Source organism: Emericellopsis cladophorae, assembly GCF_022114955.1.
Source record: "Emericellopsis cladophorae strain MUM 19.33 chromosome Unknown NODE_81_length_77548_cov_116_234965, whole genome shotgun sequence".
Classification (NCBI taxonomy): Eukaryota; Fungi; Ascomycota; class Sordariomycetes; order Hypocreales; family Bionectriaceae; genus Emericellopsis; species Emericellopsis cladophorae.
Genome location: NW_026251006.1, coordinates 16,260 through 77,548, shown reverse-complemented (window position 1 = coordinate 77,548; position 61,289 = coordinate 16,260). Strand labels below are relative to the sequence as shown.

Genomic DNA, 61,289 nt, shown 5'->3' with positions numbered 1-61,289 from the left:
CCCCCCCCCCCCCCCCCCCCCCCCCCCCCCCCCCCCCCCCCCCCCCCCCCCCCCCCCCCCCCCCCCCCCCCCCCGGAGGTATATAGATAGTGCATCTACCACCACCGTGTTAGCGCTACGAGCGCGCGGTATACACGATACGCGCTATATAGTAGGGGTAATGCTTATATATTACTATTATTACTATAGCAGCGGCGATAGTATAGGGAATATCAAACTATTATATATTAGCGGCGAGTTCGTAGTAATAAGGTATTAAGCTACGCACTTGTTCGAAAGGGTAAAGAAGAAGAAAAGAAAAAGAATAAGATTAGCGGTATAACGAAGATTTAATAATATCAGCGGATTAATCTACCGGGCGGTTAGAACGCTATAATAAGATAGGTTAAAGGAAAGTTAATTATACGATTAAAGTCGATTAAAGATCAGACGAAACCACCGAATACCAGCCTCGCCGTATAGACCTAGTATAGTCGCTACGAATACGCCGCGCATACGTGGATGCCGAGGACGGCATACGTAGAGAGGGGCGTTCTATCAGATATATATTGCATACCAAAGTTATTATAGGCATCAGGGGTGGCTGAAGCCACTGGCCCTGTGGCTGGGAGTGGCTCAGGAAGCCCCGATTGGGTCACGTGCATAAGGACGCACCCAGGGAAGAACCTTCGCAGCCGAGGAATGCTTCTAGAAGATCAAGAGATTAATACAGTCACAAAGGACCCCGTACTCGCAGCGATCTAGCTGCGCCCTCTCGACATTATGCACCTTCTCACTCTCTTCATTAAACCCAGTTCTGACACTATATGCGTATATCAAAACGCGAAAATTCTAAGGGCTACCCTAAACTCTTATATAGTATACGAGGTACTAATTTATAAACGAACATCTGAATATTTCTTAATATAACTTAGCCTTATCTAAGGGTGACTTACTAGGGTATTTAAACCTATTGCCACTCGCTATAGGCATAGGAGTTGTTGTGGGCTAGGCCTTTGTTGGAACAACTTGTAGCTCAGATTGAGCCTATCAAACGATAAGGTAGAAAAGAGAAGAGAAAAAGGAAAATACTGGCCCTTTCCCTTAGAGTGCACTGCGAAGTCCGTGTGTGCCCGTGTGTTCACGTCACGTATCCAGCTGGTCCGGATTGGGCCTCGTGCCCAGTTGCGAGCAGTAGGTAGAACCGCAACAGGAGTTATAGGCTCATGCGGGACTTGCGTAAATAATGTATGTTTATTCAAACAAAGTATTCTCGACGTGCGTATGAAAAGGCAGCTATATGTCTTTTCACTTTCCGGAGATAGATAAATCAGTTTCAGGATGTCTGCCACGTGTCATGCAGGAGGTCCTGAAGCGTGTACGACATCATACTATTGTGGTCACTGCCAATGCCGTGTGTTGTGGGCTAGGCCCGGTTAGAACAGCTTAGTAGCTCAGATTGAGTCTGTCTAACGATAAGGTAAAAAGAGGGAAGGAATAAAGGGATTGCTGGCCCGTCTCCTATGAATACGCTGCGAGGCCCCTGCGTCCTCTAGGGCTTGCGTCATGTGCACAGGTAGTCCGGGCTGAGTCTCATACCTAGCTGCAAGCAACTGGTAGAACCGTAACATCATGTCAGCGTGAATTTAAAAATTAGAAGATGTATCCGTTTGCATACGACTCACGTCGCTTCACACTTTGCCTGCACAATTGTAAACGATTCGTTTTGTCGTAGATCTCTTGATCAACCGCTTCCTAAACTACTAAGAAAAACGGCCGTTGCTTTCTGTATGTGTACTAGTAACCCACACCATCTTCATCATCTCTGTAATTAAAGCACCCAAATACAAGTTCTTGCTCCGGTGCCGCGCTCATGTATCAAAGACTCCACAAGTCTATGTCTAAATTTTAAACTATCCACCCTCCATCCGCCAGTGTATTGGCCGCAACTTCGTACATTGGTCGGACCTGGTTGACCACCTCACTATCATAATGTAGGAGAAGGACGTGGAGTAGCGGCGGTCCATATTCCTGTCCAGTGTCTTTGTGGTTAACTAAGGATAGTGTTTCTCAAGGCCGAGGGGGCTAGGGTCGAGGGGGTCAAATCAGTCCATTTTAGGACACGCGACAAATAGCTATATCTACTGAACATTGGCTATCTCAAGTACATACGACCAAACCCAGTGGAAAATACGGGATCCCGTCCGCTCTCCCAGAGTCAAGCTGCTGAGGGGCTAATTAGTAGTTGGCTCGGTGACGACCAGCGAATACCGGCTGTTGTATGCTTTTTTTGCTGTTTGAGCATGCGGTGCTTGAGTAGAGCTTCTCAATCTCAATAGAAGCGAATCACTGGTATATCTTGTCGAAGCGATTACCTCCGGCCGAATTAACTCAGTTAGTAAGTTTCTGGATGTACCTCCTCGAGCTCCTGGGGGTGCGCATCCCGATTCAAAGTATCAGGCCAGCCATGTTTCCGCAATGTTTGACTCAAAACCTAAGTCGCAGGCCTAATAAGTAGAGCGTCATCCAAGCTCGCAAAGACAGAACATACACTTCCGACGTCCCATGTGTACGGCTGGATTGTCATGTTCCACAATTTCTTCCCCCTTGGGCAAGGGACCATCTTAAATATTTTAATTTCGTTGTAGAATTAGCCGAGGCTCATCTTTTGGTGGCTCTACATAGCTTTGTCCTGTCGTTTTTGGTGGTCTTCATGTATGGGACGCATCGCCAAACCTTTCGCAGTGTCGATGATCCACCATGTTCGCAAACTGGTCGCGTGTCTATGAAATGAATCCAGCTGGCCAATTTTCAGGACCAGGTATCAGCAGTTTGTCAGACAGATTCTGTCCTTGGCACTCTTTTGCGACCAAAGATTTGAACGGCCAGGTGTCGCGCAGATAGTTCAGATGCTGGGTCTCAAAGTATACTTGGTTTCTGTCTTCACCGTCTAACTGTTTCAAATAAGGTACATGTCGCAGGAGATCGATTACTTCCTCGGAGCGACCAAAAGCACGGAGAACATCAACAGCAAGCTCCTCATCGCTCCAGCCTTCCTCTAGAGGGTATCGGACTTCTGCTGGATCAAAGTACACCGCTTTCGTCAACAGCTCGTAGTGCCGCTTGATACAATGAACCACCACATCCCGATCATAGGCCATTCTCAACGTTGCGGACCACTTGCAGGTTGTGAAAATTGTGGTGGACTGCGCAAGATCTATTGCGCGGACAACAGTGGAGTACAGTTTGTATAGCGGGCTACATGGTACAGTTGCCACGGACTTGGCTGCTGCAACAATGTAAGAGGTAGAAAGGGTTGTGAGAGCTTCACTTATTTGTCAAGACGTCGCGGGGGAAAACAGCGTCGCGTCACGTGCACGGCATGGATCCATCGCCAGCAACGTGGTGAATGTCACGTGACTACCCTACGGTTTGCCCAATGTCGTTGTTGCGAACAACGTCTGTCAATCCCTAATAGGTGTCTATATGTATATATACAAAAATAATACAATGTGTATGGATCGAATTGATTGACTATTGAAGACATGCTGAACCTCATATACTTTATTTATGACACATTCAATTTTTCAATTTGTCTGGAACAAAACACACTTGCACTTTTGCGCCAACTCGGTAAAGCAAGTCAAAGATAAACCTGCCGACATTGCACCCCAACACGTAGAAAAGCGAAGCGCTCTAGTGTCCTTATTTATTGATACCTCAAATAGTACCATAGCACTTGATGGAACCTAAGAACAAGAGGCAGAGCATGTTTGGACTTCACTATAGGCTGTCTAGGGTAAGCAGCCCAAACAATTGACGCGAGTCAATAGACTCCCCACCAACACAGCCAAATCGTATCTTGACTCGGCCAGGAATGCAACCACCATCGAGTCGGTTCATGGACGAAATCTCAACAGGGAACCATACTGCACCCTACAGTGGTACATCGGTGAACTACGACCACGGTTGAACCACTGTCATCAAGGGTGATGATGATGTCGATGCTCAGCGTGAAATTCTGTCGCCATCTCGGACCGGCGCATGCTCATTTCCCGACTGGGTCGCTGGTTGCACCAACAGGGCCCACTGATTGGCTTCAGCAAGGGAGATCCGTCCCGTCAAAGTTTCGCGCCAGAGAACTGAAAAAGAAAAGGGGACCTGAAGTCAGCGTCCCTCAATCTTCCGATTCAGAAAGTTGCGACTCCAGGCGCCTACGGTAGAAGCCTCTCGTCAAAGCTCACAGCATGCTTCAAACCTTTGGCAAAGCAGTGCGGCTGAAATTTCGTAGGTCTGCGACGGGAGAACCGACACAGCGGCGATGACGCCTCGAACCAAGGGCACGGGTATGCAGGCGGCAAATAAACATTGGCGTGCGACGTACGTGCCTCGATCTGACGTCGCATTCCTTTCTCCCGGGGGGGAAAGGCCTGTCGTGACCTCACCGCGGCATTCGCGCACCATTGCAGGATGAACAAAAACCGCCATCAAAAGGACGAATTCTCATTATGCCCTCCGCAGTTTCGACAAGCGGACTGCGGCCCTTTTATACCAATATTCTCAAGTGTCTTCATGCCATCTTTGTCAAGGGAATGCCTCAGCAGCTGAGCATCGCGAAATTGGCACTCATGATCCACCCACGTGCCAATTCTGCTGCTTGATTCGTTCCAAGCCAGAATTAAAGCCGCCAAGTGGGGGTTCTCTCGTGGGGGCCTCCCGTTACCTGCTAAGCATGTTCCTCCTTGCGTCCTGAGGCTCAGAACACAATTGACTTCATGCCTTAGACAGACAGACAGCCGGAAATGATAGGAAAAATTTTCATGGCCTGGCGGACAGCCGACAGCCCCCTTTTGCGCGCGACTGCAGCCCTGTCGAACGGCAGCACCTTGCATACTGATTCCCATCATTGGCAGCTTTCGCATTTGGCTGGCCATTTTGGTTGGCATCATGATAGTTGCCCGCCTGGCAAACATGGCCTTGCGTCGTGGCCCTTCTTCGCTTGGCAACTGGACTGAGGCCTTTTCAAATATTCACCGCCCATGACTCCATCACGACCCGTAGCGTTTCCACTAATTTCATTATTCATGATCCACTGCTCCTGACGGAAGCAAATCAAGCCCCAGCATTGATCCTGAAAAGTCCTCCCGGCTTCCCCCGACAGGCTGGCTTTGACGACAAGTGTCCACCCTTGGGTCAACATTGGCACAGACCTTGGCTCCCACGCACCCGGTACGCCCTGACGTCCGCGTCTCACCACCAAGAAGCAAAGTCCCTCGTCACCACTTCGCATCTCGTCCTGAGGCATCAGACAACTTCGCTTCCTCTGTTGCCCCGTAGCCCGTGGCCGGCGCCCCTAGCCAAGGTGGGACCCCCAGCTTTTTGACTTTTCCTTCTCGTCCTTCCTCCTCTTCCAACTTCGCTTCCCTCTCCCTTTGCTTGAGCTTCACCCATCCACCTCCAACAAATCCCAACTCTATCCCTCACCAACCACCAACACCCTCACAACCATCACAATGGCCGCCCTCCGTGTCTCCGCCTCCCGCATCGCCGGCCAGATGGCCACCAAGGCCGCTCGCCCTGCTATGCGTGCCCCCGTCGCCGCCTCCAAGCGCACCATCAGTGAGTAAAATCTTTTCCGGGCCGCAGCACGAAGGCATTGAGCTCGACCGCGACCTCGAGCGCTTCTGCGACGACACCAATTGCTCCGACCGGTAGCTGACGACCTCGCCCCTAGGCACTGCTTCCCCCATGCAGGCCCTCAAGCGCCAGCAGGCTTCCAACGTCCTGAACGCCACCAAGCGCAACGCTTTCGGCGTCCAGAAGCGTGCCTACTCCTCTGAGATTGCTCAGGCCATGGTTGAGGTCTCCAAAAACTTGGGTATGGGCTCTGCCGCCATCGGTCTGACTGGTGCCGGTATCGGTATCGGTCTCGTCTTCGCCGCTCTCCTGAACGGTGTTGCCCGCAACCCTGCCCTCCGTGGCCAGCTCTTCTCCTACGCCATTCTGGGTTTCGCTTTCGTCGAGGCCATTGGTCTTTTCGATCTCATGGTTGCCCTCATGGCCAAGTTCGTAAGTGTTAAATCGCGCACCGTCGACCGACCGCAGCCGTTAACTTCGAATAGACCTAAGTTATCTCTCCACCGCCGGCTGGCAACGCTCGTACCGATCGACCGAGCTCGAGTTAAGACGGAGCCCGCTGGGCTCGATGCATTTCGCGGAGTTTTATGTCCAGCCACTTCTACCGCGTGTGCTGTGTCATCATCATGATAGAAGGGGACCTGCTTTGTACTTGACGGGATAGACTCTCGGGGAGGTACCCCGTAGATGGAGTGTCGTCTTGGGGGTGATAGAGTTGGGAAAGCGACTGTTTTCCCCAGGGACCACTTGTAAACTAAAAAGACTCAACCAGCTCGGATTACCCGAGTGAAGAGCTTTCTTTTGTCACAATTGAATAATCAAAACACTGTGTCTCTCGACTGCGTTGCGTGTCTCATCCTGGTAATTATTGGCCTTACACAGCTACCCGAAGGAGCCGAAGGGAGCCGAACTGAGGCATTTGACGATGCTGTATGTGCTTGACGCTCCTGCTGATTATGAGATTGGGGCATTTTCGGGCGGCAGAACTGGCTGCCTGCGACCGCGGTAAATGCCATTCGCCCAGAGACCCAATGAACCGAACACTTCGTGCCTGCCATTTGAGGCAGCAAGCAGGCTCCATTCGGGAACGGTGCGCAATTCGTGGCATCAACTAAGGCCAAGAGTCGACAGCACCCCACACGGTGCCAAAGTGGTCATGTCCTTATCGCGGAGCCACTTTCTGAAGCCATGGAGAGACCAATGATGCTGTTCGTCTGGGCGCATGAGGTGGATCGTCGGACGAGTGGTTTTCTAGATCGGCCACAGATATCAGAGACCGTTTAGTATGTAAAGACACTGACGTTAGGCTTTTGTTTTGCATCCTGAGAACCAGGCGCGCTTGCGAACTAACGACCGCGCTCCGGGCTCGTGATTTCGACCAGCTGTCTTGAAATGAGGCGTCACGATGTTGTCGACGGCATCCACGACGACCACTGAGGCGACCAGAGCAAGCCCCGCCGCAGATCATGGGACAAACAAGTCGAGAGGCTGGGTGTGGGTAGGCCGTCACCCAACCGAATTTCGATAACCGTGACAATTTTCGAAGCGGTCCGCATCAACTCGCCCATGGCAACACCAAGCATGTGTCGAGGATGGGTGGGACCATCGCGGATACTCGGAGAGCAAACTCGACGCGCATTGGTCTCATGCTGTGCAGGTTCCCAACCATGGTCACTATTGAGTTGGAAAAAGCGCCAATGTTTGAGCAGCACTGCTTGGATGATGCCTGAGCTCTGTTGTCATCTCTTGTTCTTCATCACGGGGCCCTTCTGGATTGGCGTGTTCGGGTCCCTGGAAGCCGCAGGACGCTGGGCACCAAACACGACTTCGAATGAGAAATCCGAGCAATGAGCAGAACGTCTGTCGTAGCCAATCGAGAAGACTTAAGCGGCAGGGCTTGAATGCGGCCTCTTCAGGATTCCGGATATGGTCGGTAATCGTGTTGCATCGTTTCGTGGCGGAGGTCGCGGATTTTGCTGGCGATGAGTAAGAAGTCGACTTACAGCAAGACAATGAGGAGCCGCCGGCATTCGACATTATTGGGATTCGATGAAAGGCATCGCTGGCGGGCTGAGACGAGCCTGAGGACAACGAAGAAATGCTGGAGGTTCACTGCTCGTGTGCGCAGGCGTGGGCTGCTGCTACGCAGACTTCGAGAGGTCAAATGATATCCCACCATGCTATCGATCAGGAGTCCATGCCATGGACTCACTGTAGATTGATCTGCTAGCCATTAGCTTTAGTGGATTTGCCATTGCTCTCGACTCACCTTTGGGCGACGGGGATCACCGAGCTCCCCACCGAATCCACAATCAACGACATCGACGACCCACTCTCGGTCTTGTCAACACAACGCTCCAGGACACGCGATGTGGCACTGTCGCACGGCGAACACATCAATTGACGAGGAATCAAGGGAATTGACAAAGGGGGCAGAACGAGATGAAGGTGTGTGGCCCCCCTCACCTTCCCCTCACGCGGACGAGTGGCTGGTCACATGACCGCATCTGCACGAGAGATGGCGAGAACGAGGCGACGATGATGGCCGCAGTGAAGTGTGTCGGGGATATGCAGAAGGGCAGGAAATAGTGACCGCAAGCAAACAGAGCTGTGGGCAGTGAAGAAGGACGGGAGGGGCTCGGACTTGTACATGGCGCTGAGGAGTATTTGAGGAAGAGTCAGCGTAGCACTGCACGGCCCGGGGTAACGTGTGGGAGGGAGGGTGGCAATCAATGCACGCTGGACGGTCCAGCCCCCCCATGGGGTAGTACGGCGGCAAAAGAGTAGGGTCACATTACTTGCAGGATGTGAGTGCGTAACGAAGTAACCTACGTGGTCATTGTTTCTGGCGCGTGTCACCGACTCACCATGCACACCGCGCGTTCGGCAGAGATGCATTGCACCCGACTTTCAAGTATAGCGCGCGACGAGATGCGATGAAGGAATGGCTAGCACTGATGCCATGACTTTACAGGATAGACCGCGGATAATGGAGAGGTAGCGCAATTAAGACATGGTGATTGATCTCCCGCTGGCTATTTTCTAAATGTGGCGCTCCTCTCACCCTTGATCGGAGGCGCCTTTCTCGCACCCTTGACACCCTCTTCCACCGACTTGACGTACGGGTCAAAGACCTTCTGCTTCTTCTGCTTCTTTCCCTTGGCCGCCTCAGCCTCCTTGGCGGCATCGCGGTCTGCGTTGATGACACTGGCTGCTTGGCTGTAGTCAAACGGCACCGCGGAGAAGGACTTCTTCTCGTCGTGTTTCCGCTGGATCTTCTCCTTCTGGCGCTGCTGGCGCTCTGCCTTTTTGCGCCTCTTTTCCTCAACGGCCGCCTGCCTTTCCTCATGATCCTCAGCTACCTGATACTTGTCCTTCTTCTTCTTCTTTGGGATCGGCTTGACGTCCACCTCAAGTACGCCATCACCGGTTTCCATCTCCCCTTCAGATCCCTGCTCGGCTTCCCCTGAGCTTTCCTCGTCACTCGTAGAGCCTGACTCTTCAGTCTCCACCTTGCGCCTCTTGCCGCGCTTGAGCGTGAACTCATCGTCTTCCTCTTGCTCAAGTGGAAGCTCTGGCGTCGGCTCATCGTCGTGCCGAGACGTTGTATCGCCAGAATGTGTGTCAATTGCTGCAGTCGCTTCAGCCTCACCATTGGCGGCGCCTTGGACGAACTTTTGCCACGGGAAAGGCACGGTCTCGTCGGCTCTGTCATCCTCCCGTGTCTCTTCCCACCGCGAGCTAATCGGCATGGTGCCAAATAACTGGGATCTGGGGAGACTCCGGATCACCACCTCACCATCAACAACCGGCAGATTGCTAGTGAACTTGGCAACTCGAGGTACCCCATGCTTGCTCAACGACTCTGGTTCCAAAGAAGTAAGGAATTGTAGCAAGCTTGACCCACCCTCAGCTTTCACCTTCTTCACTGTCTGCCAGATTTCACTCAGATTTCGCTTCGCTATGGGCGGACTAGGCGGTAGTAAGCTGTGCAGCGCCTTCTGATCTGGTGGACATGTCCGGGCGATCTGCGTCAGTGTAGTCGTACTCATGATGTAGTTGGGGTTCTCGTCTTCTCGTCGTGCGGCCGTGTCTCTCCACTTCCAGAGCGCGCGGAACACAGCGAATTGATCAGCGTTCAGAGCCAAGTGCCCGTTCTTGAGCACATAATTGTACCAGCCCCTGGTTCCTTCGCCAGTCTTCTCATCAAAGTCGAGATGTTCGTGGCGGTACAGAGAAACTTCCTTGGAAGCGTCCACAGCTTGCTGAATGAGATCGGTCTCGGGATTGCTTCGATCTGATGCGTCGATGAGCTGGTTGCGGACTTCGTCGTAGATGTAAAGCAGATAGTGGGTATCTGAGCGGGCATAGTACATCATCTCTGAGGGTATCGGTCTGACCTGTTAGCTGAGAAGTTTCGAAAAACTTGCGAACTGCTGGCTTACCGCATGCGCCAGTCAGCAAGCTGATATTGCTTGTCGGCAGTAAAACCCGCAAATTTCGAGAGGAGGAATGCAAGGCCGCGGCCGGGATACTGTAGGAGCTTGCAGGCAAAATAGGTGTCGAAGAGACCATTGACATATAGTCCCAAGTCCCTCTGCAGCCAAATCATGTCCATGTGCGCACCGTGAAAGACCTTGACAACGCCCGGGTCGGTAAAAACTTCGTTGAGGACCTCGAGCTGGTGGCGCCATGGCTGCAGTGTGTCGATAATAAAGTCGCGCTCACGTGTGCTGATTTGCATTAGGCAGACGAGGCCGGTGTACGTTCGGAAATCGTGATGTTCCAAGTCGACTGCGATTTCCTCCGCTTCCTTGAGTTGTTCTAGCATGTCCAGCACACCCTCGTAGGTGTCAATGTACGTGACATCCGACTCTTCCATTGGTCTGTACTTGATGGGCTCTGCCTTTTCGAACACCCGATTCGGATACTCGTTCTGGGCGATTTCGGCTTCGTAAGGGTGCTTGTATTGGGTCGAGCCACTGGGTGTGGTGAATGTGACAAGGCTCTTCCTAAGAGGCAATACCGCGTGGTGCTTCTTGGTGATAATGGGCTTCCAGGGGCCGTCCGGAGAATTCTCAGGTTGCAGCTCAAATGTGGTCTGGGGCTTCATGATGTTGGCGTTGCGCACCACCTTGGGCGTGGCTTTCTGCTTCTTCGCATCCGCGCCATTCTCGGTGCCCGGGGGATCTTTGCGTTTGATCAAGCCAGTATACTCGTCCAGCGCGGTATCCGCCTTCTCCAACACCGTGTCGACGACATCCACCACGCCGCGCCAGTTCATATCAATGTCCTCCGCATCTTCCAGGGTCGGCGCCGTCAGCCCGCAGACATCAGCCGCCGATTTGAGTAGTCGTGTCGTGAGGTCGCGCAGGCGGGCAGACTGATCGTCGAGTGATTGCGCAACGGTTGGATTGACTGTTCGCTGGAACGTGAGGTCTTCGGCGGCGATGCGATTCGCCGTCTTGACGGTCGAAACAAGAGACTTTTGCACACTCTCTTGGAGTGATGTGAAGTCCTGCGAGGGCTCCATCTTAGAGACGAAGAAGTTCCTCAATGATTTGATGAGTACGGCGACCTGTTGGATGAGCGAAACGACTGGCCACCGTCTCAGCGTTTGTTAAAAGGCAGGCACTCGGGCGCGCGCGCGTGGCTCCCGTCGTTTGACTTTTCGCAACAATAGCAGAAAATGTCTGGTATCGGCTTTGTGATAACGGCTATCGATAAGCCACCGCGTGGCAGCGTCCTTCACTTCAGCTGCAGCTCCTGGTTGCTGTTGAACTTCTGTCCTCGCATGGATGCTCAATCATTGGCGACGCGCAACCTGACATTATTGCAGCTTTCGGATCAAACTGAGAAGATGGCGAACAGTGACTCCCATTGTCGATCTCCAGGGCGCTTCAATGTTCATTGTGTGGCACTGAAGTGAGCCACGGATTGCGGAAAACGGTGATTGGCTGCTACTAGCCTCTGGTTTGTGCTGTCCAACCGTTCCAACATGTGCCGCAACTGATGTACTTGTAGTTGCAACATTTGGTAAGAATTTACAGAGCTTGCACTCACGCCTAGATCGTCCTCAAGACCACCAGGTTCTCCCCAAGGTCGGCCGAATCGGATATCCGTGCAAAGGCAAGGTGCTGCGCAATCGTTACGACCCTCAATAATTGACTTCAGTGGCAGTCCAGTCCAGCTTTGACAGGTAGAGCGGACCTTCGCTCCGGATAAAATGGAGCCGCGCGGGAGTTTGTCACCGTGACGCTGTGCGGGAGCTCTGTTTCTCTTATCAAATTTGCATGAAATCGAGATGCCGCCCTGACCACTGCCGGCAAAGAATCCCCATCGCCAATTAATGCATCAAAATTTCGATCAACACCTTTCACAATTGCCTGCCTGTGACGCGGCGCTGTCTGCTGCCCTGATTTTCCCCGACTGAAATAGGACCCCCCTGTAACTCTGCCCCTCCATGCCTTAATACCCTTTCCGCTTAGAAGTCTGCGGAACCTGTTAGTGCCCCTCCTCGCCGGATTGTGACCCGAATCGAACACGGTCGAGACAGACTGGAGCTACATCAGCGAGGGTTCCCTCAAACAAAGCTCTCCCGCGCTCGACCTGTCCGTCTTTTCTCTGCGGATATTAATATTACAAGTCAAGTCAGAAGGCTACATGTTCTTGTTATCACAGAGACCTTAATTCCACCCTCCTCAGGGCCCAAACTGCCACCTCCCAGAGCACATTAACCACCCACGACGTCATCACGATCACCTTCACCGACAGCGAACATCAGTCCGAACCGATCGAACAAGAACACCTGTCCCTCACAGTCAAGATGACTTCTGTGGAATCGGACGCACAGGCCGCTTCCGGCCGCTTGTTGCTTCTGTCCAACCGACTGCCCATCACCATCAAGCGAAGCGAGGCTGGCGCCTACTCCTTCTCCATGTCGTCAGGAGGCCTCGTCACTGGTCTCAGTGGTCTTAGCAAAACGACGAGCTTCCAGTGGTATGGCTGGCCGGGACTCGAAGTGCCTGCGGACGAAGTCGATGGAATGAAGCAGCGCCTCAAGGACGAGTATGGCGCGCACCCCGTCTTTATTGACGACGAGACCGCGGACAGACACTACAACGGCTTTTCGAGTATGATTCCCGTGGTACCAGAGACAATAAAACACCCACTGACACGGATACAGACTCAATTCTCTGGCCGCTTTTTCACTACCACCCCGGTGAGATCACTTTCGACGAGCCCGCCTGGGCCGCTTACCAAGAAGTCAACCGGCTCTTCGCCAAGGCTGTCATCAACGACGTCCAGGATGGCGACCTGATCTGGGTGCACGACTACCACCTTATGCTTCTCCCCCAGATGCTCCGCGAAGAGCTTGGCGAATCCAAGAAGAATGTTCGCATCGGCTTTTTCCTCCATACGCCATTCCCATCATCGGAGATTTACCGTATCCTACCGGTCCGAGAATCCCTCCTCATGGGCCTCCTCGATTGCGACCTGATTGGATTCCACACCTACGACTACGCCCGCCACTTTCTCTCAAGCTGTTCGCGCATTCTCGGCGCGCCGACGACTCCCAACGGCATTGACTGGAAAGGTAAATTTGTTACCGTTGGCGCGTTCCCGATCGGCATTGATCCCGAGAAATTCGTCGAAGGGCTCGAGAAGCCCACTGTCAAGGACCGTATCGCTGTGCTGAAACGCAAATTTGAGGGCGTTAAGATTATCGTCGGTGTCGATCGCCTCGACTACATCAAAGGTGTTCCCCAAAAGCTACACGCCCTCGAAGTGTTCCTTACCGAGCATCCCGAATGGGTCGGCAAGGTTGTCCTCGTCCAGGTCGCTGTGCCTTCGCGCCAAGATGTCGAGGAGTACCAGAACCTCCGCGCTGTTGTCAATGAGCTCGTCGGCCGCATCAATGGAAAGTTTGGCACCGTCGAGTTCATGCCCATTCACTTCCTGCACCAGTCTGTCTCTTTTGACGAACTCACTGCCCTGTACGCTGTCTCTGACGTTTGTCTCGTCTCCTCGACCCGCGACGGCATGAACCTTGTTTCCTATGAATACATTGCCACCCAGCGCCAGAACCACGGCGTAATGATTCTTTCCGAGTTCACAGGCGCCGCCCAGTCTCTGAACGGGTCCCTCATCATCAATCCCTGGAACACGGAGGAAATGGCCAATGCCATCCACGATGCTGTCACCATGAGCCCCGAGCAGCGCCAAGTCAACTTCAAGAAACTCGAGCGCTACGTATTCAAGTACACCTCAGCTTGGTGGGGGGCTAGCTTTGTCGCAGAGATGACGCGGCTGAGCAAAGAGGATACAAGGAGCAAGACGCTGCGCAATGTGCACGGCGCTCTGGTGACGGGGGGCTTGAAGCCAGACCAAGCGGCAAATGCACCGAAACAAGTACGGATAGATGGCGATGGAGTCACCTCCGAGTCAACGGTGGCGAAATAGGTGCTTGTCGTCATGCGAATGGCTTCGCGAGAGAAAGCAGCGTGAGGAGCCATGTAGTAATGAAGCTATGGCTGCAGGCCATGACAACTGAAGGAAACTACGCAGATACGTACGCCGAGCAACGGCGAAGTCGGAGTCTAGGTTTAGCGGCTGGATTGAATTCTATTTGTTACCAAACGACGATGAAGGGGGCCAACTTTACAGTACCAATTACCGAGTGAACAGCTTGGGTATGCAAATGATGTAGAACAGTTTCGTTTCACGTAAGAGCTACAAGACACAGGTATCTAAGAAAATTGGTGCTTCGCCCGCCCTAACTCCCGAAATGGAAACCCCCCATTGATCAGTACGGCGAGTCAACCACATCGTCTCTGCCCAGTTTGTACCGTCCGCTATTGGCGCCTCCGATTCTCCCCGCAGACTTCCTACCTCCGCTTAGACAAGCATTGCCCATGATGCTCTCACGGGTTGGCTTCTTGAAACTCTGCTTTGCAACCATGTTGACCTCGTTGGGCAGAGCGACAATGACGTTCTTGTCACTGCCAAACTTGAAGTCATCTGCTTTGACCTCGTCTTCGTACCGCTTGATCTTGTAGGCCCCCTTCGTGCCACGCAGGACACGCTTCAGACTCCATTCCACTATGTACGGACCCGTTGCCGTGATAATTGACGTCTCGGCGGTGCCGTCGATGCCGGTATTGAACTTGGCCGGTGTGAAGGATATTGGCTTGCCCGTCTCGTGGAAGAATTGGGCAACGTGCTCTGCAGTCAGTGCGAGACGGCGAGGCTTGGGCTTCTGATCGGCGGAGAAGCCCTTCTCAAAGCCAAGTTTGCCCTCGTTCTTGCCATCCTTCTGTTGGGCATCAACAAGCAGGATGTAGTTCTTTGTGGTGCCTAGGATCCATCTTCCGTCGGCTGAAACGTCCATGCCAACAATTGGGTCGCCCAGTGCGGGTAGGGATGTCTTGGCGCGCATTCCAAGCTTGTCAAACAGTCGAATGTCACCCTTATTGCTCGCCACGGCAATGTAACCCTTCTGCGTGGTAGCAAGCGCAGAGAAGTCGTTCTTGGTGGCGTATTGCTTGAGGTCCGATTGCACCAACTTATCGCCGTGTACACGAGGGTCAACACGGAAGAGTGCGTTGTTCGAGACACCCAGGAACGTTTGCTCGGCGGTCATCTGCGCGAACTTGTTCTCGGGACCAAAGCTGACAACTCCAATGTCATCGTGGACGTTCCACTCATCGACAACCTTTCCTGCCTCAAGATCCATGCGGTAGAGCTTGTTGGGGTTGGTGTCGCTTTGGAAGACTAGGTCCCTGTCTTCGGAGTGAAGCATGACCTTGGAAGGATTGCCCATCTTCTTGCCTGTCGATGGATGCTCCAGTTTCGAAATGTTTGTAGAGAACTCGAGCTTGTTGTCAGGGTTGTGCCTGAACACACCAATCTTGTTTCCGCGGACCACAAAAGATCGATCATGCTTGTAACCGACGGCCAGCTGTGAGTTCATGTCGGCATCCTTGCCTTGGACGTCCACATTGTCAAACTCCTCGTCTGGGTCGTACTCTTCACCGCGGAAAAGGCCTTGGTCCTCCTCTTCATCTTCGTCATCATACTCGGGCTCCTCTTGCTCTTCTCCAACAGGCGGCGCATCCTCCATTGTCAAGTCGTTGAATGCATCTAGGACATATTCTCGCTCCTTGTCCTGTATCTTCTGCCACTTGGTCTCATTCAGCTGCTCCCAAATAGCTTGCATCAGGCCTTCCTGAAACTTCTCAAGGAGGTTCTGGTTTTGAAACCTAAGCAACCACGATCGCGCCGTGCCGTCCGGGCTGAAGTGGTTGAACACAAAGGAGAGCATCTCAAAGTCGAAGACCGGGTTCATGTCGGCCTGTACAGTGGTACTGACCCACACCCTGTCCTTGCCCTTGATCTGAAGCCAATACTGCCACTTGCCGACTTCGGTGACAGTGGAAATAACAGAGTCCTCTACCAGTGCGAAGTGGCCAGGTGCCGGATCGAACACATGGAGCTCTGCAGGCAACGCCGCGTATAGTTCTAACGCCTCCGGGGCCTCGGGAGGCTCAGCGGGCGAGAAGACATCAGACTCGTCGAGTTCTTGGACTGGAGTCTGCTGTCGCTTGACTCCAATATTGGCGTTATGGTTGGACGACACCATGTCGTCCAAGGAATCGTCAATAGATCGAGTGAGTTCTGAGAGGTCGGGGCCGTAGAGAGGACTGGCAGGCGGTATCGGAGGGTCTTCGTCGAAAGCAAATTCTTCTAAATCCTCCTCGGTAGCTGTCGCGCGAGGAACCTGGTATTCCGCCTCGTACTGGCAGCGCTGTGCTTCGAAGAGGAAGGTTTTGGCGTCTGTTTGCGTCACCTTATCACCACAGATGAACTCGTAGAGGTCTCCCTCATCGCCGTCGGGGACCTTCCAAGCGACCAGCGCTCGACCCTCAGCTGCCACGCCCGTTCGAAGATGGAGCTGGCCGTTGAGCTGAAAACTGGTTTCCTCGGCGTGCTCGTCTGTCTCCTCCTCTAATTCTGGGTCTTCCTCGTCGTACGCACGCTGAACAACAAGCGTGTATTCAAAAGATCGGGCCTCTTTGCGGACGTAGACGGCAGCGTCGGTGAAGATTTGCTGCGATGCTCCTTTGGGCGAGTTCGGCGGCCGAACCAGATAGAACTGGCCGTTTGGGATTTGGCAGATGATCTCCTCTTCGGTCTCTTGAGTTTTGAGCGCGGTTTGGGCAGAGCCAAACAAGACTGGTGATCAGGAATGTCAGCGTTTGTATCAAAGAAGTAAGGCAATAGAAAGGCGGCCACGAGCCAATCGTCGCATCACAAAGATGGACAAAGGGCAATGGCGACCGCTGGTGCGGGGCAAGCGAGGGGCTCATAAACGAGGGAGTGCAGGCAGGGCAAGGATCGCTCAGTTATTTTCGACTAGCGGAGGGGTTTCACACTTACGAGCGCGAAGAGAGTTCATCTTGGCAATGCGAGCGGATCACCCGCAGTGTGTGGAAAGTTGACGATCGACGGTTGGGATGGATGTTGGTCGGAGAAGTAAACAAAGCTGAAGGAAGGGCTGGGCGGGTTGCTAGATTGCTGACCCACTCAAAATCTCATGGCAGGTGAACAAAAGGGATGTGAGGAAGGGAACTTTGATGGTCGTTAGATCAAAGTCCATAAGTGGGCACATAGATGATGCAAAGCACTAAATAAGCCTGTCACCTGAGAGTCTCCGGTCACACGAAACCTCTTTGGTCAATTTGGTGCGTCATAGGCCTCACAGAGGGTGTCTCAGTACAAGTTTGGTAAGTAAAGGTGGTGTGCGGCCATGAATTCCTCCGGGCAAACGTGGAGGAGTAGGTGTGGCGCTCGTGGCAGCCTGGATTGTATTGGCAGCAGGTGTGGCTGATGGGCGCCACAACTATCCAAGTGATGCTGTGACAGGAGTCAAGCGGAACTACAGTGCCCTGATGGATTAGGGATAAATCGAAAGACTTCCATAAGTGAAGTACTTACTTTGTCTTGCACGTGGTCAAACCCAACAAACCCAAACATTTGTGTGCAGTCAGGTACAGAAGTTGTCATCATGGGTATCACGTGACGTATTCTTTCACCTGCTTCTCGGAAATGGCCATCAGCGGCGTCAGTGCGCACCTCGTCCATCATTCTCTTGTCTGAAGATTGTCTGAAAATTGTTCGTCCATCTCGGACTGATTTGCCGTCGAAACGGAACTGCATCTCTTTTGCATTTTGCGCAAAATCAAAATGAAATTTCCGTGGCTGGAGTTGGCCTTGACAGGATTCGGCGCTACAGCAGGCGAGGCTGAGGTGGACGAGAAGGTTCACAACGTTGCCGTCATAGGTAGTACTGCAGTCGTCAAATCTTGCGGAAGTTGTTTTAACAGTCACAGGTGCTGGTGCAGCTGGCTCATCAACAGCCTATTATCTCAGTCGGTTCGCTGAGACGCTACCGACAAACGCGCCCGCCCTCAACATCACTATCTTTGAGAAGACAGACCGCGTTGGTGGACGTTCCTTGACCGTCTCAGCGCCATCAGGGCAGCCGGTCGAGCTTGGAGCCAGTATATTCATCACAAAGAACGAGATTCTACTCAATGCAACACGTGATTTCGACCTTGCCCTGGGCAACCTGCGTGAGGGCTCTCCTGGAGATATCACTGCCATTTGGGACGGCCAGGAATTCGTCTATCAGACAACCGACGGGGAGAGCTGGTGGTGGGATGTCGGGAAGATGTTCTGGAGATACGGCATGAGCCCGTACAGAGCTGTGAATCTCGTCAAAGACACTGTGGGCAGGTTCCTTGAACTTTACGAAGAGCACAATTTCCCCTTTAGGTCACTATCAGCAAAGGTCTACGAGCTTGGTCTTGTCAAGCAGACGGGTATCACAGGCTCCGAATTATTGAAGCAGAAAAATGTAAGGCACATGGTTTCGTGCAACGACGCAGAGAGGACTGACAAGAAGCAGATTGACGAGAAGTTTGCAAGGCACATTATACAAGCAGCCACACGCGTCAACTACGCGTCAAACTTGGCATTTATCCACGGCGTGGAGGCGATGGTATCGTTTGCGACAGAGGGTGCTGTATCTGTAGAGGGCGGTAACTGGCAGATCTTCGACAAGATGGTCCAAAGCAGCGGTGCTACCCTTCACCGAAATACATCCGTGACATCCATCAGCAGGCCAAAGCAGGATGGGAAGTACTTTGTCTCGACAAAGATAGATGGCTCAGCATCCGCAGCTGAAGCCTATAGCATCGGCTTTGACGAGGTCGTCATCGCCGCGCCCTGGCAGTTCAGTCAAATCACTACCGACGCGTCGGTTCTCAGGCACAAGATCGAGGAAGTTCCATACACAAAACTTCACGTCACGCTCTTCACCTCACCATACAGACTCCACCCTCAGTTTTTCGGGCTTGCTCCCGGCGCAAAGGCCCCCAGTAACGTGTACACCACTCTCAGCGAAGACGAAACGCCCGCCAGCGGCGCTGATGGCGTAGGCCGCACTGGGTTCTACAGCATCAGCACCCTGAAGACGACCAACAATCCTAACACTGGGCGCCTGGAGTTTGTCTACAAGATCTTTTCCGCCGAAGCCATCTCCCCAGCGTTCCTGTCCTCGGTGCTGGGTACTGCGGTGCCTGACAGCTTCACGGGTGACAAGTCGCCGATTAGCTGGTATCACCCCGCTTGGTTCCACTCCTATCCCATCGAACTGCCGCGGGTCACATTTCAAGATCCTGTGGTTGGTGATGGTGTATGGTACACAGGTGGCATTGAGAGCTTCATTTCGACGATGGAGACGAGTGCCTTGATGGGAATGAATGTGGCGAAGCTGATTGTAGATGAGGTTGGGAGCTTTCCGCAGAAAGGCGGTGAGGACAAGGTCGCGGAGGATATGTATGGCAAGGGCGCGGATGGTCCTGGTGATGAGTTGTGATATTAGTAATTTTGGGATGCTCTTAATAGCGATGACTTTTATTGCTATCTGTCAGAACGGAATCATCCCTTACGATGCGTAAGAAGTCGCGAGCAATACATTCACAAACGAAATAGGGCATGCCACAGTGAGAAGTACGGATCGTACCAGCCGAGCGAGAAATGTTATCATTCCAATGACCAAGAGATGAATCCTCCATAAACGGCAGGTATTCCAAAAGGCGGCAAAGGGGATATCATGACGAAAAACAACAAACGCCAGGCAAAATCAATGCCACTTTTCCGGCCATTACCACGCCAACGCTATGCTCAAAAAATGAATCAGATCAGGTAAACCCAAAAACTAGGAACTCATATCATCATCGCTGCCCACACTGCCAGGTCCACCGACTGTAGCGGCGGAACTGGGGTCAGTGCGACCGGTAGCCTCGAGGCTGCTCTGTCTCCGACGCTCCAACGTGTCGACAGGCGACACCTTTGCGGGGCCCACGTACATTCCTTCAGTATCCGGCTCGTTCTCAGGATCCTCTCCATCCTCGTCGCCGCTCGTGAGGTCAACGCCGTCGGGGTATCCGTCGGATTGGTGAATATCAGCACGGCGGCTGGTCACCTCGGAGGACTCTAGCTCGTCATCCCCGTAGGAGGAGGACATGTCGTCGGTATCGCTTGACCCATCGCTGCTGAATGGAGGGAAGAATATTGCTGGTGGTGGCAGGCGCACTGGAGCGAGTCGCTTGATGCGTCCAGACGTATACTCGATTTCCATTGTGCGCGCCTCCTTGCGGGACGAGGTCGCTGTAATGGCGGCGGGGGACGATGTACTCATGGATGCCAGGCGGCCGATGATGCTGTCCGTCGTCTCCTCCGTTCTCGACATGCCAGTTTTGGTCTGGGGAAGTTCCTCCTTGGGTCGCTTGGTCGTGACGACCACCATGAAGTGATCCTCGGGCATGACACCGCCCAATCCACAGGGCTCAAGGGGGTGGACTTCGAGAAATTGCTGTTCGTTCGTCCACGACAGGTTGATGTCGACATCGAGCTCATCTCCGGATTCGTTGCCCGAATCACCCGTCAGAGCGGGAACGCCATCGTCAATGTCCATCTTGGAAATAGGGTCTGCACATGGTGCCTTCTCCGTCAGTGGGCGATAGGGCAGTGACGAGCCAGAGGCCGTGCGCGACACTTCGGGGCGAGCCTTGTTGTCGTTATCCTGAGCCTGTCCGTTCGACATCATGTAGGCCATAGGCGAGGCACTGCCGGCATCTCCAGAGAGGTCCGTACAGAACGGAGCGCCGCTGTAGTAGATGATGGCGCCATCGTGACGACGTTTCCGGCGGTTGTTGGCGGTGCCACCAGAACCACTCTGGCCCCAGCCCGACTCATCCATGTTGCTGTTTTCGATCGGCCCAAACGAGGAGAGGGTCTCATCGGGAGAAGTCTGACCGCCAGATGACTGACGGTGGACAAAGAGGGGTTTGTAGTGAAAGCTGTCTGAAGAGGCAGCCTGGGCGCCGGCTTTCGATCTGCTGTTCGAGCTCCCGGACTGGAACTCGTCGCCAGTCGATTGGCCAGTCTTCTGGCGCTTGCGCGACGCTTCTCTGCTGCTGTCGATTTCCTCATTCTCCAGGCTTTTCCCATTGCCTTCCTCAGAACTGTCGCTGCTGAACTTGGTACCGTCGGAACCGCCTTTCCAGCGAATCTTGCGACCATCTGGCGACAGTTGGAATTTGGTACTGATGCCGGTGATCGCAGAGCGAACAAAGTCAGGAGTTACATTGATCATGTGGAGCTGAGCGAGACTGGTAAGGAGATTCAAATACACCCATCCATCAGCGTCGGGGTGAATGTCGGATTCATCAGAGGACCGTTTTATGAGCTCCGGTGGCAACAAGCCGAGGTGTTTGATATATTCCATGTTCTCAGATGGGATTTGAACACGGTCGGGGTCCAGGTCGTGTAGGCGTGTAGGTCTCTGCTCAGGCGGTGGCGGGTCGGATGGTGATGTGGTTGTACCACTTCCGCTGCCATTCAACTCGGTCTGGTCGCCTCCTGAATGTGATGTTGACCCATTGTCTCTTGAGCGACTGGCCTTTTGGCTACCGTTTCTCTCATCGGTGGCCAAGATCCTCGCCTCGCGGCTAGCTTCGTTTGTGTTGGCGACTGCGGGAAGAGGTGCATTAGCCAACTGAGGTGGCTGGTGGACAACAGGCCTGGCTTGATGCTGCTGGCCCTCTGAGACCACAGATTGTAGCATTGGGTTGACATCCGGTTGCGCGCTCTTGATGCCCTTGCGATTACGTCCGCTGATTTTACCAGTGAAGAGCTGTTCCAGACGGCGGACAACAAGTTTCTTCTTTTGCTTCTCGGTCATCATAACGTGGCGGGGGTATAGTCCTTCGGGGATATCGCGAAGGTAGCTTTCCACCTTCTGCTCAGATGACTTGACACGCGAATTCATCGACTGGTGTCGTCCTGCCGACTGTCCTGACGAGTTCGCCCCGATCGACATGGATGCATAAGCAGAGTCGACGGGACGGGTGTTGGAGCCGGAGGAAGACGACGCATGCTTGCTCGCGGACCCGGAATTCGAGTACATGCGATCTCTGTAGTCCTTCGCCTTCTGGACCTTTCTCGGCGAAGAAGCCGCGTCTACCGAGTTACCCAGACTGGCCGTGAAGTCTCGCAGTTTCGATTCCAGCTCGCGCTTCTTCCCTTGTGATAGTCCGTGGTACTTGATTTCGAAGAGCTTGTCCTTGCGAAGCATATCGGGACCCTTCTGCTTATGCCGTTTCAATTCGTCCTTCAGCTTCTGGATCTCGACGGTCAAGTCGTCGATCACACTCCTGTACTCGTCGGCACTAGAGCTCTGCGCGGCAGCGAGGCGAGCCGGGGCAACCATGTGCTGGGGGTGCGGGATTCGTTCTTCGTTCGACGAATCGGTCTCGCGCTGGAAAAAGGGCGGGTCGACGTCCATGGCATGACTGTCGAATGTTGCTGTAGGGTTTTTATTAGATTGATCGAACCATTTGTTCGGGTCGCTCTGTCCCGTGGCAAAGCTGTCTCCTGAAGAATTCCTGCGGGAGGATGATGTGGTCTTGGATGACTGCTGGCCATTTTTAGAAGCAGCGCGCTGCGTCGCATCTCGCGCGATTCGGTGATGCTTCAGCGTAACTGAGTTGCCAGGCGATGTCCTTCGTGGAAGAGGGTGGCCTTGGCTCGAGAGCTGTGGTGGTGGTGGCGGATCCAGTCCTTCAGAGGGTTTCTCTGTATGGGACATCGTAGCATGTGTGGAAATAGATTGACATTCGGATTCCGCGCGTGGTCCACGGGAGGGAATCATAAGAAAAGAAAGAGTGCTTTCAGGGAAACCAAATGCACTCAGGTACCCATGACCCCAGCGCAGAGGGTCCGTGGGTAGATGGGCGCTGGGAGGGAGGTCGAGACCCTTGCTCGTGACGTATGGGGTGGGGCAGTAGCGCACAGATAGGTGTATACCCTTCTCACCTGCATAAATACGTCAATATCGCTAAAAACCCGTGCATGTAAGAGGGATATGTAGAAAACGGTACGCGGCAACCAAGATTCGGGCTCTATGATTGGCGGAGGACGGCAATGGCATCGATCGATCGGGGTGTCATCGCTGTGTGACGGAGGGCTTCCCACTGAAAGGTCGCACTCACCTGGTAGAACGAGTCGAGATCTTGATGATATCCGGCGACGGTTGTCAATTCCTGATCGCTTAGGGGTCTCAGACCGACGTCTTGCTGTAACGATGCGATTATCGCGCGTGCTGTACCAATGGATTCCACCTGGGTTTGATCTCGATTCCCGTGCTGCCGATTGCTTGGCGAATGTTTTGATCTGAGGATCTAATTGAAGCACGTCCAAAGTGGTGCCAAACGGCTGTCGCGACCTTGATTCCTCGCAGCCTGAGCGTGCCAGTGATATGGATCGTGTCTGGCTGGCCGTGTCGATATCGCACTCTTCCTCGACCCTTTCGGGCAAAGCCACTTGATTGTGCTGTTGCTTGTTGAATGGTCCGCACTGGCAAATTCTGGCGATCCGAGCAGCGATGATCGGTCGATGTGACAGGGCAAGGCTCGCGAGCACGGTGTATGCCTGTTGGGCGCTCCGTATCCTACTGCGAGGTGCTGCGACCCAGGCGGTTCTCCTTTCGAGCTCGTTTTCGTCCCAATCTCGGTGGACCTGGCACAGTGAGGCTACACGGGGTTGACGATGGTGAGGCGTCCCGGGATTCAGAGCTTGTCAAAGGTTGGGTTGGCCGGTTGGCGGAACCAGCAGGTTTGGTTCAAGTCGTATGTAGATGTGCGATTCTCGTATGTTTGTGTGGGCAACTGGAGGTGCAGCATGCGACGAGGGCCGTGTTTTCAGCCTTTTCGTGTGCCAGGCCTCACAAACCTGCAACGCCTGACTGACACTGACAGGAAGTCGAGTGCATGTACCGTGACCTTCCGATGCTCCAGCACCAGTTGAGATCCCGCTGTCAGCGAGAAAGCCACGGTGATCAGGGCCATCCCAGCCACTCATTTTCCACCCTCGCCCACAGCCTTAGACCCGCTCGTTCCAGGCCTGAAGCGCAGAACCGACGCTTTGGCTTAGCGGAGGCAGCGAGTACTTTGGCACCCTAATGTCCCCCTAATCCCTGCACCACAGGTCCACAGGGGGCCACTGAAGCGTTCGGTGGCCGACGAAGACTGCGAATGCCCTCTGTTTCCGAAGCCTTTGGCCCCTCGCGGATGCAATTTTGCCTCATGCGACATTCATTTTCCGATAGCTTGAATGCGGATTTCGGTGGCAAAAAATCAATTCACAGCTGTCCTACAGCTCCTCTGGTGGGACGTCGCGACACCATGCTGCGGGAAATGTCAGTCGAGACTCGAGACCAGAGTCGTGCGAGCAGCGGGCTGTTCATCTCACCGGCCATCCAGCTGCGTTTCTAACAATCTCATTTTTGCTGGTGCATCGACGCTCAACAAGGGCAGCGCAGCACCACAGTAACCACACCAAACGCCCCTGGTATCTCAACCATTGGCTACAAGCGTCTACATGTACTCCGTATCCGTACCAAAGGGGCATTTCGCCCAGGCGCAGGGGATCACGATGCTGCCTTCGTCGGAGGACTCCATTCCCATGCACGGCAGCACGATGGACCAGCCAGTGAATGCACCGCCAGACGAATCACGATAGCCGAACTTGAAAGCTGGACAGTGGGGATGTTCTACGTGTTGGCTAAATTGTTAATTATTGCTTGCAGGCGCTGCTACCCTAACGTAAGACGACTTGGCTAATGACTTGGCGGCTGCTAGGCGGAGGGGGAGATGCCGTGGTCGCTTGAAAGTGAAGGACAAGACTTGAGAGCTCAGGTATCCGCAAGGTTCGTCTTCCAACTTGTACAGAACAGTACAGCCAACAGCTATCACTGTCCATTGCAATTTGAATTACTTGCCTCCATGTTCGTGCGCGAATCTCCTTGCCCCTTTGGATCGGCGCTCACAGATCGCCAAGGGTCCGGTCAGGGTCCACCCCAAGATCGACACACCACTGTTTGCTTCGGGATATGATCTTCATCGCGGCTACAGGATTTTGTTGGCTTCAAGAACTGGACGCGCGAGGATGTCGGAGTCCCCATCCATAGGCTACCGAAGATCGTTAGATGATTTGTAGACGCTGCTTGGTGGTGGGATTCTTGTCCATCGAACGTTATATGCGGCATCGCCAGCTTTGGAGTTTGTGCAGCCGAGCTCTGGATTTGGCCACATCAAAGAATCGAAGATGCACATGACGACCCGAACAATTGCCCTTCACTCCTCAGCAGAGCAAGGAAGTGGGCGGTAAACGTCAAAGCGATCCGGCATTTTTATCAATGACGCTGGCATCACGATGAGGAGACTCGAGGTTTTCCTGGCTTGTGGAATTCTAGCCCGCATCTAGTTGATATCAAGGCCCAGTTGGCGAAGTTATACACACAGATGAAACCTCACAATACCTGAGTCCGCCAACTTGAATGATTGCTTGATGTAGACTGTTCAGAGCTCGCAGGCTGACTGACATTGTGCCATCACCTTGGGGTTCCACTCCAAAGGCCATTCAAGAACCAGAACGGGCATGACTGTCATGATGAGGAGGTCAACACACGCAATCCTTTTATTGCTTGCTAGGATCCCGCAATCGATCAATCTCTCGGAATTGTGCGAGCCTTTAGCAAGCGTTGACGATTGACCTGGATGGGTCGGCGTGGGCCATCGTGGCTATTCTCGTCCACGCCGCCTCGGAAATGCTGGTACGTAGCTTTTCCAAGTGGTCTAAATCCGCGTCGACCCTCCCTCAGCAACTGATTCAAGAAAGTCGCGCTCCCCCGCGATGCCGGTTCCTTGTTACATACGGATGTTCCCTGCCAGCGTTGACAGCTGAGACGTCTTGCATTACTCGCCATATGGCGCGATTGATCGGAGCTAATGATCATCATGTCTAATCAAGCCTGTCAGCATCGTCCAGCCAGTCTTCGCGGTGTTCCAGACTCGTCTATTTTGTACTGCGCTCTGTCTTTGGGTCACATTACGTGCGTATCTCGACGATGCTATGGCTCGATGCGAAGGTGGTTGAGTACGATTACGCTGCCCGCAGGTGTACCACTCATCCTGTTTGAGTTGCGATGCCGTCCAGGGGCTTTGCCAGTGACCTCCAAATGACCATGATGAGCCAGCCCAATTCCAGATAGATGAGCATGTAGCTGAAGGCGAGCATCCAGTCGGGTTTTGTTCGATCAGGCCCAGTGATGACCTTTGATGGCGCTGTTTGCGCCCGACGTAGCGAAGGGCGCTCGCTCATCTTGGGGGCCATGCTTGGGGCATCAGAGATACTCGCGGGTTTGAGATGGGATTGGAACATGGCGAATGCGAAGTAAGGTGCTGCAATTGATACTGTAGACGCGGTTTTTGTTTCTTGTTGTTTGGGCTAGGTCGACTGGCAACTAGCGAGGCACATTTGCTACAGTAGGTGGTGCGCATAGTGCAAAACGCACTGTGCTGTGGTGACTTTGGGTGCGCAACAAAACTTCACAAGTTGTCGCCGGAACACTACTTAACCAAACAGCAGCCCGGCAAACCAAGCAAGCACGGCTTCTTCCTGACAATAGCCACGGCAAGTCTACAACAGACCCGATCAACTCTCACGCAATCAACAGACCTGAAGCCCGGCAAACCAACCCTTTTATTCTCGATCATGGCCCAGGACTACCAGAACCCACTGGCATTGCCGAAGACGCTCACGCCAGACTCGCTCGACGTGCTCACGCACTTGTACACCATCCTCACCGAAGTACGCACGACACTACAGACGTCCACGGGCCTGGACCCCATGTCCAACGATGGCAAGAAGACCACATCGCCCACTGGCCTGTCGTTCAAGGACGTCGTTCGCGCCAGTGATGGTCTCCGACACAAGCTCCAGCGCGCGCGTGAGCAGGTTGGAAAACTTCCGGACATGCAACGCGGGACAGCCGAACAACAGACAGAGATCAAAGAGCTGGAGGCCAGAATAGAGAAACAGAGGGCGCTGCTGGAAAGGCTGCGCGAGGGAGGACTACAGTTCGGTCAGGATGGAGGGGAAAAGATGGAGATGTGAGATTTCGCGTCCAGCCCGTAGAGGAAGCGCGCAGGTGCCACGCGATGCGTCGACAACAATATGTGATTTGCGCTCTGCATCACGGAGTACGGTTAAGTTAATGCATCAACGGCACACAGAAGCAGCGCCCCAAGGTACAACGTCCAGCGATCCAGCTATCACTGTCAGGCTATGACCTCCTCAATGGAGTGATCGATCTCGACACCCGACGACGCGGTCAACGGAGGCCAACACTTGCCAAGGTCTCCTCGAGACTGGCGCCTGGTCGGCCGTGCATGACTCCAGCCCATACAGTATCCTCCAGCCTCTGGTTCTCCGGGATCACCGTCCAATTTGGATTCTCCCCGCCCTTGCGCCAGCTAAAGTCTTCAATGCGATCCCATCGGTTGGTTGTACCTTTGGGTGTGTCATTCGCCTAGTCAAAGAGGTCAGTGGAAGCCACATATTCTCCAGCTTCATCATTACTCACATAGATGGTAGGCAACGGGGCGAACCGCATTTCAGAGCAGCTCTCAATGACAGGATCGCTCGCGCAGAAAAGATAGATTCGCACATTTTTGCAGTCATGGATTCTCGCTTGTTGCGCCGTCAATACAACGATGCTGTCCTTGACGTTTGTGATATGCACCGAGCTGGACACGCGCCCTGCAATGACCAAACTGCCAGATATGTTCTTCAAGGCTAGGCTCGGCAATGGGGCGCCGTTGGTAGGAACAGACATATCGACAATGCAGCCCTCCAGATCCTGAAGACTCCCGGCAGCAGTGGCGCGCGATGCTGAGAGAGGGAGGATAATGTGCAAACCTTTTTGCTTCGATATCTCAATGGTGTCAACGGTAGAAAAACTTGGTTTCCGAACTTGCGAATCGCTGGGCTGCGCCATTTCCTGATTGTAGTCCTTGCCTGGGGTACTGATTGCATGGCCTGGTTGCTCCTGTGATCTCAGTGCTGTGACTCTGGCCTGGCTCGTGGGCTGAACGCCTGGGTTGTATCGCGGGTCATTCTGGACAGCACCCATGTCGACATGTTTGGTCTTTGGCCTGAACTTGAATCTCGACGGTTTCGCATCCTGTTCGAGTTTGGACCGGCGCAGCTCTACGGCCGCTTCGAAGGCCTGCCGTAGACGAGCGAGGTCTTCCACCCGCTGTTTCTTGACAAAGTCGTTCTTGTGGTCAGCGAAGAAATCATTTGTCATGCCCTGCAGCTTGTTTCGTTTGGCGAGAATGGTCTCCTTTGCACCCTCGTACTCCTCTTGGGACTTGGACGGTAAGAGGGCAATCTCATCTTTGATATCTTGTCGTGCATTGTCAGACCCTGCATTGAGCAGCGTGGGAACATGACTGACCTGTCTCCTGGAGAGAGAACTGTAGACGAAATTCATCCGTAGGGTCCATTATTCTGGCTTTGTAGAGAGCCTTTGGTCCTGCCAAAGGATGAGATGCCCAAGCGGGCTGAACCTGAATCGGAGTCTCCATGTTAACAATCTCGTTTGCGGAACGGGCAAGTTTGACCACGCATGTGCTGTGGAAGGAATCCGTGTTGAATTTATAAGTGCGGAATCTACTTACAGCCGAGCCGTGAATGGGAGGATCTGTAGTATGACGAGCAGACCGTAGACGGTACGACCTCACTTGGTGATTGACGTCAAGTAGCGTCCCACAGCTGGCGTGGTCCAACAGGTCTGACCCCGCAAATTGAGGGCGGCGCCCGAGATGAAGGGCTCGCGACGTTGGACTTCGTGAAGCTGGTTGCCGCTTTGGTGGCGTAGTGGTGGTGTGATCGGGTTGCTTGACGTAGACTGCTGAGAATGCGGGGTTGGTGAAGGGCGGAAAGGGGGGCGTCTGCCTCAGTGGACTACTCGAGTCAGCGCGGAGCTGATTACGCGAAAGTATCTGTCTAGATGACCTACGATCCAGTCAGTGTTGGCTTGCGAGACTATGTGTAAATATCCCAAATCTCAAGGGATTGTAGGAGCACATCCTGGTAAACTATGTGCATGTGCGGTGGAGACTGGAGTGGGACCCGAAGAAGCTACTGTGATTTGGAGATTTTTGGGCGCGCTCTCAAACTGTCCATATTCACACCATCAATATTGTGTGATGACGCCCCTCAGCAGACATTAATTAGAACACGCAGGCCGAAAAAGATCGAAAAGTAATATCGCGTCGTCGAAAGTCTAGCGTATTCTGTGGCAGTGGCTTTACTGTTCATGAACTCCTATCGACACTATTTCGAACCACAGACCTCAGCTTCCGAAACACTCCACCACAGCTCCCGAACAAAACAATCTATTGCTGAAATGCGTGCTGTCTTGATTTTATCAAAGAGATGTGATCAAAATATGATTGTCTTGATCGCAAACTCGCCGACTGCATCCACAAGGCTCGCCGAATGACCTCTTCACCCAAGCATGTTGAAAGACCCACCCAAGATCAATATCGTCCAGTGCCCAGGCTCAATACTGTTGATGGCTGGGACGACTCATCGGAGGATGAATGGATATAATTTATGCCGATTTTTGGCTGACAGTGGCATGGTCGTCAGCTACCAGGGACTTGCCACAGGACAGTGGCGGCACCAACGACCCTAGTGAGTTATGTTCGTGGCTGATTTCGACGACCCCATTTCGACTAGCTTTCGTGCTCTCCTGGTGTCGTGGACGACAAGATGAACTGCGAAGTATCTAGTGTTGTGTCTTATGTGATCCCGTGAATGAACTGCACTTCAAACTTCAGGGCAAACTCTCAGAAGCAGCCCTGAGCCAGGACACAGGGAAACGATGGGGCTAGCTTTACTAAGAAGTCAAGAAATAACAGAATTTGAGGCATCCAATTCCACAAGGATTGAGGTTCTATGCTGAATTGTGACGACAATGGCGTGGATGGCTGGTGACTGGAGCTAGTAAGCAGCAAACAGCCGCGCTCTGGGAACTTGCCAGCAGATGCTGACTTTTGAGACAGACTGCGTGTTCCAGAGTCAAAATGGGAGAGACACTAGGCAGGATAGAGTGGAAATTTTACCGTATATGATGCCGTGGTGTTTCTGACTGTTCTTGACTATTTGAACAACTAGTCCCGGGGGGGGGATGTCTGGAATAGATGGACAGTTCGTGCGGAACTCCCCAAACTCGGTGAACGAATTCCATTTATTGAAGCAATGCCACAAATAAATACAATTCAAATTATTGAGTGACTTCATTCTTGTCACTGTTCGCCGGTCCAAAACGAGTACGGGTTGCCCACAGGCAACGAAGTGATGTGCGACAATGCAACCATCCAAAGCGCTGCACATATGGGATCAAATTGTGTTCGGTTGTTCAGATTTTCTAGAGCTTGAAGCAGATTATAGATACTTATGAAGATGGCATTGTTATGTTCTGGCGCGTGCCGTAACTGTTTGCGTCGTCTCAACTCGACCTGACCCAACCTAGAACAACAAACAGCCCCCAGGGACTACTCTTCCCTCCTCAAGCACAAGTAACCAAACTCCTTGCACCTTAAATTGTGGAAGAAATGAACTTCAATACGAACCTCTAAATCTCTCTCAATACTCCTACAAGACCCGCAGCCTTGTCTTCACGACCCTTTGCTTCTGATACAATTATCCAGCCCCGGATCTTCCCCTGAACAAGATGGCCCAGATCGCCTTCAATGTACCGCGCGGAGGCGACCCCAAGGAAGTCTACGCAAAACAGACTATGCTAGCCAAGATGAGGCGCAATACTGCCCTGAAGGCTGTGCACGATGATGAGCGCCTTCTGCAATGGATTAACAAACATCACAATGAGGTATGTCAATCCAGGAGCAGCCGCAAGTACAGGGAAGACTGACACTTTCTTAGATTGAAATACCTGGTGAACCCACCCACCCTTACAACTTGCGCTCAAAGAATAAGAAGCCTTGAAACGTTACGGAATCGCCTTAAGCAAGCATTCACATCAACGACACAGGGTGGTGACGAGCACTACATGGACGAACGACGCAGGTGATAAGGAGACGGAGCACAGGTAAGGAAAAATGATGAGCAAGGTGTTTTGAGCACATAAACATGTATCCGTCGACAAACTCAATGCAAATAGCATGACAGGCAAATGAAGACCGGTTGGAAGATGGCATGATGTCCACGAAGACTGCAAGTCTCCAACAAAAGGAAAATGGTCCACTACGACTTTGTCAATTGCGCACACAAACTCGTCGGGTTGGCTGTGCCATCCTAGCGGGCTGATTTCTATTTGCTCTTTCATGTCTGAGGCTCAGACCGTGATATGTATGTTTTGGCTCACTCCTGAGCACCTTCGCCCTCGCGTTATGCCGTCTCCAACTCTCGAAGGCTTTGTAATCTCAATATTCTTTATGGGGTCGTTGGTTCATGTAGAAGCTACATTTTATCATCATCAAATTTATCGGTTTCATCGTCTGTCAAGCATGCAATCGCCTTTCCCTTGCCTTTTGCGTCCTTTGGCGCACGCTGGCGCTTGCGAGCCCTTGCGGCGGTGTCGTCGGTTGCCAGGGGACGTTTTGCGCCGTCCTCATTGTCCAATGTAGCTGCAGTATTCGAAATCTTGCTTAGACCAACTTTCAGGACTAATTGTCGTGTTGACGGCCCGCTGAACCCGCTTCTTACCCAAGGCAGTGCTCTTCTTGCCCTTGAGCGCCGGATTCTCCTGTCTGCCACGCTGAGAGGCAGTGCACTTCTCGATCGGAGGATAGCCGTCATTGTGTTGTCCGTTGAAAAATGCCGCATAGTGTTTGGTCTGGCGAACGAGTTGTCTTTTGTCATCGTTGACATGGGCTTTGAACTCTTCAAGGTAGTCGGGCAGCGGGACTGGCTCCATCGGCTTCGTTTTCGTTCGTAAAGATTCAAGTCTAGCCATCGGGTCGACGGTCGCGCTTCGAAGGATACAAGGGAGACTCAGGGAGGAGCTAGAGCATGGTACGGCGCGTGCGAGAGATTCTGCATCTATGCTATTGATTCAGTCAGCAGGCCTATGCGAAGGTTGCGTTTGATGTGAGAAACTACGTCGCGATGCACTTTCCTCGATGTCGCTGTCCGTACATTTTGATCTTTCGGATGCTGACGATCAATGAAAAACAGTATCCCAAAGCTCGCCCCTCAAACCTGTTGTCCATGTTGAAGTGCAACCGGCTCGACGAACACGTAGTTCCATTCAGGGGTCGCCACACTGAATCCGCGGTGCGTGCAACTCCCCGAGACTGTTCTGCAATGTTCCAACGAAGCTATGCCAAGAACGTGCGCGTGAATATCGCTCATAGAAAACTTCAAAGCTTGACTGCCTTGTAGCAAGGGTACCTGGCGGTCGTTCGTATGTGCGCAGTACAAGGCTAGTTAGTTCCCCCTGAACACTTGAATTTTCCGGGACTCACCGAGCTTTCGTCGAAGTAGCCGTCGCGAACGCTTTAGAACGCTATCATGGATGTTAATGGCTGGTTGGAAGTTCGCAAAAATGAGTGTCGACATAAAGGGTCTGCGCATGGGACTTGGAATCAGCATTTGAGTGAAGGTATTGGGCCATGCATGCAACGCGAACAGACGACTTCTATCTCAGCAATGGCATCGACGCTCTCGATAACTCAATGTCTATGAAAGAAAAATCGATTAAACGTTCTATATAGGATACACCAGCGGAGGAAAACCATTATTTATGCTAGAGATTTTAGGCGATGCCATCCCAAGCCGTGTTCCATACAGGTATACATTTGTGATGTCCGGCGGCTGGCTCAGCTCAACGTCACCAACACTGCTTGCCAGCGCGTCGTAGCAAGCACTTGTCGTAAATTTTATTTCCGATCACTCCACGCCAGATACTTGATAATTACTTCAAACGAGATCCAGGCATATAAAATGTCCTCAAATTGAAGCACAATGCCTCGCGTTGCTCGAGGACTTCAAAGGGGACAGCGGCCGGGTGCGTACGGGGGGCAGCGAACAATGCCCCTCGAAGGCTCTTCGAAGCAGAGCACGTCCCTGGTACGTTTTTGCATTAAGAATCTCTTCTTTCCATGATCTACACAATATCTGACAATGTCAGAATCCGCGGGACGTTAAATTGAACGCGACCACAGCACGCGCGCTGACCGCAAATACCAATGCCAACTTGGTAGCAGAAGCCGCCTCCTCCCAACATGCTGTAGGGAACCCGAACCGTGGGCCAACAGATACCGAAACCAATCAAATTGAACCACGAAGAGTTTTTGAAGAACCTGCTGGAAATTTTGACGATAATTCATTGCCCCTACTGGTCGATGATATTGACGCTGCAAAGAACCGTGGACTCACGAACACGTATTCAACAACGCCACAGCCGCTGACTGAAGCTCAACTGTTCAAGATTGTGTGGTAGTGTAACCAATGTGTGAGCATTAGAGGCCCCGGGAAATTGAGCTTGACGCCCGAGCCGCAGCTCGAGAGCATTTATCAGACAGCCAAGTACAGGGACGGCTATACAGGCCAGGATTTGGACATCACTTCGCATAAGAATCCTGAGTTCGCACCCGAAGATTAAGAAGGTTGGATGTCAAGGAGTTTTGGAGAAATGTCTACAGGAAATTGCGCGGATGATGTCCAGAGATGAAGAGAATGTCAAACTACACATAGCACAAATTTCAGAGTCATCAACAAGTGGACTCAACTTATGATACTGCTGCCATTGTTCCTTCGTCAGCTTTTGTTAGTCTCACTGTTGAATTGAAGCACTTCTGCGTATTTTGCCACGCCCAGTTGTTCGACTGGTGTTTACAAATTCCAGTGTCCTTGAACAGAACTAGACGAGTGCTGTGGATTTAGTCACTGCAGCGCTGGTTCAACTTTCAGTTGAAATTATTGGCTCATCTTTCCCAGCCGCTTCCAAGTTGACCTTGTTTGTCTTTCTCCTCTGAGTCCCATCACTTCACTCTGACCAGACACCACCATCTACGTCTTAGCCACCTTACTTCTCGAACAACACCTTCACAACAACAATCAATCCATCTAGACAAACTCACAATGTCTAAATCTGTCTTCATTTACGATACGGAAGAGGAAACTCAACTGGCCAAGCACCTCCAAGAAGTCACCCCCCCCTCCTGGCAACGGCTTCCCTCTGAGCATTGATCAGCTAACGTGGCCACAGCACCAGCAACTCTCAGCCGACCACCTCAAGCTCAGCGAGCAGGTTTTCCAACGCGACCAACAACTCGTCAGCGAAACCTATCAACGTTACGTTGCTTTCCTGAAGCTTTGTGGGCCGGAAGACAAAAACCCCCCCGTCATGTTTTGGCTGGCCTACCTGAGCACCGACGAATTCAAGGCCCAGACCGCCGAAATCGACAAGATGAAGGCGGACGTGGACAAATTGATGGGCGAATGCATAAGAATCTACAATGAAAAGATCAAGGTCCTCAAGGAGACCCTTGGCGAGAAAGCGTAAGTACCTAGCCGCCTCCTCATTTTTGGCATTTTGTCTGCATGCTTTTATTAACTTTCGAAGCATTCCCGTCTTCTACCAGGAGCACCAGTTCGCCGAGATTTGGCTCGCGTGAGCTGGCTGGACGTGAGCACTTTCTATCTCTAAAACAAGGCTCATCCATGTAGAGATCCACTGGAGGTCAAGAGCAGTGGAACAGGAGATCTTTGCTGATGATGTTTTGGAAGTACTTGGCCGGAGTATAATGAGTCATGAAGCCAATGAATCACGCACTGTAATCAACCCCAACAGAACCATTCTCGTGATCCCAACCACATCGTGGTTTCATCCAAGAGTTCGCGTGAGAGTGGCCGTAGCCTTGAGGGCTGTTGTGAGGTATCCTGGGCAGCCTGTTTCACACATCATCATCACAGAGGGCACCATGTTGCAACTTGTTCTGCCACCCATCCGTCTCCGACATGCAACGTCACTGTAATGAACACGAAGCTGGCTCTGAGATCCAAACAACGGCGGCGATCTGTCGAACTGACCCAGTGTTCAAGACAGCTGACCATGCATGACCAAGCCGAGAGATCAAGTCACCAGCTCCGAGAAAGGGGCAGCAATGTCAGAATCCCATTCTTGTCGTATCTTTCCGCAACCAATTTGGGAGGTCGACCAAAGCAGGCTCTGGCACACTGTTAATTGGCCCGTTCCCCCTTTCGCGGCATCTTTTCCACCAAGACTTCAACGGCAATCAATCCCCAGTCTCCCGTTTCAAAATTGATCATTGGACCGCGTAGCTGTGGTTACCAAGGACGCTACTGCACCATAGGCGAGTTTGCATAGAAAACCTGCTGCGTAGCCAAGATATGAGACGAAAATGCATCCAATCGAGAGAAACTGCTCAAAAGCTTCCTGAGGTTGGCGGCGACTTCCGGATTTCAAGCAATCCGAGGAGCGCTGTCCAGGGTAGTCGATAGCTCCAGGAACCTTGACCGGGAAGGCACGATTTGATTACCAAGTAATATGGGGTTTGGGCGGTCTTGGCTGGGGAACTGGGAAGGGGCCCTGCCGGCACCCACTTGCCTCCAGCTGGCCGCTCGATCATTGGGCCTTTTTTTCCTACAGGCCTGTCGCTCACCATTGAACTCCTCAACTCGTATCAAAGACGCGACAACCACCCGTCGAAGCGACCCTGCGCGCGCAGCTCCTGTCTCATTTCCGTGCCAGGCGTGCGACATGTCCTTCCCGAACTTTGAGCAGCCGTATCCGCAGCCCACGTCCCAGACTGTCCTCCCTCAGATACAAGACGGGCCCTCGCGCGTCTCGGGAACCAAGCGTTCAGCCCTCGGCTCCTTTGGCGACTCCACGCACGCCCGCCACAGCCTGACATCTGCTGAGTCACCCAGCGTGTCGATAGCTTCGTCCGCCTCTCCGGCCAATGTTCTGCCCAATGGATCGGCGGCTGAGAACCAGTACACTTCCGGCAATGCCAGCGGCTCGCCAGCCACCAAGCGCTTTCAAGTGCCCCGAGCCTGTGAGCGCTGCAAACGTCTTCGTCGCGGCTGCAGCGAGTATCGGCCATGCCGAAGATGTGTTGATGCTGGGGTCGCGGACCAGTGTCAGGTCATGGCAGTAGGGCCTCAAATGAACGGCCCTGGGACAGGTAACGATGCTCAATCGCTTCACCAGCGGCTGTCGGATCTCGTACCCGCACGACTGGTCGACTACTGCACGCAGCGCTTTTTTGACCGACTTCACCCTACGATACCCATTCTCACGATGGAGTACGTAGCCCGGCTCAGGGCCGCAAGTATCTCTCCCGGAGGGCTGGAGTCCTTGGCGGTGCTAGTGGGAATGTGCGGGCAAGTCTTGTTGCAGACCGAAGAACCGGAGGAGCTGTTCCAGCAGGGCGTCATTCCAGAGAAGAACCTTGCCTTCGGGCGGTTGTTACTCGATACAGCCATTGCAGCGTACCAGGGCATGCCCCGCCGGTCGGTCGTGAGCATTGAGGTGTGCATGTTTAGCTTCTTTCTGTACGCGTGCGAAGCGGTGCTCTTCCATCATAGCCGGGCATTTCGGTTCCTTAGAGAGACTACGACGCTGGTCCTGCTCTTTAGACCCGAGGAAGCCGACGACACGACACAACTCGTGGCCAACCGGCTGTTTTGGGTGCTCTTGATCTCGGAGCGATCGCATGCGATTAGGTACCGACGGCCGATCACACTGCAGATCACAAACGCAACACCAAGTATCGACGCCGGCGACTCGTCGCTAGTGGGATTCTGGAGCCTCGCGGCCCTGTTCAGACCGATCGACACTTCCTTCATCGCGCTTCTCAACCACGAGGAGCTGGCTATTGGGCCCTCACCAGAGTCGATCAATCACATTGAGACCAAGGTCAACTCGGCGCTGAGTCCAGGTCTCGACCTACGCGATACGCAAAAGGCCAATCTGAGGGTGACACAGCTATGGCTGCGGGTGATCATTTGGCAGCTGCGCCTGCACCTTGGATACTTGGTGGAAGAATCGTATCAACACAGCCTCACCTACCGCTACCCCATTGACGTGGCCAAAGATCTCATGTTGTCGACGCGAGATCTGTCTCCGCCGGCATTCAAGGTGCACGGCGTGGGGTTGACCGAGAAGCTGTTTGACATAGCGTCTGCACTCGTGGATGTGTTGGCTCGGATCCCCCTCAGCTCGACGTCTCCCCGCGGTGTCGCGATGGGGACCTTGCCAGAAGATGATTTGCTCTACCTGCGAAATCTGATACGGAAGCTGCCTGGAGGCCAGACCATGTTTGATGACCTTTTGGAGAAGCACATCCAGCAGAGCGTGCCGGCGCTGGTGACATGGCGTCCGGATATTTCCTCTTCAAGCACCCTGGATGCACGAGGGCAGTTGGGAACGCGAGGCGGGCATTGAAGATGCCCGTCTGGACGGGGCTGCAACACCCTGATGCGTTAGGGTTCAGCTCGCATTGCCGAGGAAAAGATTCGACCAGGGTCGAATCGTTTGGCCTGAAGACGCCATTTAAACTTCGCAACCAGTGCGAGGCAAGGCAGCATGACCTCGATCAACGGTCCAGTATAAGTCGACTCGGATGCAGGGAAGCATAGCCTGGATCAACGGTCTACTACGACAGCCTCCACCGTCTCGGCGTCGAGCGGAGAAGAATGCTGCGCCGATCAAAGCAAACCCACTTGCGCGACATCCTTAGAAGTGCGGAGAGGCTTTGAAAGTCAGGCGGCAACGACAATGGCAGGTTCGCAACACCTGGAGGCCATCATTCGGTGCCAAAGTCGCTTCGCTGAAGCCAGAGCGAGGCTTTGCATTGGAGTCGCTCGACTCCTCGGAACGTCCTGTGGAAGAGCTCCTGTCAATGTTCGCGTCCGTGGAGCTGCGGCCAGGTGAGCCTGCTACATGAAATGCTGGAAAAATCCCATCAGCAGAGCCGGTGTCCTCATTGCCTGGCCCCGTCGGCAGAGCCAGCTTGTTCGTCTCCACACGGCTCTGCTCCCACAATCAACGCCAACGGATTATGCGTAGGTCTCAATCAACAGATTCACAGACGCACTAATTAGAACGCGATGCTACCCAAGCAGCCACTCCACGTGGCCCTGACTCGGCTGCGTTCCGAAGCTCGGAACCAGAAGCTTGAAGTATTTCTGCCCACCAGTGACCAGCCAGGCTCTGTGCCATGGCCAAGAATACTCGGTTGTTCAGGTTGACAGCTGGCGCTATGTTCAGTTGGCCAGGACATAGACACCCCTGGACTAAACTAAAGCATTGATCAGCTACGTGAGCAAGCATTCGCCGTTTCAGGAGGTTGCTGATTCCATGTGCTTTCGTGTGAGAGAGCCGCTTGGCTGGCTGGCCTGGAATGCCAACATGTTGGCGAATTCATCAGTTGGCCAAGCCTTTGTGGCATAGTAATTTCCGCTGGGCTTCTCCCGCCTCGCCTCACTGAGTCGCACACTCACGAGTCACGCCAAGCGGGAGAGAAAGCCAGGCTTATGGGGGATGACGGGGTGGACTCGCCAAGTCGTTCGACCAGCCGCTTATTGACTCAGCACGACTTTTTACCCCCCCAATGATCAAGTCGACGCACATGGGGATTTGTGACGTTCGCAAGACTGCGCATGCATTGCGGGCCCGAGGAGCAATATAGCCTAATAGGCACTGCACGCCCGACGCAGCTGGATCGCCCGGCAACAAACCTCGCGCCGGCTTCGGTTTAAGCATATGCACAGTGCAGCAAGCCCCCCCTGCACTTTGCAAATGCACGAGCGGCCGGCTGCCTGACCAAGCTCGACTGACGTCAGTAGGATGAAGCGCAAGATAACGGTGACACTGTGCCCCCGGACGCGCAGTCATGGACGAGCAACAAATTGGAAACAAGTTGAAGAAGCGCGCCATGGAGATGAGTCTGCAACAATCTGCAAATCCCCGTGCCACGGTGCAGATGGATCGCTGTCGACAGCCAAGACTCGAGGCGACTTTTCTCAGCAGAGCGTGCCGTCATCGCCTTGGCTAGCCAGCCATAGCGTGGAACGGAGAGAGAAGATGGATCGAAGCACTAGTCAGTGCCACCCACCTGACTGCAGCAGCCGCCAGCAATCAATTGGCGCGGCAGACGTCGTGGCCCCACCGCACGCCAGAGTCGCGACAGTCGTCCCCGGAGGCCCCAGACGCCAGGCAGCGATATCCATTCTTGGCAGCTCACCTGCCGATCATCGACCGTCTCCCAGGCTGGCGCCGGCCGTCAGTGTGTTTCGGTGGATAATATGGAGTGAATGCCGCCTTCCAAACTCGATGCTGATACGTGCGCTTGTTATTCTCTTAGCCTTGTCCACGGGGCCCCGTAGAGAACCTACCCCAGAACACAGAGTGAGGAGCCCCCATGGGACAGAGAGACGGAATATAAAATGACGACGCGCGCGGGCATCGCGACAGCCAACATTCCTCACTCGTTGCAGAGCATCATCAGCTTCCCCAGCAAGAAGCCCATCATGTATCGCATCTGGAACGTCTACGTGCTGGCCGCCTTTGGCACCATTGGCGGCATGCTTTTTGGTTTCGAGGTGTCGTCCATGAGCGCCTGGATTGGCAGTGACCAGTACCGCGCCTACTTCAACGACCCGGACAGCACAACACAGGGCGGCATCACCGCCTCCATGTCTGGTGGTTCCCTCGTCGGTGCCCTCGTCGCCGGTCAAATCGCCGACATGCTCGGCCGCAAAATCGCCCTCCAGATCGCGTCTGTCATCTGGATCATCGGCGCCGTCCTGCAGTGCTCGTCCCAGAACATTGGACACCTCATTGCCGGCCGCATCGTGGGCGGTTTGGCCATCGGTATCACATCCTCGCAGTGTCTCGTCTACCTCGCCGAGCTGGCCCCGGCCAAGACGCGCGGCCGCATCACGGGTATTCAGCAGTGGTCCATTGAATGGGGCATCCTGATCATGTACCTCATCTCGTACGGGTGCGTGCGTGGCGTGTCCGGCCCTGCTGCGTTTCGCATCGCCTGGGGCATCCAGGCCGTGCCCGGCTTCATCCTCTTCGCCGTGCTCTTCCTCTTCCCCGAGTCGCCGCGCTGGCTGGCCAACAAGGACCGCTGGGAGGAGTGCCACGACATTTTGGCCAATCTCCACGCCAAGGGCGACCGCAGCAATGTGCTCGTGCTCGCCGAGCTCGACGAGGTCCGCGAGGCGGTCCGCATCGCCAACGAGAGCAAGGACATTGGCTACCTGGGTCTCTTCGCGCCGGGCGTGTGGAAGAGGACGCTGGTGGGCGTCAGCGTGCAGGTCTGGCAGCAGCTCCTGGGCGGCAACGTGATGCTGTACTACCTCGTCTACATCTTCAACATGGCGGGCATGTACGGCAACATTGCCCTGACGTCGTCCATCATCCAGTACGTCATCTTCCTGGTCACCACGGGCGCCGTCCTGCCCGTCATCGACCGCGTTGGCCGCCGCAACCTGCTCCTCGTGGGCGCCGTCATCTGCGCCGCCCTGCACTTTGCGACGGGCGCCGTCATGGCCGTGCACGGCAACCCCGTCACCAACGTGGACGGCAACTACAACCTCAAGTGGTCCATCACGGGCGCGCCGGCCAAGGGGGTCATCGCCATGTGCTACATCTTTGTCGGCGTCTACGGCCTCACCTGGGCGCCGGGTGCCTGGATCTACGCGGCCGAGGTGTTCCCCCTGCGGTACCGCGCCAAGGGTGTCGGTCTCGCGGCGGCTGGCAACTGGGCCTTCAACCTGGCCCTCGCCTTCTTCGTGCCGCCCGCTTTCACCAACATCCAGTGGAAGACGTACATGATCTTTGGCGCCTTTTGCATCGCCATGACCTTCCACATCTTCTTCACCTACCCGGAGACGGTCAAGAAGTCGCTCGAGGAGATTGACACCATTTTTGACGAGAACCTGCCGCCCTGGAAGTCGGCCCAGGTCGGTGGGTTTGACAAGAAGGTGGCGTCCATGGCGGCGGGCAAGGACGGTCCCGAGGCCTCCCAGACGGAGACGGTCTAGGCGTGCTGGGGCGTGTATAGTAAGCGAGGGAGATACACCTTGCTTTGTTGTGATGATAGGAGTAGATACCCTTTGAATGTCAAACACATTGGACATGTTGTCATTACGGGCAGTGACACGGTTGAGGCTTGCTTGGTCCAGGGATTCATTCATTCACATACTTTGCTGTGATCGCCTATTTAATAACGACTAGTATTGATAAAATTTGCCGCCCAGGATTTCGACTTTGATGCGACACCCCCAATTGCAATACCGAGTTGGCTGTCACGTTGGCCGAGGGGCGGACGACGAGAAAACCCGCCGCCTTCTCCGAGTCATCTATCTTCATGTCCTCTACATCATCACCCGCATTCAGTCACCTCCACGTCGACATCATGCCTCCCGTCGACACACTCTCCAGCTGGGGCATAGTGGCCCTCTCCATTGCCTGCAACACCCTCGTTTTCCAGACCACGCGCAGTCCGAGCACAAAGTCCTCCGCGACCGCGGCCTCGGGCCATGTGAGGGCCATCTCTGCCAGCCACGGCATCCTAGTCACCATCCTCTCCATCATCGCTCTCCGCCAGGAACACTGGCAGCTGCCGCATGCAGACCCCGTCCCGCCGCGCGACGTCGTCGACGGAGACGGGAACCTGGATGACGCGGCCAACCCGATGATCCAGGGCCGCAGCCGACTCGCTAACATGATCACGTCCTGGGAGGCGGGCTACCTCGTCTACGACACGTGGGCCATGGCCTACGCCCTCCCCAAGGCCGTGGGACGCAGCGCGCGCCCGTCGCCTGTCATGATCACGCACCACGCCCTCATCGGCGCCGGACTGCTGTACCTCCAGCTCTACGTTGCGCGGGGTAACGAGCGCGGCGTGCGGGTCATTCTGGGACTTCTCTTGATGAACGCGTCCAATCCTCTGCTGCACGCTCGATGGTGGGCTCGGAAGACGGGTATACAGTCCAAGTTCCTGGATGCTGCGTTCTTGGTCGCGTTCGCTGGTGTGAGGTTTGGCAGCGTCGCCTGGATACTACAGCAGTACGGCGCGTATCACCGCCTAGGTCTGGTGGACGCTTTCGGGCGCTTGAGGACGCCTTGTAAGGCGGGAACGGCGAGTCTTGTTGGGCTCAATGGCGCATGGTGGATATGGATGTGCAAGAACTTTGCGCAGCGCTGCTTGGAGAAGAAGAGGAAGAAGAAGCGAATTTGAAGGCAGCTTCTGCATTTACTTCTATTCATCGTCTAATAACCCGTCTATATCCTATCCGTCACCTCTCGTCAACTATCTACACACCTCCCAGAGCCTATCCCACCAGCAGAAGAAAGGCTCCAGCCCGCCGCCCCCGCCGGCGTGATGCTTCATATGCGTCCTGGCACCGCCCGCCCATCCTTGTGGCAGGACCTTGTCGTACCCCCAGGGCAAGTCCATGCCACTATGAATCTCGACGAGCAGCCAGACAAAGACGGGCACAAAGAGGGTACGCGTCAACACATGGCTGCCAATAATGTTGAGGCTGAAATTGGCGAGCAGCACGAGACCCAGACGCTCAAAGACGGAGAGCTGATTCGTGACCTGGGGATGGATCCCCGTATCGTGGGAGTGGTGCGGGGCGTGCCAGCGGCGCAGGGGACGTATCTGGTGCAGGGAGAGGTGGAAGGCGAAGAAGAGGGTGTCGTAGATGAGGAAGCTCGCCATGAGCTCCGTGGCAAGTCGGCGCGAGGAGGGCGCGTCGGGCGGTAGGGCGCGGACGAGCTGGAGAGGCGACGAGGCGGTGAAGTTGTGCAGCGTGGGTAGGAGGAAGGACTTGCTGGGAAGCGAGGCGTTGGCGGCGAGAAGGACGTGGTCGTCTGGCGGGGCGAGGAGGGCGTGGGCGTCGTAGTTGCCCGAGGACAAGATATCAGCCAGCGGCACGTCGGCGAACTTTTTGATCATGGTGAGATCCATGGTCAGGAGAGGCGCGATATAGAGCAGAATTTCGCCTATCCGACGAGACGGGCGGCGCATGCCCTTTGGTTTGGCTCGGGCCTTTGATGATGGTGAAGGAGATAGGCGCCATTCTGGATGGCGGAGGAAGACAATGGTCATGGACACTTCAATGGCGGCGTAGCAGAAGACGGTCCAGATGGTCTCAAAGGTCGACCAGTTGTAGAAGCTTGAATATCGGAGGGTCGACCATGTTGAGTCTAGAAAGGGCTGGTAGAGCGATGGGAAGAGAAGCGAGGTCAGGAGCACCGGTGCCAGGATCGCCCTGATCGTCTGGGCCGGGCTGAACATTGCGAGAAGATGATGAGAGAATGTAGGATCTGGACTCTGAGCATAAAACCATCCAGAACGTGATCTCATTAAAGTAATTATGTCGCGTTGACGTTGGTGACGACGATGATGGCGCATGGGAGAGCTGAGCCTGCGGGCCGCTGTCTATGAGGTCAGGACTTCAGTCCCGCAGTGGGCGCAGGGGCTGTCCCGCTATACGTACAGGGACCAACATGCTGTAAATGATTCCATATGGTGCAGTAGCGCCATCGCAGGCCCCAGTCAGGCTCCGCCATGCGCTGTTATGCACGAGGTATCTCTACGCCAAATTCTCTGTGAGAAGACACCTGCCCCATAACGCTACTGCAGGACACCAGTCTCTTCAACACGACGGCTTATGGAAGATCTTGAGTTTCAACTTAGCCTCATCTCACATCCAGTCATCAAGCCGCCAACATGCTCGACATTACACTCCGTCCCCTCAAAGACAATGTCTTCGCGCCCCTCTCACGCTCCGTGCCAGCGTCCATCACGCCAGTCCACATCACCGCGGCTGCCTTCGTAGCCGGCCTCGTGTCGTGCCTCTTTGCCTGCGCCGGGCACCGCACGCCGAGTCTCATTTTCTGGGCTGCGAACCGTGCTCTCGATTGCCTAGACGGCGCCGTCGCCCGTCATCGCGACCAGCAGACCGTCCTGGGCGGCTTCCTGGACCTGCTGGGAGACTTTATCGTCTACGCCCTCGTGCCCATTGCCTGTGTGGTGGGGAACGGCTGGAGTGGACAGCAGACGCCGGGTCTGGCCGTGGCCCTGCTGGAGGCTTCTTTCTGGATCAACAATTTTGTGCTGCTTTATATTGCCGCGCTGGTCGAGAAGGGTAAGGATGAGCTCACCAGCCTGGCCATGAGGCCTGCGCTCATCGAAGGGTTTGAGAGTGCCGTCTTCTTCACGCTCATGCTGGGCATGCCCTGTCTTGTCGGGGTCCTTTCGGCTGTCATGTTTGTGGGTGTCGTCTTTGGGACCGGGCAGAGGGTGCGATGGGTCGTGTTGGCCCTGTCACGGACAGAGGAGACGGCGGGGATGAAGAGGAAGAAGAGGTAGCAGGACTAGAATTGAGCGGGACATGCCTTTGACTAGTACGACTATCACCATCACAGCACATTCTTCGCCTTGAGCTCCTGTAGGAACAATTGCGCATCGCCGTTGCACTTGCCCAGCTCGGACCTGTCCATGATCACTTGCAGCTTTCCATCCGACTCGCACAGCACGACGGGATACGCAAGCTTCTCCGTCTCCACGAATGACTTGACCTGATTTTGCGTCAGTCGGGTCAGTCGGAATAGCTGGCACAAACAGGAAGACCAACCTCGGGCGACAGCTCGTCGCGGTGCCATTGGATCACCCGAACATCCGGGGTCGACTCAATCTCCTTCTTGACAGCGACCCAGGACGGCGTCTCTTTGAGCGATAGGCCGCCGTGGGTAATGTCACATGCCGCGCAGACCTGCTCGCTGTCTTTGGGGCAGGTCATCTTCTGGTATCCGTACCGTAGCTTGCCCATGACGGATGCGTCGGCATTGTAGAGGACGTAGACTGTTCGCTGGGGCATGTTGGGTCGTGTGGTGGTCGGCCTGATGCTGGCTGTTCCGTGCCGGTTCAAGTTGTCAAGGATCAGAAACGACGCCAGCTGAAGCGCTGAAGTTTTATGTCAAGCCACCCCTCCAGAGTCACATGACAAATCTGGCGTATCTTGCTAGCTGCAGACAGCCAGAAGACTACGGAGAACAGCATGCATTCTTCCAGAATTGCGTTTGTTGTCAGGTCATGTCTCATGCTGAAGCGTCAGAAGCCGCAGCCTCAACCCCTGCCGTCTCGGAGGCACTATATCCTCCATTACCTACATGAATATACGCTTAACGAGACTCGCTGGCACAAACAGTCACCACAACTGGCTTTGCAGGCCGCTGGGTAGGCAGTTGCTTCATGTCCCTCGCCCAGTCCTCCGGGGCAGCCTCGCCCTCACCAGTAGCTCCCGCCTCCCATCCAAGCCAGTCTCTCACGCCTTTGGCCGTGATCTCGCCATCCAAGCTCAGCCCATTGTCCAGCATGGCCTCTACTACGCCTATACATATTTCTCTAACAAAGTCCTGGCCCAAGCACGCCTTGCCGTGTGCAGAGAACGCAAGTCCTGACGGTTTGTCCTGCGCGGCATCCACGAACCTGTCTGGGACAAAGGCAGCCGCGTCTTCGCCAAACACAGCTGGATCACGCCCAGCGCCAACAAAGTAGAGCCATGCGTCCCAGCCCTCGGGAACAAGGACGTCAGGCGCATCAGTGTTCCCTGAGGGTACGACAATTTCACGTGTCACCCTGCGCATGATGCCCACGATAGGCGGACTCAGCCGCTCCGTCTCGCGCGCGAGGCTGCGCAGCATGGCAGCTCGTTCGTTCCCTCGAAGGACTTGAATCTTGTCCAGCAGCCGCACGTCATCCTTTTCGTAGAGAAAGACATCAAGCAGATACGCAGCGAGGAGAGAGGCGATACCTTTGACAGCCAGGCTCGAGGTGAACATGAGTACGTGGTTGACCACCTCGTTCCGCTCATCGGCTGTGAGTCCCTTGTCGGACATGGCGCGAAAGGGGCAGCCACCCTGTAGCAAAGGCTGCATCCGCTTTGAGATTAGCTCTCGCAGCTTGTTCCTGGCGGCGATCCCTCTACTGCGAGGGGACTGCCAGAGCCCCAGATTGACGGATACGGGGAAGAGGCTGAACTGTCCCCTGAGTAGATCCTCCTGGAGCTTTTGGATCTCTCCAAACAGGGCTTCCTTCTCGTCGAGCTGGAGAAACGTTCGCATCGCAATCTTCCAGGCGAGCGACTTGAGCGACTCGTAGAGATCAATCCGCGATCCGGCGAGGCCCTGAAAGTGCTCCGTCGCCGCCTGCCGGATAAACGGACGCATGCGCGCCTCCTGGCCCTCCATCCGCCGCAACCACGCCTCACGCATGCCGGCATGAGCGACACCGTCCGAGAGCAGCAGATTAGGTCCAGGGAAGAAATCCGCGAGGAACTGCTTATAGGCGCCCGTGGCCACGAGTGAGGGACCGCCCGCCTCGTTGGTGTCAGGCCGTGCGAGGATATGCTTGACCTGGGCATGCGACGAGATGACGGCTACATTTCTGTTGAGAACCTTGGCGTGGACGGCCGTCCGCGACTTGACGACGTCGGGGGCGTGAGTGTGAAAGTCGCGGACGCAGGATGCTATGAAGGCTTCTGGGCTGGCGTGAAAGGCCGTCGTCTGGGCGAGGACGTTGGATGCCTTGGCTGGACTGTAGGCCAGCTGGGGCTCTTGTGCCATGGTCGACGGCTACCTTGTGAGGTTGGGGCTGTTGAGTGCTATGGACATGTTTCTATGATGGGCGCGGCCAGGGGAGCCGACGACAAGGTCCTTGGGAATAGTGACTACCAGTGTAGGTGAACAAGGAGTGAGATATTTGGAATCATGACGGCATGCATGATGAGTGGGAGTAGGTACCTTAGTGACTTCTTGGCTGGCTGGCTGGCTGGCTGGCTCAAGTCAACAAATGTACCCCGCAGTTGTCGGCCCAATGCCATTTCCGACTTTACCATTTTCGCTCCTCCGTGTCTCACCTCTCTTTCCCTCTCCAATTCGTTGGTCACATACCAGACCTGCGCGGGCGGGAATCGTCATGCCAAGAGAGGCGCCACGTAGGGTTGTCGGGTCGTGTGCCTTGGACTGGACGGACGTTGCTTCGCAGAGTCAGTCGAGGCTCATGGCTCTGCCCGCTGAGCTTCGGGCCAAGATATGGACCAGTTTCTTTTCCCACGTGGCACGCCCGCGGTTGCGGTACGCCTGCGATCTGGAATGGAGCTTGGATACGGACTCGCATTTCGAAATCGACTGGCTCTACGCCAGCAAGCGGCTCTACCTGGACGCCTGGCCCGTCTGCCTGGCGCAGGTGCGTCTCGACGTGGTGTACATTGGCCACGCGCCGACGCAATTGGCTGTTCTGCCTCCGCCGATCCTTCGAAGAGAGCTTCGCGAGATATGCTTCCACTGCCCCGTGTCGGTTATGGAAGAGCGACCACCGAGGCGGCCATTTCCTTTCCATAGGTACCCGCGCCTGAGCACCTTTCGCATTGCTAGCAACATCTTGATTCTTCTGGATAGATTCCGGTGCAAGGAGAGCAATGTCCCCATGACTGTGGAGGTGTATCGAGCCCTTTCACCCCCGGAGAGGCTGGCCGCATGGAAAGACGCCGGCCTGCCGTCCGTGGACGAGATCATGGAGCACATGACCGGCATGGGCAAAAGCGGCTGGCTAAGTCGCGTCGTTGATCCAAAGAATTTTACGCGCCCGCTCGTTCTCACGCTGGACTCGGATGATGATGATGATGATGAGGGTGGTGGTGGTAGGGAGGACAGCAGCGAGGAGTGGCAGGGGTGGACAGAGCCACAATGTTCGGAGGACGAGCAAGAAGAGAAGGGCCTCTTCTATCAGGCCCCCCGATCGGCGGAGTGGTTGGCGGCGAAAGAGGCCCGGGACCTGGAGGCGTTTCGAAGAGTCGCGGAGCAGGTGCACACCTTGGTGGAGGCGGAACTCACGCTCTTCGAACGGAACGTCTACCCCATGCCGGACGATACGCTGGATACACTCTTCGTTCTTGTAGACACGAGGACGCGGAAGATTATGGAAATGAGGATGCTGGATGCAGCAGAGATGGAGGAGAGGGCCCGGTGGGCTGCGCAAGCGTAATCTGTGGAATGGGCATTGGCATTAATGGCTTCTCAAGCCAGCCAAATGCCCCGCCGGAATGAGAGAAGTCGACGATGACAATACATGGACAACATGAAGGGTTGAGGCCAGTAGGGCCTTTAACTTTATTGTGACAGATGTGACAAGTCCCGAGTTAGGATTTGCATATTGGGTTACCCTATACCGCCCTGGGCTGGACAAAACACTACATGCAAGGTAGTCTAGCGCGTCAATGACTGCCTCGCCCCCGCACGCGGCACGCGCAATCCATGATCATCATACATACTGCCATGGCCCATGATACCCCAATCTGGATTAGCACTGGCTTGGGCCGTCTGGCCCGTCTCCCATCTTTGGAATCATCGAGGACCCCTGCACAAGTCAAGATGCCCTCGACAATTGAATAACCACGCTTCCTCCACCTAGCGACGCGACAACAGCCGTGTCCGCCTTCCTGTCGCTCCTCCCATCTTCTCCCTCAACTCCCCCACCACCATGAGGCCCCCTCGTGGCGTCACGCCCGCCCAAGAGCACGACAGCAAGGACGTCTCCCCCCAGGCGTCCGGCGCGCACCCACCACCAGCACACAAACCCCAACCACGCAGGCTACTCCACCTCCTCCACATCTACCTCTCCATCCTCCTCCTCTTTGTGAATTACTTTCTCGCCCAGTACGACAAATTCATCCTCTCCTACTTCCGCCCCCAGGTCCAGGCGTCCCTTGGCCTCACCGAGGCGCAGTATGGCCTCATCAGCGGCTACGCGACGGGCATCGTCTACGCCCTCCTCGCGCTGCCCATCGCCCTCGTCGCCGACTACACGTCCGCCCGCGTGTGGACGCTGAGCGTCGCCGCCACCTGGTGGAGTCTGTGTGTCGTCTTTCAGGGCCTGGCGAACGACTTTGGCCAGCTCTTCTGCGCCCGCATCGGCATGGGGATCGGGCAGGCGGCCGTCGAGGCCTTGAGCATCAGTCTCATCAGCGACCTCGTCGCTTGGCGGAATGTCTTTCTCGGCACCAGCGTGCTCTACGTTGGCGTCTACGTCGGCGAGGCCGTGAGCGGCCAGATTGCAAACGCCTTTACCGAGACGGGTACCAGCTGGCAGGTGGCCATGAGGGCCATTGGCATCACTGGCATCGTCGTCGCCGTCCTGTTGCGCCTCGTGCTGAGGGAACCCACGCGGCGTGAGGCCATTGTGGTTCTCGGGGGACGTCCGGGGGCGTGGGACGCCGCGTCGTCGGAGATTGGAGCGGGGGTCGGGCCCGTGCCAGGGTCCACGGCCCGCAAGCGCAGGAGCATCCGGACAGCCAAGGCGGATCTCCTCAGCACGGGGGCGTACATCATGCGCATGCACTCCTTCTGGCTGCTGCTGCTGTCGGCCGCGATGCGCCAGCTAGCTGGGAACACGTTTGGCTTCTACATGCCTGGCTACCTTTCGACGCTGTATCAGGACACGACAAACCTGCTCTCCCGCTATGGCCTGATTGTGGGTATCGTCGGCAGCGTGACCGTCTTGTTCGGCGGCCTGCTGACGTCGCTGCTGTGGAACAGGACGAAGCTGACGCCAGTTTATCTCACTGCGGTGGGTGGCATGGTCAGCAGCGTCTTTGTGCTCATCATGGTCTTCTCACGGGACCTGGCGGGGGACGACGAGTCTAGGGGTGTCCAGATCCTGTATGGCGCCATGGCGGCCGCGTATGCCACGGCCGAGCTCTGGTTGGGCTGCCTCTTTGCCCTCATCGCGCTCCTGCTGCCTCCGGATTACAAGACATTTGGCCTCGCGATCTGGACCAGTGTCCAGGTCCTCGTGTACTCTTCCGGCCCGGAGGCCATGGGACTCGCTCTCCGGAACGAGGACCCCGCCAGTCCGGGGTATATCACCGCCACGAGGAACAGCTTGGCTGTGATCATCACCTTGGGGTACTGGGCGTGCGGGATCGGCCTTCTCAGTGCGATCCCTCTGCTCAAGAGGGATCTGAGGATGGAATTTGTGGAGGGTCGTCTTAGCGTGCGTAGAAGGATGGCCTTTGGGGGGTTCGTTGTAGCGGTTGTGTGTCTGGTGATTATTCTGTTCACCATGAGTCTGGTGTACGCGGTTTAACGAGGATGAGCTGGTCGCACGGTTCTTGAATGATGATTTTTGACTCGGAGAAAGTTTTGCGTGATGATGAGCTGCGCTTTCAGTCCTGACCCCAGGCTGGTTGAAGTATCTTCAAAATAGGTACCGGGTAGTCATCGGCCTCTCGACCTCTACTCCGAAGATGCCTGAAGATGCCTCGGCTCGTGTGCCCACAAAACCACGCCATCGGCCTCCTCCCCCGGGAAAGACGCCGCATCAGGCGCAAGTGTCCGTTGTGGATGGAGCCCACGGCCAGGCCGGGGACAGGTTGACAACTGCGGGCGTGCGGGCAGCGTCCCTCATGGCAAAGCCTTGCCACAGATAAAAGACCAGGACAACCCCTCTCTTTGACGTATATCCGCGACTCATCCTTTTACAATCACAATCACAACAATGGCTCGTGAGAACTTGACTATCCGCCTCGCTGAGCGCCCTACGGACGAGATCGTCCCTGGCACGACCTTCACTGCGAAGCGTGAGGCGGCCCCCTCCCCCGACGACCTCAAGGATGGCGAGATCCTCGTTGAGGTGCTGTATCTATCTCTCGACCCCTCGCTGCGTGGACAATTGAACGGTGCGTGCGGCTTCTTTTCCCACCCCCCAAAAAAAGGGAAGAAAAAAAAAAAAAAAAAGACCTTGACTAAATGAGCGACAGACCGCCGCAGCTATGTGCCCCCCGTGCAGATCGGAGCCGTCATGAACGGCGCTTCCGCCTCGCGCGTGCTCGCCTCCAAATCGAAGCTGGTCCAGCCCGGCGAGTACGTCTATGCCGCCACTGGCTGGCAGCAGTACAAGATTCTCAAGGCGGGCACCTTTGAGCCGGCATCTGCCTACCCTGGACTGCAGCAGCCGCAGGACATGCTCTCCGCCATGGGTCTGACCGGCGTCACGGCGTGGTATGGCGTGACGCAGATCGGCGAGCCCAAGGCCGGCGAGACGTTTGTCGTGTCGGGCGCGGCGGGCGCCACGGGCAGTGTGGCCGGCCAGATCGCCAAGCTCAAGGGCGCGCGTGTCGTCGGCATTGCCGGCAGCGACGAGAAGTGCAAGTGGCTCGTCGACGACCTGGGCTTCGACGCGGCCGTCAACTACAAGGCGCCCGACTGGCGCCAGAAGCTCAAGGAGGCCACGCCCAACTTCATCGACGTGTACTATGACAATGTGGGCGGGGAGATTCTGGACGCGGCGCTGGCGCGGGCCAAGGAGCACGCGCGGTTTGTGATTTGCGGCGTCATCAGCCAGTACAACAGCTCGTCACCGGCGGGGATCAAGAACATCCACCAGGTGGTGACGATGCGCATCAAGATGCAGGGATTCATCATCTTTGACGCGCAGGCCCAGTATGCCCAGGCGCGCAAGGAGCTGGGCACGTGGCTGGCCGAGGGCAAGATCAAGAAGAACGAGACGATTATCAAGGGGGGTCTGGAGAAGGCGGAGCAGGGGCTCGTTGATCTGTTCAGGGGCGTGAACCAGGGCAAGCTGCTGGTGGAGGTGAAGAACCCGAGTGAGACGCCCTCTAAGCTGTAGGATGGTCAGGGTAGGGAATGAACAAGCATGGCAATGTACAACGACTTGACGCTCAATGTGATTTCCGCACGTATGGAGCATGGCACTGTTTGATCAGGGAAATCTTCCCCAAAGTGACGAGACTGGGATTGTAAACACTCACAAAGCCCACTTATACTGCAGAATCTTCGACAGGAAGGGAGTTCGAGACGTACCTTCCTCGAGTACTATGGAATTACCCGTTTGGGACATGGTACGGCATCCACTGAAGGAAGGCACTGCAGGAGGGAAGGAACGCCCTAGCGCCCCAATGTCAGACAGATTCACTGCTCACTATTATTCATGGTTTCTACATGTACATGTACGGTACACGACAGCTCTGCACTACCCACCCTACTAGATCTTCTCCGTCTCGGTGGTCAAGGCCTCCTTGCCTTCTGTGGCCTCGGCCGTGTAGGGATCGACCTCTGTCTCGGCAAAGCGGCGGGCGTTGATGCCCTTGGCAAACAGCATGTCCAGCTCGGCATAGGTGCGGCCCTTGGGCTCCGGCAGACGGAAGAAGACCCAGACGCAGGACACGAGACAGGTGCCGGCCCAGAAGTAGGCCGTCTTGGCGCCCCAGTCCCATGCGGTGGAGGAGAGCTGGTAGTTGGTCATGACGTTGACAAAGATGTTGCTGGTGTTGTACGCGGCGCGGGCGAGGACAATGGTCTTGGCCTTGAGGCGGGTCGACGATAGCTCCGACACGAGCGAGTAGGTGACGGGCCCGACGGCAAAGTCGTATACAAAGGTGAAGAGGATCAGCATGCCGCCAATGGCCCAGGAGAAGGAACCGCCCTGACCAAAGGACAGGCTGCCGACGATGAGGAGGATGAGGAGCTGGCCAGACAGACCGGAGAAGTGAATTGTGCGGCGGCCAATCTTGTGCATGAGGAACCAGGATCCGGCGGTGCCCACGAGGCCGAGCGCGGAGTTGGCCATGGACATGGAGAATGCCTGCTTCTCCGTGAGACCGGCCTGCTTCATAAAGTAGCTGTAGTAACCCATGAGGTTCTGTCCACCGAGCGTCTGCACCGTCCAGATGCCGACGACAATCTCTGTGCGGCGCAGATCGATGCCCCGGAAGCAGTCTAGATACGTCGTGCCCTGCTTTGCGCGGCGCTCCATCTCGTTGGTGTGCTGGATCATGGCAACCGTCTCGTCCGGGTTGAAGTGCGGATCGTTCTGGTTGGTGAGACGGAGCAGGGCCTTGCGCGCCTCCTCGTGGCGATCCTTGCGGACGTACCACCAGGGCGACTCGGGGGCAAAGTGCAGACCGCAGAGGATGAGGACGGGCCAGAGCCACTGGACGCCAAAGGGGATCCGGTACGCGCGGGCGTCCTGGTAGTCGACGGAGCCGCGGCTGACGGCGGCCGCGAAGAACTGGCCAATGACCCAGCACATGTTGATAAAGGTGGTGAGGTACGGGCGGAGGATGACGGGCGAGACCTCGGACGCGTACTGGGCGGCGACGCTCTGGAAGGCGCCCCAGGGGATGCCGCAGAGGACCTCGCCCAGGACGAGGATCTGGACGTTGGGGGCGAAGAAGAGGGCGAAGATGGTGCCGATCATCATGTACAGGAAGCCAATGGTCGTCCACTTGGCGCCGTAGCGGTCCGTGATCCAACCAGCAATGAGGAGGCCAATGACCTCGCCGGCGCGCGCCCCGTTGGAGAGACCGCTCTGCCAGGCCGCGCTGATGACGTGCTTGCCCTGCTCCTCGGACCAGGCACCGTACTTCTCGTTGAAGACGGGGGAGGCGTAGAGGTTGCCCAGCAGGGCGAGGTCGTAGCCCTCCATGATGAGGGTGGACGAGAGGAGCATGGACCAGCCGATGGCCTTGGGGTACTGCCTGACGGCGGCCAGGATGCCCATGTTGTGCTCCGCGTCGGCGGCGTGGGCGGCATCTTGGGCGAGGTGGGCGGCATCGACATGGCCCTGGTGCTCGGAGGAGGGTGTGGTGGTCGAGTCCCGGGGGACTTTGGTGTCGGTGGTAGCAGTCATGGTGGGCAAGGGGGGGAGTGGTCTCTGTATACTCTGTACAGCCCGTTGCTTGAGATGTGCAGTGCTGGAGGAAGAGGCTCTGGATGCCAGAGAAGAGAGGGATGTGATCAGATCTGACAGGACACTTCAAGGGGCGAATGACCGCTTCTTATATCGAGGACGCACAGGTCAACGAACCAGCCGCGTCGACCAGGGTTGGCAGGCTGAGCGACGCAATGGCAGACGACACGCAGACAGCCCGCAAACGAGTCTATCCGATCAGCTGGGCCCGTGCAAGCCACGCGACGACGACGAGAAAATAAGTCGTCTACCACGCAATCGCATGTCCGGGGGAAGAAAAGCGTGGAGATTGTGGGGGAGGCAAAGAATCTGGGACGATGAAAAATCACCGCGAGGACAGGAGACTCCGCCCATGGGGCGCCCTGCCTCCCCACACCGCGCGGAGAGACCGGTCGTCGATTGGCAACGGCTGAGTTGGACGGAGTTCCTGTTGTGCGCGTGGCATGCGGAGCACAGGAGTGTCCGCTGGGGGGGGATCAGGGTTCTCGCTGCTCGAGGGGACTCTCCTCCTCAGGCCAACAACTCCGAGTATCCGTCTTGGAGAGGCATGATGGGGACGCTCATAGGTGCGTGTCCCGACAGCGGGTCATGTAGCGGGTTCTTGCGTCCGCCGTCTGCTTCTGATTGCCCGATCGCTTCCTGTCTGCGACGCTGTGGTGCGGAGAATCCGACGAGGAAGCCTCCCGTATCGCACATGCGGACGCGAGGCTCGTAAATTGCGCTCGCCCTCGTCTCTCATATCAAGTTCGACTGCTGCTCCTCTGTCTCTTCTTCCGACATCAGCCTCCAGTCCCAACTCACTCCATAGCCGCCATGGGCTCCATATCGTGGGATCGCCAAAATGGCTTCACAAACGAACCCTACTGGAAAGACGCAACCTTCTACCAAGTCTACCCTGCCTCATTCAAAGACTCTAACGGTGATGGCTGGGGCGACTTGCCAGGCCTCATCTCCGAGCTGGACTACCTCTCTGACCTGGGCGTGGACGTGATCTGGGTGAGCCCCATCTTCGACAGCCCCCAGAAGGACATGGGCTACGATGTGCGCGACTACCAGAAAATCTACGCACCGTACGGCTCCATTGAGGACGTGGACATCCTGCTCAGGGAGTCACACAACCGTGGCATGAAGGTCATCCTGGACCTGGTCGTGAACCACACATCGCAGGAGCACGAATGGTTCCAGGAATCGCGCTCGTCCAAGGACAACCCGAAACGTGACTGGTACATCTGGAAACCGCCGCGCTACGACGCCGAGGGCACGCGGATACCGCCCACCAACTGGCGCTCGTACTTTGCCGGCCCAACCTGGACCTTTGACGAGCACACGCGCGAGTACTACCTCCACCTGTACGCCTCGGACCAGCCCGACCTGAACTGGGACAACGCGTCGTGTCGCAGGGCCATTTACGACAACACGATGCGTTTCTGGCTCGACCGCGGCGTCGACGGGTTCCGCATCGACACGGTCAACAAGTACAGCAAGCGTCAGGACTTTGTCGACGCCCCCGTCACGGACCCCAGCTCGCCCCATCAGTCCGCGCCCGAGATGTGGTGCAACGGACCCCGGATCCACGAGTTCATCCACGAGATGAACAGGGACGTCCTCGCGCCCTACGAGGCCGTCAGCGTTGGCGAGCTCAGCAACACGCCCGACCCGCGCCAGGTGCGGCCCTACGTCTCGGCCCGGGCGCAGGAGCTAGACATGGTCTTTGAGTTCTCCCTGATCCGGCTGGGCACGGGCAACATCTTGGGACCCAAGTACATTTATCAGCCGTTTCCCCTGTCCAAGATGAAGGCCTTGACGCAAAAGTGGCAGTTTGTGGATGGCACAGACGACGCCTGGACGACGGTGTTTGTGGAGAACCATGATAATGCTAGGGCTGTCTGTCGCTTTGGCGATAGCTCGACGCCGGAGCTCTGGAATAAATCGGCAAAGACTATTGCCCTGTGGCAGGTGACTCTCACCGGCACCCTGTTTCTCTACCAGGGCCAGGAGATTGGCATGACGAACATGCCCTCGTCCTGGGGTATCGAGGAGTACAAGGACGTCGAGAGCACGGGCTTCTACGAGGAGGCTGTGCAGTCGGGGGACCCGGAGCTGATCAAGAAGACGTTGCATGGTCTGGGACACCTCGCGCGCGATCATTCACGAATTCCTTTCCAGTGGGATGCGTCGCCGAATGCTGGGTTTACCCGTGAGGGAGCAACGCCGTGGATGCGCGTGCATGACGAGTACAAGTCCATCAACGTGGCGCGCCAGCGGGACGATCCCGACTCAATTTTGAGCTTCTACAAAAAGGCCCTCACGCTGCGCAAACAACATAGGGATCTGTTTGTCTTTGGATCGTTCACGCTGCTCGATCCCGAGGATGAGAGTGTCTTCTCCTATGTCAAGAGGGATATCAAGGGCCACACCGACAAGATTGCTGTTGTGACATTGAATATGAGTGGGGAGCAGCAGATGGGCACAGATGTAGCCTCGATCCTGGGCAGTGAGGCGCGGTTGGTCGTTAGTACGCAAGACGGGAGCAAGCTGGTAGACGGGCGGCCGGTGCTGAAGCCGTGGGAGGGCAGGGTGTATGTGAATTACTAGCGCGTTTCTGGGTATTTAGCTTGCCGTCTCTCACAACGAATGGACAAGCCTCTCGTGCTTGACCGTCCATCTACCGTCGTGTGGAAACCCACAGCCTAGCCCTTGGCCATAAAGGACACTGCCTACAGGAAGCCTGCGTTGCCAGGCATACAGGTGGAAGGAGTGCCTCCGTCACGGCCACGAAAGGCGAACCATGGTTCTTGTTAGCGTGATTTGTGTGTATCACCGCGAATACTCACCAGCGTCATCAAACGTCCAGTAGTCGTAGGCTGTCAAAGTGGTAGATGGCGCTGTCCGGGTCCCCGACCTTGGCCGAGTTGATCGCCAGGATCGGCCTTGCCCATCCGCGGATCTTGTCTTCTGTCCAGACCCCGGCCACCTTGCCAGCCGTCTGGACAGCCGTGGCAAATTCCATGGCGACGGTGTCGGGGATGAAGCCCGTCCTCATGAGGAGGCTGCGCGGGTCGCCGTTGAGCTTGGGGTCGTCCCACCAGGTGGCGTTGTCGCCCAGGTAGACGGCGTAGAGGTCGTCGACTTGGGGTGGCGGCGCCAGTTTCTCGGCGACGGTAGTCCAGTCTCCAGGAATTTCTCGGCCGAGGGTTTCCTTCCACTGTATGGCTGTGTTGAGGCCGCAGCGCCAGTATGCGATTGGGGACGATCCTTTGAGGGGAGAAGTGCGCTGTGAAGGCGATGGTGTTTGTGGCCTTGGTGGGCGCCAGGGTGAAGCAATGTCCTTTTCTGGGACGTGGGCCCCTTCTCTTCGTCACGCGAGAGCTGTAGGGGGGCTTCCTCGCTCCAGTGCATGTTGACATGGTATTTGGTCTCTTGCATCTCATAATAGATATGCGCCGTGTTGGGTGTCTTGCAGTTGACCTTGCCAATCGTCGTGTGGTTCGCGGGAAAGCATAGACGCCCACAAAGACCTCGTGCTTGTACTGCATCATGTGGATGGGCGGCTAGGGGAAGTCCAGTTCGACAGCGAGCTCCCGTGTCTCGAGGGGAGATGAGTGAATCGCAAAGGTGACCGCGTCCGAGTCAAAGTCGCCCTGCGTGATCACCTGGACATCCTGGCCGTCGATCTTGTACGGCGACACGATCTTCTCCCTGTCATTGCTCGTCAGGGTACGCTTCTCCACGTGACTCAGTCCTCAAGTGCCTATCAATCTTGGCCGCAGCAAGCAACGGGAGGAGAAAAAGTGCCTATTGACTCCGCATAGTCTTCATCTTGATGAACATCACTAGCTGCCCCTGATAGTGCAACCGCTCCGACTTGGCGGCCTTACCTTGTTTACATGTCGCATGACGCGTGGAAAAAGAGTAGTTTTCGGGGTCATCAGTGCGTTAGGGGCCCGTGTTGTAGATGTTGCAGAGCAAACTGCTTCGACTCGATCCCCCCCAAACTGTATGGTACCATTCACATAAGTAAGCTGGCCACTACACTATACAAGAAATAGTTATTTCAGTCTTGTTACAATCGTTGATCCCTATGTGCATGTGGTCGAGACGCGATATATCACACGACGACTCTCCATGCTATAGACTACATCGATAGCGACTTGCTCACGCTTGAGGGCTATGCTCCCGCAGAAAGTCCTCTAATCGCGTCCATTTCAACCCCGGGTATCGATCATTGTCGAGGAGATCGAGCTTCCCAGCCCCAGACATCATGTTCTCCATATACTGCATGCCCTGCCATGACGGAAACACCTCATCTTCGCTGCCAAAAGCGCGCATTGCCTTGATCAGGAGCTTTGTGGTGCCCACCGTGCCCATCCACTTGGCCGCGTAGGTCTGCCCCGTCACGCGTGTCTCCGTGTCGACAATGTCCTGCACGCTGACGACGGCGCTAGCGATGCGCAGACAGCGTGGTGTGGGTGACGGATCGGTGGCGACAGCGGCAGTGTAGGCCGCCACGTCCACCATTGGGGTAAAGTCCAGCGCCTGCGTCGGCTGGCCGACGTACGTGACCTTGCGCGTCTCGTGGTTGACCATGGGGCTGTCGCCTACCAGGACCTCCATGAAGCATCCGTTGAGGATACTCGTCCAGGCGATGCCCGATGCCTCGAGCTTGGCGTGGAACTCGCGATGAAGGTCCAGATTCCGGTTCGAGCCGGGTTCTGTCTTTGTGAAGTCGAGGGAGAAGTCAGAGGGGATGAAGCGCGGCACCTGCGCGGCCACGGCTGCGTCGAGGAGTCTGCCCTGCGCGTCAATCATGGCGTCTCGCAACCCCAGGAGCGATGAGATGACACAGGTAGCGCCCTGGAGTTCGTGCGTCAGAGCGTCGACGTTGCTCATGTCCACGGGCTTGATGGTCGCGCCAGCTTTGGCGAGGCCCTCTGTGCGCGATGGGTCGGTGTTTGGGCGTACCAAGGCCTTGACGGCGACGCTACGTGAGAGCAGAGCTTGGACGATGAGTTTGCCGAGCGCACCTGAGGCGCCAGCGACGGCGATGAATCCGGCACTCATGTTGGGAGGATGATGGCGATGGGGAGGCGGGTTCACAACTCGTGAAGAGGCTAATCAGGAAGAAAGCAGATAACCTGAAGAGGGAGACGCTGATAAAGAAGAACACAAGAAGAAGAAGAAGGAACAGGCCTCGTGGGATTGGAGTCTAGACTCTACATGTAGTCCGCAGCGTGAGTCGTGACTCATGCCAGATGCATCTTGTGCATCTTGTGATAGCATGGACACGGGGCGCATGTCCTATGATACATGGATGTGCATCCTGAAAGACTCGCTATCGCAGATATACGCGGATTAAAAAGAGCGAACTTTTTGCTAAGATACGTCGATGACAAATGCTGTCAAACATTCGGCCGAATAGACGGCCGAAGAATTCATCCGCCTTATCAACCGATTCACGGCTTATCATGCACGTCGAGGACTTTCACAATTGGACCCACATAGGAATTGAGACTGCCTCCCCAGTATATCCTATGGAAACACGCCCTGTCTCTGAAGATTGTCATCAGGCAGTGTGACTGAACTACCGGGCACCCTGATAGAAGCAATATCATCCACGGCAATGCCGCACCTTTCGAGTGTACGCCTAGTGACACACTCGATTGGTATGTCGCCGAACGTATTGACAGCGTGCCTCCCTGTTTGCCAGCTCAACACCCTGCAAGCCATGTATTTCATCAGACTGGCATACATCACACACTGCTGGCCAGCGACCGACCCTTCCAAGATTGTTTCCAATCACCGCGATCGCATGGCCATAGTCTCAACCAAGCATCCTCCACCAAGTGGTCAACGTCATCCAGATACTCATTCCAATCTCCGTCGTAGTCCATCTTGCGCCGCAGGCTTTCGTCTCGAGCCACGACTGCCTTGTGGGCTTGGCCGCCTGGATTGTCATCCAAAAAAGCGTTGGGATCCCGAAGGCCAATCGACGACTGACAGATCCAATGACCGCTGAGCCAGTCCAACAGACATGAGAATTCGTCGTGGGAGTTATTCCCCTCTCCAAATAGATCGTAATCTGGGCATTCGACTACCAAGCGCTGGACCATGAATTGACGTAATCCCATCCCGTCAGCCCGGCGCTTCTGCGTCTGAGTGATGGCAAGAAATATAGACCGAGCCAGGCCCTCGTCTATCGCGACGTTAACGAGTGCTCCCTGCACGAAGCTTATCCTGGTTTCGCGATCGTACGTGTCGGACGAGAAGGCGCCATACTTGATTAGACCGTTACTATTAGGATAAGTATAGTTAAAGGTAATGTACGCTGACTCTAGATGACTAAAGTGACCTAGGGCGTTGTAGAATGCGACTTCGGTCTCGTCGCCGCCTGTTCGTCTGATCGTGACGTTGAGGTGGTGTACTCGGCGGCATACCTCGGCGAGACGGTACGCGTTCTTTAAAGTGAATGCGACGGGCTCGTCAAGGCTGAGCTCGCGTAGGTGAGGACCATGTGTTTCGAGGAGAGTGTCGAAAACGGCGTGTGACCTAGTTCGCCCGAGGCGCAATCCGCGCAGCGGGCAAAGAACCTTCAACACAGAGCACAGGTCGTTGATAGTTCGTTCCATACTATCGTCTTCAAACAAGTCCGGCGTGAGTTTGAAAATCTGAAGGGATCGAAGCGCACCCGTCCTGGCCATGTCGCCTAGCACTGGCAGTAGCTCTGGTTTGACGAGATTAAGATACAAACGTGACAGCGTAAAGAATTCGACAACTTCTTTCTACCGCTCAAGAAGGTATATAGTATTCCTAGGTAGAATATCAAGTTCTAGGACTCTAAGCGCTCTCTTCGACTTTAAAGTAGACTGACTATTATAAGGTCTTTGGCTTAACCTTGAAGAGAAAAGGCCAGGCCAGCTAGGTCGAAGGTGGTTCTGGACGTCCCGTGTCCCTCGCGAGTCACCTGGTTCGCTGTACTCAACGAAGACTTCTTCTAGTTGGGATTGAGGAGAAGCAAGTGCTTGTATAATGGCTTCCTCGTGGTAGTTCCAATTGCCGCAGTCATCGAATGCCTAGAGATCAAAACAGCTGATCTTATCGAGACGCGGAGATGTGAGAATTCTATAGTCTGCGTCGTCTATCTCCCGGAATTTCTGCCCCATTGGGGTATACAGGTTCTGAAGTTCAAGTGTTAGAGCGACCTGATAGTTTGGGCCTTGTGGTGTTGATGGACGGACTAAAGTCGGGGGAGCTGGCATTGGCATCGGCCACGTCAGATGGGTCAAGGCTGGTAGTTAACAGATCAAGTCGACTAGAGCGTCGAAATTGAAACTGTGACGCTGCTGCTTAGAGTTCCGAACCGCCGTGGAATGGTCATATCTCATGCCGAGCTGGACGTGAGGATCA

General features: G+C 55.2%; 23 protein-coding genes across 23 annotated transcripts; 13 read left to right on the top strand and 10 right to left on the bottom strand.

The window, feature by feature from the left end:
• Nucleotides 1–5,492: 5,492 nt before the first annotated feature.
• J7T54_001942 (ATP synthase subunit-like protein) lies at nt 5,493–6,107 on the top strand (the record flags this gene model as incomplete). Its single annotated transcript, XM_051510092.1, has 3 exons — nt 5,493–5,598; nt 5,714–6,048; nt 6,102–6,107. The coding sequence occupies 3 exons, from the start codon at nt 5,493–5,495 to the stop codon at nt 6,105–6,107; spliced, it is 447 nt and encodes a 148-aa protein (XP_051358994.1).
• Nucleotides 6,108–7,796: 1,689 nt separating this feature from the next.
• Nucleotides 7,797–11,149, bottom strand: J7T54_001941 (Exosome complex exonuclease-like protein; the record flags this gene model as incomplete). Its single annotated transcript, XM_051510091.1, has 6 exons — nt 7,797–7,827; nt 7,886–7,993; nt 8,083–8,224; nt 8,681–9,481; nt 9,524–10,011; nt 10,062–11,149. The coding sequence occupies 6 exons, from the start codon at nt 11,147–11,149 to the stop codon at nt 7,797–7,799; spliced, it is 2,658 nt and encodes an 885-aa protein (XP_051358993.1).
• A 1,293-nt stretch (nt 11,150–12,442) lies between these two features.
• J7T54_001940 (glycosyltransferase family 20 protein) lies at nt 12,443–14,079 on the top strand (the record flags this gene model as incomplete). The annotated part of the gene is made up of 2 exons (XM_051510089.1): nt 12,443–12,749; nt 12,803–14,079. 2 exons carry the CDS (start codon nt 12,443–12,445, stop codon nt 14,077–14,079), a joined length of 1,584 nt encoding a protein of 527 aa, XP_051358992.1.
• Nucleotides 14,080–14,422: 343 nt separating this feature from the next.
• J7T54_001939 (Vacuolar import and degradation protein-like protein) lies at nt 14,423–17,074 on the bottom strand (the record flags this gene model as incomplete). Its single annotated transcript, XM_051510088.1, has 2 exons — nt 14,423–16,851; nt 17,056–17,074. 2 exons carry the CDS (start codon nt 17,072–17,074, stop codon nt 14,423–14,425), a joined length of 2,448 nt encoding a protein of 815 aa, XP_051358991.1.
• A 788-nt stretch (nt 17,075–17,862) lies between these two features.
• J7T54_001938 (Farnesylcysteine lyase-like protein) lies at nt 17,863–19,558 on the top strand (the record flags this gene model as incomplete). The annotated part of the gene is made up of 2 exons (XM_051510087.1): nt 17,863–17,959; nt 18,021–19,558. 2 exons carry the CDS (start codon nt 17,863–17,865, stop codon nt 19,556–19,558), a joined length of 1,635 nt encoding a protein of 544 aa, XP_051358990.1.
• A 342-nt stretch (nt 19,559–19,900) lies between these two features.
• On the bottom strand, nt 19,901–22,531 carry J7T54_001937 (Frequency clock protein-like protein; the record flags this gene model as incomplete). The annotated part of the gene is made up of 1 exon (XM_051510086.1): nt 19,901–22,531. One exon carries the CDS (start codon nt 22,529–22,531, stop codon nt 19,901–19,903), a length of 2,631 nt encoding a protein of 876 aa, XP_051358989.1.
• Nucleotides 22,532–26,211: 3,680 nt separating this feature from the next.
• J7T54_001936 (uncharacterized protein) lies at nt 26,212–26,466 on the bottom strand (the record flags this gene model as incomplete). The annotated part of the gene is made up of 1 exon (XM_051510085.1): nt 26,212–26,466. One exon carries the CDS (start codon nt 26,464–26,466, stop codon nt 26,212–26,214), a length of 255 nt encoding a protein of 84 aa, XP_051358988.1.
• Nucleotides 26,467–26,799: 333 nt separating this feature from the next.
• Nucleotides 26,800–27,201, top strand: J7T54_001935 (uncharacterized protein; the record flags this gene model as incomplete). Its single annotated transcript, XM_051510084.1, has 1 exon — nt 26,800–27,201. One exon carries the CDS (start codon nt 26,800–26,802, stop codon nt 27,199–27,201), a length of 402 nt encoding a protein of 133 aa, XP_051358987.1.
• Nucleotides 27,202–27,418: 217 nt separating this feature from the next.
• Nucleotides 27,419–28,595, bottom strand: J7T54_001934 (Tubulin-specific chaperone C; the record flags this gene model as incomplete). The annotated part of the gene is made up of 3 exons (XM_051510083.1): nt 27,419–27,616; nt 27,671–28,494; nt 28,547–28,595. The coding sequence occupies 3 exons, from the start codon at nt 28,593–28,595 to the stop codon at nt 27,419–27,421; spliced, it is 1,071 nt and encodes a 356-aa protein (XP_051358986.1).
• Nucleotides 28,596–31,578: 2,983 nt separating this feature from the next.
• Nucleotides 31,579–32,035, bottom strand: J7T54_001933 (uncharacterized protein; the record flags this gene model as incomplete). Its single annotated transcript, XM_051510082.1, has 2 exons — nt 31,579–31,745; nt 31,825–32,035. The coding sequence occupies 2 exons, from the start codon at nt 32,033–32,035 to the stop codon at nt 31,579–31,581; spliced, it is 378 nt and encodes a 125-aa protein (XP_051358985.1).
• A 2,168-nt stretch (nt 32,036–34,203) lies between these two features.
• Nucleotides 34,204–34,739, top strand: J7T54_001932 (uncharacterized protein; the record flags this gene model as incomplete). Its single annotated transcript, XM_051510081.1, has 3 exons — nt 34,204–34,269; nt 34,331–34,623; nt 34,688–34,739. 3 exons carry the CDS (start codon nt 34,204–34,206, stop codon nt 34,737–34,739), a joined length of 411 nt encoding a protein of 136 aa, XP_051358984.1.
• Nucleotides 34,740–35,845: 1,106 nt separating this feature from the next.
• Nucleotides 35,846–37,534, top strand: J7T54_001931 (sucrose utilization protein-like protein; the record flags this gene model as incomplete). The annotated part of the gene is made up of 1 exon (XM_051510080.1): nt 35,846–37,534. One exon carries the CDS (start codon nt 35,846–35,848, stop codon nt 37,532–37,534), a length of 1,689 nt encoding a protein of 562 aa, XP_051358983.1.
• Nucleotides 37,535–39,537: 2,003 nt separating this feature from the next.
• J7T54_001930 (NADPH-dependent curcumin reductase CurA) lies at nt 39,538–41,145 on the top strand (the record flags this gene model as incomplete). The annotated part of the gene is made up of 1 exon (XM_051510078.1): nt 39,538–41,145. The coding sequence occupies one exon, from the start codon at nt 39,538–39,540 to the stop codon at nt 41,143–41,145; it is 1,608 nt and encodes a 535-aa protein (XP_051358982.1).
• A 374-nt stretch (nt 41,146–41,519) lies between these two features.
• J7T54_001929 (uncharacterized protein) lies at nt 41,520–42,344 on the top strand (the record flags this gene model as incomplete). The annotated part of the gene is made up of 1 exon (XM_051510077.1): nt 41,520–42,344. One exon carries the CDS (start codon nt 41,520–41,522, stop codon nt 42,342–42,344), a length of 825 nt encoding a protein of 274 aa, XP_051358981.1.
• A 72-nt stretch (nt 42,345–42,416) lies between these two features.
• J7T54_001928 (uncharacterized protein) lies at nt 42,417–43,409 on the bottom strand (the record flags this gene model as incomplete). The annotated part of the gene is made up of 1 exon (XM_051510076.1): nt 42,417–43,409. One exon carries the CDS (start codon nt 43,407–43,409, stop codon nt 42,417–42,419), a length of 993 nt encoding a protein of 330 aa, XP_051358980.1.
• A 435-nt stretch (nt 43,410–43,844) lies between these two features.
• On the top strand, nt 43,845–44,486 carry J7T54_001927 (uncharacterized protein; the record flags this gene model as incomplete). Its single annotated transcript, XM_051510075.1, has 1 exon — nt 43,845–44,486. The coding sequence occupies one exon, from the start codon at nt 43,845–43,847 to the stop codon at nt 44,484–44,486; it is 642 nt and encodes a 213-aa protein (XP_051358979.1).
• A 50-nt stretch (nt 44,487–44,536) lies between these two features.
• Nucleotides 44,537–46,741, bottom strand: J7T54_001926 (cholesterol 25-hydroxylase-like protein; the record flags this gene model as incomplete). The annotated part of the gene is made up of 3 exons (XM_051510074.1): nt 44,537–44,695; nt 44,752–45,080; nt 45,304–46,741. 3 exons carry the CDS (start codon nt 46,739–46,741, stop codon nt 44,537–44,539), a joined length of 1,926 nt encoding a protein of 641 aa, XP_051358978.1.
• A 352-nt stretch (nt 46,742–47,093) lies between these two features.
• On the top strand, nt 47,094–48,161 carry J7T54_001925 (uncharacterized protein; the record flags this gene model as incomplete). The annotated part of the gene is made up of 1 exon (XM_051510073.1): nt 47,094–48,161. One exon carries the CDS (start codon nt 47,094–47,096, stop codon nt 48,159–48,161), a length of 1,068 nt encoding a protein of 355 aa, XP_051358977.1.
• Nucleotides 48,162–48,656: 495 nt separating this feature from the next.
• Nucleotides 48,657–50,261, top strand: J7T54_001924 (major facilitator superfamily domain-containing protein; the record flags this gene model as incomplete). The annotated part of the gene is made up of 1 exon (XM_051510072.1): nt 48,657–50,261. The coding sequence occupies one exon, from the start codon at nt 48,657–48,659 to the stop codon at nt 50,259–50,261; it is 1,605 nt and encodes a 534-aa protein (XP_051358976.1).
• Nucleotides 50,262–50,672: 411 nt separating this feature from the next.
• J7T54_001923 (putative NADP-dependent oxidoreductase-like protein) lies at nt 50,673–51,803 on the top strand (the record flags this gene model as incomplete). The annotated part of the gene is made up of 2 exons (XM_051510071.1): nt 50,673–50,853; nt 50,935–51,803. 2 exons carry the CDS (start codon nt 50,673–50,675, stop codon nt 51,801–51,803), a joined length of 1,050 nt encoding a protein of 349 aa, XP_051358975.1.
• Nucleotides 51,804–52,178: 375 nt separating this feature from the next.
• Nucleotides 52,179–53,825, bottom strand: J7T54_001922 (MFS transporter; the record flags this gene model as incomplete). Its single annotated transcript, XM_051510070.1, has 1 exon — nt 52,179–53,825. The coding sequence occupies one exon, from the start codon at nt 53,823–53,825 to the stop codon at nt 52,179–52,181; it is 1,647 nt and encodes a 548-aa protein (XP_051358974.1).
• An 873-nt stretch (nt 53,826–54,698) lies between these two features.
• On the top strand, nt 54,699–56,480 carry J7T54_001921 (Alpha-glucosidase-like protein; the record flags this gene model as incomplete). Its single annotated transcript, XM_051510069.1, has 1 exon — nt 54,699–56,480. One exon carries the CDS (start codon nt 54,699–54,701, stop codon nt 56,478–56,480), a length of 1,782 nt encoding a protein of 593 aa, XP_051358973.1.
• A 247-nt stretch (nt 56,481–56,727) lies between these two features.
• On the bottom strand, nt 56,728–58,946 carry J7T54_001920 (uncharacterized protein; the record flags this gene model as incomplete). Its single annotated transcript, XM_051510067.1, has 3 exons — nt 56,728–57,159; nt 57,458–57,584; nt 58,045–58,946. 3 exons carry the CDS (start codon nt 58,944–58,946, stop codon nt 56,728–56,730), a joined length of 1,461 nt encoding a protein of 486 aa, XP_051358972.1.
• Between the last annotated feature and the right edge of the window lie 2,343 nt (nt 58,947–61,289).